This window comes from Pelmatolapia mariae, linkage group LG16_19 (genome assembly GCF_036321145.2).
Source record: "Pelmatolapia mariae isolate MD_Pm_ZW linkage group LG16_19, Pm_UMD_F_2, whole genome shotgun sequence".
Classification (NCBI taxonomy): domain Eukaryota; kingdom Metazoa; phylum Chordata; class Actinopteri; order Cichliformes; family Cichlidae; genus Pelmatolapia; species Pelmatolapia mariae.
In genome coordinates this window covers 31,575,594-31,632,543 of record NC_086241.1, presented here as the reverse complement: position 1 = coordinate 31,632,543, position 56,950 = coordinate 31,575,594, and the positions used below count along the sequence as shown (strand labels likewise).

General features: G+C 39.4%; 2 protein-coding genes across 5 annotated transcripts; one reads left to right on the top strand and one right to left on the bottom strand.

Annotated features, from left to right (window-relative positions):
* The first annotated feature begins 1,393 nt into the window (after positions 1-1,393).
* Positions 1,394-12,811, top strand: slc35a5 (solute carrier family 35 member A5). 4 transcript variants are annotated; one of them, XM_063498736.1, is made up of 10 exons: positions 1,394-1,474; positions 3,490-3,649; positions 3,806-3,904; positions 5,258-5,391; positions 5,617-5,684; positions 6,021-6,209; positions 6,908-7,102; positions 7,195-7,322; positions 10,431-10,699; positions 11,321-12,811. In XM_063498736.1, the coding sequence occupies exons 2-10, from the start codon at positions 3,523-3,525 to the stop codon at positions 11,387-11,389; spliced, it is 1,278 nt and encodes a 425-aa protein (XP_063354806.1). In that variant the 5' UTR covers positions 1,394-1,474; positions 3,490-3,522; the 3' UTR covers positions 11,390-12,811. The 4 variants fall into 4 exon arrangements, with proteins under 4 accessions (XP_063354806.1, XP_063354807.1, XP_063354808.1 ...); XM_063498737.1 differs by having other exon boundaries at positions 1,397-1,474; positions 3,493-3,649; XM_063498738.1 differs by having other exon boundaries at positions 1,401-1,470; positions 3,493-3,649.
* A 640-nt stretch (positions 12,812-13,451) lies between these two features.
* Positions 13,452-32,041, bottom strand: ccdc80 (coiled-coil domain containing 80). The gene is made up of 10 exons (XM_063498729.1): positions 30,500-32,041; positions 30,186-30,383; positions 28,467-28,957; positions 27,757-28,095; positions 26,591-26,747; positions 21,585-21,721; positions 18,165-18,316; positions 16,616-16,719; positions 14,531-14,614; positions 13,452-14,347 (listed from the first exon to the last, which is right to left on the bottom strand). The coding sequence occupies exons 1-10, from the start codon at positions 31,128-31,130 to the stop codon at positions 14,025-14,027; spliced, it is 2,616 nt and encodes an 871-aa protein (XP_063354799.1). The 5' UTR covers positions 31,131-32,041; the 3' UTR covers positions 13,452-14,024.
* Positions 32,042-56,950: the final 24,909 nt, after the last annotated feature.

Below are 56,950 nucleotides of genomic sequence, written 5' to 3'. Positions count from 1 at the left end.
ACTCCTTATCGCGAGCCGTGGGTTTTTGTTTTTTTTCCCTTTCTCTCACCCTCTCTCTTGCACTTTTTTTCCGCTTCACTCCGCATGCCAGCCTTGTGCTTTGCGCTGGGCAGAGGGGGGAGGGGCGATAGTTACACTGTCAGTAGCACAGGAACAGAGTGGGAGAGAGAGACAGAGAAAGACAGCCAGGGACAACAACGTCACATTAGAAAGGTATAGTAATCGTCAACAACTATTTTCAGTTGTGGATGATAAAGGATTCAGAAAGTTTATTCATGCAGGCCCATATGACAGAGAATATGCATGTTGTTTTTGTTTTCATATTTTAATTTATATTTAATTGTGTTGCAGTTTGCAGTGTTTTGTGTTGTTTCATTTTAAATTTGTTTAAAAGGAAAAAGCTGAAAATTTAAATAGTTAAAAGTTGAACTGTGACTAGTTGGTTTTTGTATTATATGATTTATTTATTACATTTTATGTGGAGTGAATAAATAAAAGTATATTTACGGTGGCCCCTAGAGATAAAGCACGTACAAACTTCAAAACGTACGAACTCTGAAGCACGTACAAACCCTGAAGCACGTACAAACTCCAAAACACATAAAAACTCCAAAACACGTAAAAACTCCAAACCACGTACAAAAGACAACAGAAGTGCTCCAGAATGCTAGGCGCAGTGTTTAGCTTTTGTTACCTAGTGGCTACACAAGCCAGCAAGTACCAACGACCTGATTTGGTGTGTGGTAGTAACAGGTAAATGAACATTGTTTTTTTAATTATTTGAATACATATGAGTGCTTGTGTATAAATACACAAACCATACACATATGCTTTCAATTGTGTAATTTAAGTGATCTAGGTAGCTCTGTTTTGGAAGTTCAGTTAACTCTAGGAATGTGTTTTGGAGTTTGTACGTGCTTTTTGGAGTTTGTACGTGCTTTGTCTCCAAGGTCCACCACATATATTTATATATAAACATATATAAATAAAACCACTTTTTTTTTTACATTAGTAATTCCTTTTGTGCATAATTTTATATTATTGTTAATAATAACTTAATTAAAGCAACAAAATAACCTGAAGAGTCGGTTGGGAGCCGAAAGAGTCGACTCTTTTTAGTGAGTCGAGCCGAAAGAGCCGGTTCCCTAAAAAGAGTCGGAAATCCCATCACTAGTGTTTACCAGTTTATTATTATTTTTAAGTAAGGTGTGACTTAAAGTATCACATTTACATCAAACAAAGACAAAAAAAATCTATTATCATACTCACGCTTTTATTCATGTATCATTTTTCTCTTGTCTCTTATTTCCCCTTGTCTCGATTGTACTTTATTTTCTTGTCCCGTGAACATAAATACAACGGGATGACGTCGTAACCTGTGTTTTAACGCCTGCGCAGATCAACCAGGAAGCGGTAGTGTTGGCGAGATGTAATCCCTCGGTTGTGTTTTGTACTAAAGAAGACTAGCAGGCAGGTATTTATAACACTGCCCTGTTTTCTCATGTTATGGACAGTGGCCTCAAAAAATAATTTCCGAATATTTAAAAGAACAAGCGTGTTTTATCGGCACAAAGGTGACGATTTAAAGGCTAGTGATGCAAGGCCACCTCTGTGCTTATAGAGCTGTGTGTTGAATTTTGTGTGTTTGAACAGTCTAACTTACCGTCCTGCCAATTTTCGGGTGATTTTTATAAGTTTTATGAGTATTATTGGACATGGCAATGGAGTTTAAATTATCTCAAAAGCTGGAAGTTGATTTAAAAACTGTCGACTAATTTGCTGTTAGTTTGTTTTGTTAGTTCTTAAGTCAGTAAGTCTTTGTAAAAGTGAAATATAACTACGTATTTTAGCAAAGTGTCGGTAATTAAATTCTGTGTATTTAGGTCTGTGTAGGTTCTCAGACGCCAAGATCATGGTAATGTAAGTCGCGTTTTTCTCCAAACGCCAGATTGCAAGAGTACAAAACACGTATTTTCTCTTGTGAGTAGGAAAAGGAGAGGAAGCACTGTATCAAATAAGCTTACTCTAAAATTAAAGCAACAGTACTTTTAAAACATCATTCAGTAGTTATTATAGCTATCTAGTGTAATCCTTATTATTATTTTTTGTTAAATTAGTGAACAGAAAACACCCCAGCACCAATACTTATTGCACTTAGCAGGGAGTGTTTTTTTTTTTTGGTCTTGGTGAAATTGTGGATATACAGTACTGTGCTAAAATATTGAGGCTTCCCTCATTTGTGGCTATTGGCGGCTTTTTAAAAAAACAAACAAATTTTCAGTCCAGTCATTGTACCTGATTATTTTCAGAGGAACTTTTATTTATTTATTTTTGTTTGTTTGATAAGCCACTTAACACTGACCTGTGAATTATTCAAGAATAGGAGAGCCCAACTCAGTGTTGTGTCTGCATATAACAAACAACTGAGCAAAGAGCCAATTTTAAAATGTATTTCTAGCCACTTTATTACTTGCTGCCTCTCACAAAAACACAGAATTTGTGCCCATTTACTTATTTGAATATACAACAAATGCCCAGGATAATGCTGTTTGACAGGGACAAAATTGTATTTTTTGCACTAAAGAAGTGTTAGCTGAAAACTTGGCATATCTCAGCATGGTGTGCAGCGTGTCTTTAAAAGCAAAAGGAAGGTAGACAAGTGGAGGACAAAAGAAGAAGTGGCAGGCTTAAAAACCTGCCCACAGCTGATTAACAGTATCTCAAAGTTACGTTCTTTAGAATCAGGGTGAAAAAATGCAGCAAAGACCTGACACAGGACCTGAGAGATGCATCTGGGTCATCTGATCCATATACTGCTTACCGAAGCCGCATCAGAAATGGTGTCAGTGTGAGGGTGGCTGTCAAAAAATTACTCTTAAGGAAGGGAAATTGGAAGAAAATGTTATGGTATGCCAAATGACACAATACCCAGACTGAAAATCCCTGTGAGCCCTGTTGCAACAGTGCTTATTGAGTCATAGTTTGACAGAGAATAAACAAAAACAGCCAACATCCACATAAAGCTCTTGGATTACTTAAAGAATTGACCTGAAAGCTTGCCTGATACATAGATTTCTTGGAATATGAAGGTCATCTTACTGAATATTGAGAGTATATACCCCTTATCTTATATTTCAATGACACGGTCATCTTTGTATTGCATTATACTGAGTTGTTTCTCCTCATAAGCTGTTTCACAGATGAGCCATTAAAGGAAAAGCCATCGCATATCTCTAAACGGCTCACACAGCATAATCAGATTGATATTCTTTTAACCAAATTAACCTGCAGTGTTGTTTTTAGTGTCTTGTATTTGATCATTATTTCTGCAAGTTTTAGTTCACACTTACATCCTGTCAATGTTGTCTTTTTAAAATCTTTTCAGAGACACACACAACAGTTTTAAAAAATTCTTTGGCAGTATAATAATCATAATGTAAAGGGGAAGTCTGATAAACATGTGTGCGTGCATGTTTGTATGTATTCCAGCAGGCTTGGCTGGATCCATTTCCAGTCGCAGCCATGGCGTGCTGCCCCTTGTGCCCCAGGCTGTGCTCCCGCTCATCAGCCTACACTCTTGCTCTCGGGCTAGGCTTTGTAACACTGGGGACCAGCCGCATCCTACTTCTGAAAATGTCTGCCAATGCCGGTGATTACCTGACAGTAAACATATGCACACAACTTTTTTTTTTTTCACAGCTGGATAAAAAGATTTAAAAAACAGTGTTAATTTTTCTGGCGTGCATTACAGTGATGTGTTGGCAGCTTGCTCAGCACGTGTCTTCACTTTTTGTTCTGTTTGCAGAAAACAAGTATGACTTCCTCCCAGCATCTGTAAATCTGCTTGCCGAGGCTCTTAAACTGCTCTTCTGTCTGGTCATGTCAGTCAGGGTCATAGTCCGAGGTAAACTTTGATGCCTGTGTGTGTGTCCTAGTTGGGATCAGCTTATGTTCTGGTTTCATATCACATCTCGAGGTGTTTTCACACCTGCGGTGTTTTGTCTGTTTAAATCAAACTCTAGTTCGTTTTCCCCCCTTGGTGCAGTTCGTTCGTGCAGGTGTGACTGCACTCAGGAGCAGATGAAAAGAACAGCACCGAGACCCTTTGGAGGAAGTGGTGTCAGTACAGTTCCAAATTGACTCCAGAGCGGTTCGTTTATGGTGTGAAGGTGTAGTTTGAGCTATAAAAAACCCCATCCCATAGCAATGTATGCTTTGTAATCTCAGCATCGAAAGGTACTATAGATGTGCAAAGGTCTGTACGAGCTAGCAGCTAACCATGAAATAAATGTAAATTCTCTGTGTTCTCAAATAGCCCAGAACACAGCACCTTCTTCCTGCGTTTACTTTTGTTGCTCCCGGCCCGACACATCTGGCTGCTGAGCAAACTGAACATTGTCACATTGTTTGTAGTGACGCAGTTCAGTTTGGTTTGTGTGGAGTTCACTTGAATTCTTCTCTGTGTGGAAACAAACCCAATCACAAGGAAAAGCTAAAAGTTTACAAACTCATCAAGTGGTTAAGACCAGAGTAAATGAACTATAGATGTGAAAACACCCTCAGTTTCAGATATCTGGGCAAACTGCTTGAATGTGGAAGAAGTTAAAAAGAAACTAAGATAATGTTGGAAGTGTGATTACAAATTCTACAAGTTTGCCTATGAAAATAAAGAAAACATAGCAGTTAAATATGACTGATCTGTTTTTAAGGTTAAAAGCCCCATTTTTGTTGTTTCATTTGTGTAAATTTTCATCTCAAACTTATAAAGAGAGAATCTTTCTGTCAGACTGGCCAAATTTCCTGTAGAGGACCATTATTAATGAATTATTAATTATGTATTATTTATTATAAAGTCCTGTGTCTCCAAAATTTTGGGATTGTACCTATTAGTTTATCATACATAGGTGTGACTGCCTGTTGAAATTATTTTTAAATTTCAATATACCTGCTAGCTTAGATCGTAGAAGGCACTAAAAATCTAAACTAATGAAGTCTATAGGAGACAGGTTAGTGAATGATGGCCAGTCAAAATAAGGTCAACCCTCCAATTAAAGGTCAGTGGCAACAGGAATGTTGAATTAATCATTACAAAATGGAAGGGATCAATAACCTGGGTATTAGTATTTATCATATCTCGAATATGACAAAAACCACGACAAGTCTTACAACTAATATTTGTGTTCATAAGTTCATCTGGCCTCATTCTGTGTTCCATGAGTGAAGGATGTTCGTTGACTCTTTCTTTCTGTTACTACAGAGGGCCGATCATGCAGAGATTTGGGTTGTGCCTCCAGCTCTTCCTTCCTCAGCTCCCTGAAGTGGGCCGTCCCTGCTTTCCTTTACTTTCTTGACAACCTCATCATCTTCTATGTTATGAGCTACCTGCAGCCCGTTAGTACAGATAAGATATTTAAGATGTTTGCTAAATGATAGCTGCTAGAGGGAAATTTGGTTGCCTGGACTGCAAATTTTTTTTAACCCTTTGTTAACATCCAAATCTCATTTTCCAGTTTGTAGATTTGAGCTTTTCATATCAGACTGGCATTAACAAAATGTCCTGCATGAGTATTTGATGCTTTAAATGTGCTGAGCTGCTGCTGTTCTTTTTGTTCCCAGGCTATGGCAGTGTTGTTCTCCAACTTTGTCATCCTGACCACAGCTGTGCTCTTTAGAATTGTTTTGAAGTAAGTTTCACTTTTAACTCAACTCTTCAGAAACATGTTGTGTGTGTTTGATTGTGGAATGAGAGGTGATATTTTAAGATTTTTTTTTGGTTGGTCTCTTGAGGAAAAAAGACATTTTCTTTTCCTGTTTTCCAATTGTAAGCGGACCAAAGTGTGCATGTGAGTGAGAATGGTCTCCTATACTATGGAACACTGTTACTGAATGTGTTTTGCTTGTCCCAGTGCACTAAAGCACTCACAGGTAATTTGATCTTCAGGCTGTTATTTTTATTACTGTATATCATAAGCTAATAGATTAAGCGTCATTTGTTTTTTTTACTTGGCCTTTTCCTACAGGAGGCGCCTGTCTTGGGTTCAGTGGGCAGCATTGGTTATTCTCTTCCTGTCCATCGTTTCCTTGACAACAGGATCAGGAGGCAAGCAAAACTCAATAGCTGTTCCCAGCCTTCACTCAAACCCACTTTCTAGCCCCTCCAACTCTTGCTTACTCTACACCCAGCTTCTGGAGGAGATGAAGAACAGCAGGTAAAAGTGAAGCATGCAGGATTATTTAACCTTTACTTAACTAGGAAGTAGATCTTCGGAGATTTAAAATGTTTTTGCAGCAGAACAATTTTCCAGAACAAGATGAGCAGCAGCACAAAATAGAACAATACACACCCAGTGAGCATATTTATACACATGAGATAAAGAATAAAGTGTAGAAACTTAAGTAAAATATTTCAAAACTATGAAAACATCATGACAGGTCTAATGTAGTGAGTCTGCAAAACATTTATCACTGTATTCAAATAATTTCTAATCACCTTGAATTCATTTAGTGAGATCAGTCCCTTCAAATATAGTTGATTTTGCAGCTCATGCTGGGAAGCTGAATATTAAACTGCCCACAGCTGTAGGGAGAGATGGAAAGATTATATGTATCAGTTCCAACTATTTTAGCAGGTCTTTTATGCAAAGGGAGAAGAAAAGGTTTGGTAATCTAATAAATGACACATATCTGTCATATTTGTAATATTAGATTTAAATGATGGTGTTTTTAACTGCTGCATCGAGAAAGTATTCTGTAAGTAAAATGGCACAGAGAGCTTTGGGAAATTCTGAGCACTTCTTTTGCAACTTGATAACATTTTTGTATTATTTATTAATCTACAGTGAAATAATGTAATGTACACGTTACATTAAATACGCTTTTTCACATCTTTGTTCCTTTACACTGCCAGTATATCATGGGCATCAGCCCTGCCCGGCCAGGCCTGGAGGGACAAAGTAGTATCGAAGCTTCAATCTCTGGGTGTGGGTCACATCCTGCTCATCCTCCAGTGCTTCATCTCTGCCATGGCCAACATCTACAATGAGAAGATTCTCAAAGAAGGAGAGCAGCTCACTGAAAGCATCTTCATACAGAACAGTAAACTGTGAGAAGCTGCTTGTGAAGAAAATGGGAAAGCAGAGGACATGTGGATGACTTTGGTGCTAACGTCAGTCGTTTTTACTGCGTGTTTTTTAGGTATGCCTTTGGTGTGGTGTTTAATGGTCTGACTCTTGGGCTCAACAGCGAGGCACGAGGTCTCACCATGCACTGTGGCCTCCTACATGGACATAACATTTATTCCCTGGTCTTGGTGCTGGTCACTGGTGAGTAATGGTGGATTAATGACTCGCACTGTCATCACAAATTTGTATTTTTTTTTCCCATTAGTCAGATTTGTCAGTTTCTTCCAAAATGTCAGTGTTAAACAAAAGTGGACCAAAACAGCTTCAACATTTATTCTACTTTTGGACATCATGCAGTCATTGGGACCACAAAATTACATTTAACATTTTTAACTTTTGGTGTTTCTGCCTATCACAAGATTGATAACTTCAGTCAGCACTGTAGTGCATCATTCTCACATCAGAGGGACATTTGAATACTGTTTTATACAGCATATGACTGGAAGATGAATATCAAGCAGGCATAAGTGTGATGTTTATTGAACTGAGATCTCCTACTGTCATTTCTGTTGCTGGAGATGTCCACTCTAATTTAATTTAATTAGTTTGCTGCTTTGAATTATATGCAAACATGTCCATGTGGATTATAGAAGTTGCTTGAGGAAGAGAAAATATGTTCATCAAAAGAAGACAGTTGAGGTACTCGGGGCATCTAACCAGGATTCCTCCTGGACGCCCCGTAGGTGAGATGTTTTTGGCCATGTCCTACTGGGAGGAGGTCTCAGCGGGCTTGGGGAATACTGTGTCCTCCAGGATGAGCTGGGAGGGATGGCTGGGCTGAAGGAAGTCTGTCAAATTGATAAGCAGAGGAAGTGGTGCAGCACCTGGTTCTGTTTGTAGAAGCGCAGATGTAGGGGCAGCCAATCAGATGAAAGCTGGCGTAAATAGAGGAGGGGTTGGGGTGGGGGCTCCAAAAGACTGTAGAATGCAAAACCACTACTTTGTACAATTTCTGTCATCTACAGACAAAATCATCTTAACTTGTGATCTTGTAAGCTGCTGGTACTTGAGTTGTTTTATGCCTCTGAACAGAGCCTGGTGGGTATTTGGTAGGGGTGCAACAATACTCGTATCGATATTGAACCGTTTGATACAGTGCTTTCGGTTCGGTACGCATATGTATCGAACAATACAAAATTTTTAATTTATTTTATGTCTGTGTTGAGAGCTCAGTGGATCTGCGTTCGACTTATCCGCCTAGGCTGCACTGTCGAGCGCAGATCCACTGAGCGCAGCGCAAGCTAGTGAGACAGAAGTTAAGCTAGTTGCAACATTGCAAATTGAACCTCCCCCAGCCTCATTCAGATCTGGCGTTTGGAACTATTTTGGTCTTCATGCGAAGTATGACCCTGAAGGTAAGCGCATCATGGACAAAAGTAAAACAGTATGTCGAATGTGCCACACAATGCTCAATTACATTGGTGGGAACTAGTGCGTTAGCGCAGTTTGCTCGTTAATGTGTTGACGCCGTCCAGCCCCACGCACGGGGCAATCCGCGGTAGCTCGTTAATGGAGATTTGCCGTGTTGTGGCGTTAACGTCATTTCAACGAGATTAACGCTGACAGCACTAGTGGGAACACAATGAATATGACTGCACATTTACTCCGACATCATCCTAGTGCAAAGACAAGTGGAAGCAGACAAAAACAACAAGTACACATGCTACAAACTTTACCCGAGTCATTTAGACAGCCGTTAGCACATGATTCTCCTTATGGGGACCTGATATGTTTAATATGCTGCTGAGAATGTAGCCCAGAAGAAGCGTATAGTATAGCTTTTATTTTGGAAAGAGCCATTTCTCTGTAATAAACTCTTTTTCCAAAGATGAGTGATTTCTCGATCAGATAGATTTATTTTTTTTATTACTTTGTTGTAGAGCTGGGCGATAGAACGATAACGATATGTATTGCGAAATAACTTTTTCTCGATAGAAAAATTAAACTATTGTGATAGGCCTCATCTCTCTTGTCCTCTTAAAAAAAAAAAAAAAAAAGAAAAAGAAAAAAAAGAACAGCCAATCCAAATTAAGTAGCGCAGAGCCGAACCAATCACAGCCGCAGCGTCAGGTCACGTGACTTGTTACGTACAGCACAAGTGCCAAGGCGCACATGTGTATTTGTTTTTGCAGCCGGGCTGCCCAGGTAATGGAGGAAATGAGTTTGCCGACTAGAGAAAAATCAACCGAGAGCGTGAGCGAAGGTTACCGAAGAAAAAACAGATGATGGTTCCAATGCCGGAGAGCTTGTCGAACGGAAGGGCCATAGAAGTTCCGTAGTGTGAAGGTATTTCGGCCATTTCAAGTCTGACAAAAAACAGAGTAGCGCACTGTAAATTGTGCCGAAAGCAAGTCTGGAAATACAATAAACCGGTGCATGCTCAATCTCTGACTGAAAGCGCTAATTCGTCATTCGGCTTTTGTCAGACTAAAGTAACTGTTAAAACTATTTGAAAAGCTAAGCTATACAACAAGGAGAGATTGAGAATTTCCTTTTAGTTCTCAGTTTATTTGATATTGACAAAAGTTAGTCAATTTTGTCTGTTCTTCTGTAAAACAAATTAAGATTTATTTTTAGAATTAAAATTTTGTTTCTAAGTGGAATTGACAATTTAGTAGTCTGTTTTGTTTGTTCTATTTTGAAACTTAAACACTTTAGCGGCTGCCTTTTGTGTAGTTTGCAATATTTGCCTTTATTTATCTGAAAAAGTCTCATGTTCCTTAAGTACATCTACCCTGTTGAACTTATTATGGGAAATAAATATTTAAATCAAAACAAGCTGCAGATTATTTCACATTTTACTTGTGAGCAACGGCACATTTAAATCTTACAAATATAGTTATTTGGCTTATATCGTGATATATATCGTTATCGCCTAAAATGAAAAAAACATATCGTGATATGAAAAAATCTTATATTGCCCAGCTCTACTTTGTTGTTTCAGCAACATTAAATTTAAAAACTGTACTTTTGAGTTAAAATATGTATTTGTAATTTTAATAAATGACAAATTAAAAAGGCATGAAAATTTTTTGTATCGAAAAAATATCGAACCGTGACACCAAAGTATCGAACCGAACCGTGAATTTTGTGTATCGTTGCACCCCTAGTATTTGGTCCTGCTTCTGGCATCAGTGCTAAACTACACTAATCCAGCTGCTGGATGTAATTTGTTATTAACTGGACTAGTTCATTTATCTATCTCTGGTATGCATTTGAAGAACTCATAATCTTCTGTGTTCTCCCTAGCTGCCCTGGGCTTATCCGTGGCCTTCATCTTAAAATTCAGAGACAACATGTTCCATGTGCTGACTGGCCAGATCACTACTGTTCTGGTCACAGGCCTCTCCCTCTTCCTCTTTGACTTCCACCCTTCGCTGGACTTCTTCCTCCAGGCACCCACGGTCCTGCTGGCCATCTTTATCTACAATGCCAGCCGGCCCAAGGACCTGGAATATAGCCTGCAGCGGGAGAAACTACGGGTCATCAACGGGGAGGTGTTTGAGAGGTCAAGAGGGGTAGGAGACAAACCATAAATCCTCAGTAGTCACGCACACAAGCCCACACACTCCTTTTCCTCACACAACTTCGCTCACCTAACCCCGATGTATATCCACTTCCTCTACTCCCGCCCACATACCAAGTGCTCTGCAGGAAACTTGGCTCTTGTTTCTCTGTAATGTCATTTCTTGAGTGCAGGAGGAAACCTGATTCCCAGCTATGAAAATAGCATCCAGGCTCATGCTGGAGCCTTACTTCATATAATTCCTTTAGTAGTCAAGTGTTTTTTGATGGAAGAAGCTATTTAACAATACAGTAGTCTGTGGGGATACTATCCTGGAATTCTTTTCATCCTCAGCGTCCTGTTCTGTATTGAAGAAACCCTGTAATTCATGTGAAATGCCAGGTTTCAGGTGTTTTTCTTTGCTAGAGCACTAACAAAAATACCCTCTCCATTGGCAGCCGTGGCTTTAAAATGCACGGTACTTCCCCGGTGTTTTTCGGGGAGCAAATACTGCCCTCCACTTTCTGAAGACAGAAAAAAGATGTGCACAGTACCTCAATGTCTGCAGATTTGTCCACTGGATTTGACCACTTGTGCATTCATTCTGATGCCTTGTCTCTTTTTTGTGTTGCAGGACGGTGAGGAGCTCGAGCTCCTGACAAAGGCAAATGCAGACAGTGAATCTGATGAAGAGTCCTTGTAGTAATGATAGAGCTCACTCCCAAGTATCCAGAGGATACTCTGCATCTTTCCTGCTGCTGATGTCGAACTGCACAATTGACTGGATGGAACATGGTCACAGATTGTCTGTGAAAGCATTTATTTGAACAATGATAATCCGGTAAACGGTGAAAGATACTGTTGATAGATTATATGATAGACTCCTAGAATTAAAAACAAACAAACAAGGTGTTTAATAACAGAATTAGCGAAATGTGTATATTTTGGAAACGTGCCTGTCTGTGGATGACTGCTGTCATTCATATGGGGGAAAGTACCAGCAACGCTGTTTGTTGGAAAATAAGTGATAAGTGATACTTTTGGATTCATTATGGATTTCTTTTATGGACAGTGTATTTCTTTACATGATTCCTGTTGTACATGCTGCTATTTGACTGCTTGCTGGTGCTGGACGTCTAAGGACCAGAAACTGCAGTTTCAGGATTGTTTTGATAATAGATTTGTTTGAAATTCTAGTGATTTTGAATCTTTATCCACAATATGATGAATTCGGTTTGTATTAAAATACTGTGGAAGAGGCAGTCCAATGCAAATCCACAAACTATACATTCACAAGTGTTCATGTATTAAGAATTGACACACACATCATGGGCCAAATGCATAGGCACTTTTTTTCCCCCCCTAAATCTCAGTCTTCATGAAACTCAACCCTTGTCCATCAGCCTTGTTTTACTCCATTCTGCAGTCATGAATGGATGTAGGAGCTCCTTTAACTGTCTGGACATTTGCAGCTCAAATAATTTCACATGGTGATGAATAGAACCACAAAGAAGACGCAGAGTTTTCATCAAGGTGGATAAAAGAAAATGTCTTTTATTTGGTGATCTCAATTCTGGAATCACAAAAGAAGAAACTCAACCAAAGGGAAAAAAGGAACAGAGGCAACTATTAAGTCCAAAGTAAAAGGGGAAAGAAAGAAAATACCACTCACATTACTACGAGAGGCAAAAAAAAGTAGTTTTTCATTGTTGACAAAAGAAAGCAGAGCTGCAGCTTTTTATAGGACCCCAAATTTCCCCCAAAATAATAGGAGGCTTGCTAAAATTTAGTACACCCGACATTAGGTGGAAACAGAAAAAATATAAATGAATGTTTTATACATCTGGCACCTGGACTATTATTTTCTTTGGACTATTGGTGTTTATTTTCTGAGCCAGAATAAGTGGTATTGACATAATTGCCACTAATGCCTGACTTTCTGTCAGCACCACAAACTCCCTGCTTCTCTTACTTGGGGCTTGAATATTTTCTTGTTAAACTGTAAACATTGTCTAAAGATTGTTGTTTGTGCCATTAAAATCCTCACGTGTGAATGCATTTTCTTGTAAAATAAATGGCAAGTTGTTTTACTTCTGTGCAAGTAATGCAATTTAATACAATCGCTGATGTCTTGTCATAAATTTATGTGCATTTATTTAAATACTGCGGTTTTCTGGAGGAAGACCTAAAGGGTACTAGCTGCTCTAACTCCATGTTTTTATTCTATTACTTTGCACATGCTTGATAGCTGTTTTAGCTCCCTATCAGTTCCTTTAAGCCAACTCTTAGATATTCTACCCACCTGCTGAATAACAGTGTTCCACACCCACTAACATTATACAGATCCAAGAGAAAAGAGACTGTAACGCAGTCTGATGTCTAAGCTTTAAATGAACAAGACTTACTTGTACGTACACTTTGGCCATGTTTAATACAAACTCTGTCTCTTGCTCTACGGAAGCTGAGAGATGCTCCAGCCTCTCCATGCCCTTAATTGGATAAGTGGAAGAAAATGGGTAGGTGGATTCCAGCCCTTCTTACTCACAAAGTGTGTTTGCAAATGTGATTGCATTGAGGGGACAGTAAGTTGAGAAGGTCTGAAACTACTGTAGATATTACAAGTACGGCAGGTTGTTTCAATCATTACATGGCCACTAAAATATACTTGGAAATATTTTTCCAGTTTTGCCACTGGGGGGAGGTGTTGCTCAAAAGATTATTGCAGCGCATTGGCACTGAAAGTGAGACAAATAATTTAAAGGACCTGGTAGTAAACAAATGTTTATTTTCATATAGCCATATAGAAACAGAATATAAATAGAAACAATGTATAGCAACAGAAACTTTACAAAAGAGAAATAATGTGATGCTTTTAATAATATTATTGGCAACTGCACTTCAAATGCAACAGATGTCCAATAAATATGTTCTATTATCTACAAAATCAACGTGTGTGGTCAAAGTCTGACCTAAAAAAGCCAGTAAGAGATGACAGACGATGCAATAATGTTTTAAGTTGAAACAAACAAACAAAAAAAACCCCGGCAAAAACTAAAGTACGCAATCCATCTCTGAACCTTCAGGTTCATCCATAAATTTACTGACTAACCAGATCTGACGCTGCTAAGTATAAAGCAGCGTACTATGCTATACAGGGAATGTTAAAGAACTGGATATGTGAAAGCATTTTTCTTCCCTTCACTAAGTGCTACAAAATACTCGTCTGTGCCAACTGCCCGGTGGGAGATGGGAAAGACACAAAAAGGTTTTGGGCCAAAGGAAGGTAGCACCAAGGACCAGCTGCAGGCCAGTGTGCATCATTGGAAAGCACACACCTGTTAGTAACCATACCCCTGGTGATAGCCATCCTGATAACCGTGTTCGTATCCATGTTGATGGTAACCATAGCCACCATATTCGTCTTCAGGGCAGCGCATGCCAAGTGACTGCTGGATGGCCATCTCCTGTCTGCGGAGCTGCATAGAGTCTACCAGGTCATAGATAATGGCCATGGACCACATGGGTGAGGGGTACCAGGACTTAACATTGCCATCCTTCCCCACCAGCAGCATGGAGAAGTATTCTGGGCTGATTTGGAAGTAGTTTCTCATGTCCTTCACGAGGGTAGCTGAGAGCCCTTCACGCTCCACGGTAGCACTCCCTGGATGGACCAGAGGATCAGGTTAGGAACAACGTATTAAAGAGTGAATTTCACAATAGATGTAGCACATCGACATTTTCCTCTTCCTCTAAACTTATCACACTGAACTCAGATACCAAAAAAGTAGAGACCTTAGCTTTCAGAAAATATATCTGTTCACTATTTTGTATTAAAAATTCTTACCATTGATAGGATAGAGCTCCAAGACTCCGCCCATATCTGGCGACTCTGTGCCAACCAGCTTCAGAATGGCGATGTGCCTCAGGCCTGTGTAACCATGGCAACCATTTTTTGAAAAGACATCAGAATGAGGCAAACAATTTTTAGACAACAGCATAACTTCAAATGAGAACAGCAGTATGCTGACCAACTGTTCCTTATCAGTCTGCTTATTTAGGCTGATTGTTACTTATTTGTTATTGGAACTGTCCTAAGCTCTGGTCTCTAGGTAAAGGGAGGAGAATGTGATGGTGGTCCGGAAAGCCCTGCCAAAAAAGCTGTTTCCTCTGAAGCGAGAAAGCCCACATTAAACACAGGAGAACGCTGGCTTCACTTGGTGAGCGCCAAGTACTGAATACCAGGATCAAACCTCTCAGGCCTTCAGCCCAGTCAGCAGGACAGGCCTTTGTGTGGGATGAGGGAGCGAGGGGGCAGCCCTGGGTGCTAAACCAGCCAAGAGCAACACATGAAGGGAAAAAAGTCCCAGTAGAACCTAAACTGGATCTAGTGATAAAGCAAGAAAAGCTGATTTTTCCAATCATCTGACTTGACTTAAATAAAAACAGTGTACACTCAAACAGATAAATGGTAGCACTTTCTAGGAAGTTATATTTCATGAGAGCTTTATAAGCTAGGACAAATGATAAATAATCTGTTAATGCTTCACAGATCAACAGTAAGCTAAAAATATTTTTTTATCATTGCAAGGTTGTAAAAATTTGCTTTGGCTTAAATATAAACCCCTATTTAATGCCCCTGTGTACACACAGTGTATGTGTGTTTGAAGGTGAAACAGGCATGAAACATTCAAAAAGAGAGGGCAGTGAAAGATTACTTGTCATCTTGTTCACTAGCCCTTAAGGTCAGAAACTGATATAATGTAATTGTAGATTTAATGGCTGATTGTTACAAATAAAACATCTGACTCAAGGTCAAGCTCATACACGTGAAAGACCATTTAGTGTTTTTTACAGACTATGTTAACCTGTATAAATATGCAGAAGCAACAAAAGTCTGAAGGGAGCCAGGAAGAAATGTCCAAAATCTTCAGCTTGTGCAAACAAAACAAGAGCGTGAGGTTCATCTTGGGCAGAAAGTCCTGCTGACAGCAGTTATTTGGTTTCGCAGAGAAGGAAAGTTCACTGTGGGCTATTTAAAGTTTACATGTATCTTCCACAAACCTGTCAAACATGTCAGGTTGTTGAGATTTGCAAAGTTGAGACAAATGACTCTTTTTGAGATGTGCGGTAATAACTTTCAAGTTACTGTGGAAAAGTTGACTAACTGGCCGGCTGAAAAGTCTCCTGCCAGGGGAGGAAAAGAACAACGGTTCAGTTTTTTGCCAGTTCCGTCATCTGGGATCCTTCTCCACATCCGCTGGTGAACACGCATTAACACACACATAGTGCTCATGTGCATAAACACAGGCTGATAATGTCTGGAAAGTTGCAGTAAACAAAAAAACATTACTTGTTCATTTGATTTCACTGCTTCTTCATTTGATTAACATATTCATGAATATTCTGACTAACATTTTGGCAAGCAGGGACATGACACAGGCCCGTGTGAAGTGAAGGTCACCTTGGAATAAACATGTCATCAAAGGGAAGTTTCATAAAGAGTTCTTCTCTTTTAGGTATCTCTTCCCAGGAAATGAATCTTTGTACTTTCGGACTTGCAGGAACAGAAGATTGTTATGGGCGGCTGTGCATCTTCCACTAATCAGAAGGTCAGTTGTTAAATCTCTTACAACATTTGTTATAGGGTACAGAGTACAGTGAACAGTCACATCGTGACCGTTTACGATGAATTAGACTAAGGAGTGTTAATCATACTAACAATCGGTTCATTGAGCCTGCAACTGTGTTTCTTATAGATTTGTTTTTTGGTTGCAGCAGGCAGCAGATTTTGGAGAAAAAAACCTACACCACCTAAACAGCACCAAACTGCAGAGAGACTCAATTAGAGCATGGGTGGCGAGCATATTTGAGCTTTTAGCAACTGAAGTGACCTCTGAAAAGTGAAACTGGTTGACTTCTGGTGACTCACCCAGATTGCAGGCTTGGCTGTTGAGGGCGTAGAGCTGCTGCTGATAGGCCCACTCCTCGTCGTTGGGAGCGGAGATGATGAACAGGCGACGTCTCCATCGGAACCTGCAATCACAGAAAATTTGAGTCCGGATTTAAGTGGCACTTTGGTCCCGCAGTGAGAGCTCTGTACCAAGACAAGGAGTTTGTGCTTGTGTGCTACATATTCCCCCTATTACTGCCAGAGGGTGACAACCCGGAATTATGGTCAAAAACCTGCCAGATCTCTACACTGTGTTCGGGGGGATTCAGGTCTCTATGGCAACAAAAGACAGCCTGTCTGCTTTAGACATCTCCAGGAGAAAATGTGACTGAAATGATTCAGCCTTGAGGAATGGCAGGGTTTTTGTTACTTTTGATTTTCATGGAACACACACATGCAGGCTGCTGCAGTCTGCCAAGTGCTGCTCAGAATTATTTAATTGTGGTCCAGCTGACTGCAACAGATATTTGACTGATGTGGACACAGCATGATGGGACCACCCAGTAATTCCAACTACACAGACTATATAGATCCTGGGGGCACAACCTATATATGGCATCAATCTCAATAAAATGTTGTAATAGAAACTGTACTGAATACCTCAATTTGTCATGCAAATCTTGCACCTATGGAATGGTTTGTGTATGTTATTTTTAAGCTACAAGTTAATGCTACATCAGCATGGGTGCTCTTATCCAGTGTTAATTTCACTGACCAATTATTTTTGTCATAATTTTTGTCAGTTACCTTTGTTTTCATGATGAAAGGGAGACAATAACTAACTAAAAACTAGTGCACGAGACAAAAAAGTGCGATGGAATATATTGATACTTTGGTCTAAAAAAAATAAAAAATGTGAGATCCAATCAGAAATATTTAAGCTGTGTACAAAGGCGGGACGAGTTTGGAAGTGACCCAATCAGATGTAATCGCCCTGTGCATAAAATGTGACAAAATATCGAAACCTGGGAGGAAGAGGAGAGTGAGCATATGCACACATTTCACATTTGATATCAAGGAAAATAAGATGGAAACAAACCTTTACACTTTCAATGATATTTAACAGACTAAAAATAGAAATAGACTGAAACTACAATATTTCAGATGCCTAAATTATGACTAAAACTAAATATTCAAAAGACTATGACTAAAACAATCAAAAATGTAAAACAATCACAGCAGTATTCCTGTACACAAATCCATTCTTGTGTGATCCCCGAACAGTTTATGATTGCAGCTTATTAACCAAGCTTGCTAGTGTTAGCTAATAACTTTCTCAACCTCAACCTGAATTGTGTCTCCAAAAACACCACACCATAATGCTAAAATGTAAGGTTTTCAAAACAAGTGGATCAGTGGCTCTGTCCATCTTTTGTCTACAGGCTTTATTAACTGATCTCACTCATGGGCGAATATCAGCAAATCCCTGCTGATAGTTCTTAAGATGTCTTTGTCAGAAAAAAAGGTTTTAATGTTTGTACATCCACAGTGTTTTGGTCATGCCCTATATTTCCACAGAAATCCTCACCTGGAGAGAAAGTTTTCCAAAGATCTGGGCTTGTCTTCCTTCTTACAGACCACTCCATCTCTCTTCTGCTGCTCCATCTCTCGGATTCGGGAGGAGAAGGTGTCGATGTAGTTAAATACAGCCTTCATGGCAATGGGAACCTCATAGGATTGCTGACAAACAAGATTGACAAGAACCAGTCATACTCTCCCAAAGGTCGAGTCTGAGGTGAAACCACAGAATAAATAAATCAAAATCCCTGTCGACAAAAAATAAAAGAATAAGTAACACTACAGTACAGCGGGCATTAAAATAGAAATCCACTGCATGAAAATGGTGAAACTCCTTCCAGTAATGTGATTATATGAAGTTATGCATGTTAGTAAATGTGGTGTGGCCTTTACCACATCCCAGCAAATCTTTATAACAACTTCTGGGAAGCAGCAAAACCAAGTATCTCATTTCATCCTAACTGGACACAGCACGAACATCTGAAACGTGCACAAAAATGTAACACACTTGTACATCTTCCTCAGGACATGCTGAAGTTGCCATTCTGATTCTTTCACACCTTTCCTTGCACTGCGCTCTCTGTCCTTTTTCTGTCTAATACACACACCCACATCCGTGTACATTCACAGACTCCTCTGTCTCTGCTGCTGACAGCAGAGGATGTGAACACTGGCCTCTTTGATGAATCTGTCCGAAAAACAGGCTGGTGATTTATCCCGGCACATGCACACACACTCTTATACACAGATGTTGAGCAAATGTCATGTTGTGTAAATTTAAACAGTGTTTTAGTAAAAGCACCATGTTGGCAGTATTAGGGCAGAGAAAAAGAGAAAGATTTAATGGAAGTGTAAGCAGATAAGTTGTGAATCAGTGATCCCTGGAAGAGGACCAACCGACCAACAGCAGTGCTGAGAATCAAGGCTGTTTAAAAGTATTAGTCAGGACTATGTGAAAGGGCAAGTAAAAAAGTATGATTAAAATCCTCCCTGCTAAAATACCATAGTATATTTAGAGGTCTTTCACAATTCAGTGACTGAATCCCTTAAGGCTATGTTCCAGGAAGGCAGGACCTTTGACACAGCTGATCATGCAGTCTTGGTGAATATGCTACATGACAACAGTCTTGTCCAAGAACGCTGTAACTTAGTTTTGAAATAAGTCAACCAGACCATGATGTGCCTGCTTTCCTGGGTCTTCTTCTGTGTTTTTTCCTGTTTCCAAAGAAATGCCTTTGGATGTGTGCGTGCATCCAAAGGCACTTTGCGTTGGTTACATTGTTGCTCTACTTGGTTCCTTCTTATTTTTTGTATGTACATCTGTAACAGCCATACCCAGTACTGCCTTCACTTTCACAATATTTTACAAATATTTATTTCCCAGAGTCAGAACAGACATTAAAAAGAAGCATTTACCGATGCTGGCTATGTTACGTGGCCTAATCTGCAGGGGGATATCTTTTATGAATGTTTTCCATTTCCCTGCATTGCTTCTCTTCTCTTCGTGTCACGTCAGCTATTTACAGTGCAGCTGACTGAGAAGAACTTACACTGCAAATGCTTGTTAAAGGCTCTTTGAGACTGATGGTGGCGCTTGAACCTAAAAGTTAGTGTCAGCCTGCTATTATAGTTACTCACAATGACAACACATCACTATCATGCTAACCATCTTGTTAGCATGTACTAATTAGTCCTAAACATAACATGGAGCTGAGGCTGTTGGGAATGTCACAGGGTTTTGACATCATATGTTTAGACTGTTTAGCTTACACGTATGTACCTCACTGCATGTTTATTGGGCACCGATGCATTACAAATATATATTTACTCATTTATTTTTCAACACCTTGTTTTTTGTTTTCTTAACAGTTTACTAAAACAAGACCATTTAATTTTGGTATCTCACCATAGCACTTGCAACAGTTAAAACAAAGTTAATTTGGAGTGGAAACCAAGTGTAGACATATCAAGTGAACACTAGATATATCTGTATGCCCATCCACATTATCTTTGCCTATATTGACAGCTGTTTATCTCTCTGCTTCAAGCTTTACAGGTACATTAATGACAGTTCTCATATTTAGGCTAAAGATTATTCTCCCTCATTATTATTTCCTCTAGATTAGGGTTGTAGTGGAGATATCAAGGATAGGCACGGTTGTGGCACTGATTCAGTCTTTGAGCACTACGGTCACCCCGGTGTGTCAGCCAGAACACCACTTAAGGCCAAATTGTCGCAGAGTAGGGAAGAAGGAGTTTGAGGTTTGGTTTGAGGCACTTTATTGTCACAACTCAATTCCTGGGGCTGTAAAACAGTTGCGTGTGTATGTGTGTGGTTTTACAAAACATCCCGCAGGAATCAGTGCACCCCCACCGGACCAACACTGCTCATCCGACATTAAACTGCCCACCTTACTAACCGGATGATGTCACCAGATGGTGGGCTGGCCCAAACTGACAGGAGATTGAATATTAAATGAACAGTAGATAAACTTATATAAACTTATGAACACCAATAGAATTATCCTATGAACTTTGGGGCCTTTTATACAAGGGTCAGCCAACTCCAGGCCTCAGGGGCCGGTGTCCTGCAGGTTTTAGATCTCACCCTGGGTCAACACACCTGAATCAAATGATTGGTTCATTACCAGGCCTCTGGAGAACTTCAAGACATGCTGAGGAGGTTATTTAGCCATTTAAATCAGCTGTGCTAGATCAAGAACAAGGGTATACACATGTATATTTATATGGCTCTTTGAGAGGATATTGATTGACAGTAATGCATTCTCAAGTCCCTCCAACAGGACTTGAAATTGGTGTGAAATATAAGAGCTGCCCAAAAACATGTAACTTTTAAGAATTTCATCACAGCGTGAAACTACAGTTCTCAAAAAAGCTCACCACACAACCTTCTTCCTCGACACCATCACATTCAGTGAGTATATGTTTATAACTCTTTTCTTTTCAAAACAAAAATGTGAGTGTGTGTGGTTCATTCAGGGGACATCTTTACATTTTAGAGTGAAAAAACAGCTTGACTTACATGCTTTCCAAATTCACACTGCATTAATTTAACTATTCAACAAGCTAATTGATCTACACAGCATGGCCATTCTGTTATGGGGCTGCCCATCACATACTAGCTACTTTTGGCTGCCCCTTTATTATCAATCTAACATGCCTTGATGTGACTGTGGTCTGGCACTATTTACCTAAACCTGAATTAAATTATTCACAAGTCACTACAACAGGTATACTTGTATGTTTAATTTGGCGTATTTGATGCTCTTCCCGACAAGGGATTTTTTTCCTCCTCCTGGTACTTAAATAGGGATCTTTCACTTGTTAGGCAAATGTGCAAACCACTACACTATAGAGACACAGCCTTCACATAATCCTCCTATACTGCTTAGAAAGAGTAAGTCTCTACCTTGACTCTCATGTCAGTGTCTGTGAGGACCATGTAGAACTCCTCGTAGGTCATGCCAAACTCTTTCCTCAGCTCTGTGATCAGATCCTGGTTCACCAGGTCTTCCTGACGAAGGCCCTTCATAGGCTTGTCATTCTCTGGAGAAATAAAGGCACATTAGACGGATTCAATATCTACTTTCCTACTTTAAAGGGGGTACTAATTTCCCCTTTAAAGAAAATCAATTAACTGTTAAAATCAAAGGAACATAACATTTATTATATTTGGAATCTTAGTGAAGTGGTCCAAAAGTCAAATGTAAATCTAATATATTGCCCGGAATATCAGATTGGAAAAATTGGGGAAAAAAGGAAAACTGCACACTACTGGTTAATCTGTCTTCTGTCATGTCTCCCTCCCCTCACTGCCAGTCGGTTGCGGCAGATGGCTGCCTCTCACTGAACCTGAGGTTTCTTCCTGTTCAAAAGGAGGTTTTTTTTTTTTCTTCTCACTGTTACCAAGTGATTGCTCATCTGTGTCTTCTGATTGTTTTTTTGTTTTTGTTTTTCCCCCCCCCCCTGACAATTATTTAAATGGTTACGGCTTCAAAAGGCTGGAAAAGTACAGGGCAGATACAAAAACAGCTTAAGACATGTTAGTCGTATTTCTTAACGTAAAACGAAGAGCAATTGTTTCCCAGTTAACATGCTTACTCCTCTTGTAGTTTAGTTATCTATGCTGATTTCAAAAAACTGCTCCTTTAACAAATTTGTCTGAGAAGTTTAAGAATTAGACTCTTGAGTGAAGAGCAGAACTGAAGCATGCAGAATGAATCGGGGACAAACTGGACAAACAGCAGCTGAGATCTAAAAGGGTTGGATGTCTCAAAGTCTAATGGAGCTGGTGTTTATGCAGACCAAAGCCTTTAATCATAGCTCCTTCCGTGTGTGTGTGTATGACATACAGACCACGGAACAGTGTGTTCTTGGTGGCTGGTTCGCCCACTCTCTGCTGTGTAATGTGTATGAGCAATCACATCAGGAAACCCCCAGTACATGTAGGTGGCAGAAGACAGACTGTACACACAGATATGTACAGCAAACACTCTTTAATATGGTCTATATGCAAAACATACACTTGGCCAGCCAGGCTAAAACCCAAAGATGAAGTCGCTGTAACCAGAGGAGGGGCAATGCTGAAAGGACCAGCTGTTTGTACATGATCACACACAGTGCGTTTCTCTCACTTCCAAGGACTCTTATGTTGACTTCCATTTACTTTCTTGAGATTCATTTACATACTGTTGCTTACCTTAACCTAAACTTAAATCAAGCCTTCATAATTAAAATGAATGAAGACTTACCAACAGAGGTGGGTCACAACAATGTGACTACATAAAAACATTATGTCTGGATAAAACCTCATCTGCACATCGAGTGACAGGCTTAAAAAGCTTAACAAAGAGCAGTTAACACACATCAACCGCAGCCTCTGGTTTGAGACGGCTATAAAATGTCTCAAAATAGAAGCCAAGCACAAATGACGCAGCGCGTCTCACAAAAACAGCAGCAGTTTTGTTGCATTTGAACAAGTAGGTTTTCAAGCACTGTTATAACTGCTCTCTGTGTGCATGTGGGTGTGATGAATTAAATGTCTCCAGCTTACACATCAACTCCGCAGGAGATGATGCACAGGAAAGGTATGCACTCTGGTTTGCTCTCCTGGTACATGTTATACAGACTCCTGTACTTCATAGCTGCTGAACTCATCACATTTTGGATTGGAAGCTGAAGGCATTCCTACCTCTAGCTACAAATAAAGTATAATTACTAAAATAAGCAACGGTATTATGGTAAATGAGCCGAATCTAACATCACTGAATTCAGAGGTCAACACTGTTTAGTATCACCTGCACAGAGAAGCACAAAACACTGTGGCTTTGGCAGAGTCGGTGCGCATTCTGGATGTCACTGTGGGAGCAGAGATCTCTGCTGAACACATCTAGTTTGACATAATGTGAGGAAGGTAAAACAAGGACAGGACAGCAGACGTGGCAGGAGACACTTTTCCTTGCCACAGTCTCAGTATGGACAGCACTCACACAACAACATTTCCCTGAAAAATAGTATTTTAAGGCAAATCACGTCTACTGTATTCCTAAAAACATGCAAACTTACTTACATTTATGACAGAATGCCTGAGTCTGTTTATTTCAGTGCTAAGTAGAGAGCAAGCTTGAGTAGACAAGAAAGTGTTAAAGTCAAGCAAAAATGCTTTCCTTTTTGGTGATAACCAAAATTGTTATCAACAACCCTCCGGTGTAAGAGAAAGAGTTACACTGTGAAGGAGATTAGTGATGAAGTCAGTGAGAACATGTGGCTGGACACTGATTCCCATCATTGTTTTGTTACAATAGTATACTAATACACAAAATGGGTTGATGTTTCAGAAACACAGTGCCTAACCCACTAACTTCATCTAAGATGACATTACCTTTGCCTCCAAAAGCCTTCTACTGATCTGAAATACAGGACTAGAAAGACAGATCATATTTCTTACATTCTTTCATATTGCTTCCAGTCAGGGCTGGATCGGGAAACCCTGAATCATCCCTCAGTCATGCTGCTGTGGGCTCAGGCTGCTGGGGGACTTTGCAAAACACTCTGAGCATCGCACTGAACAACTCTCTGAGCTTCTCTGCTCACTATTTGTCTTCTCTTTCCAGCAGGTTGCGCCTTGTTCTCCTCTCTTTCTCCTCACTTGCCCAACTGTCTCACCCTGAGGTGGTTCTGTCAGAAATCTCTTCTTGTTAAAAAGGTCTTCCTTCCCACTTTCACCAAATGTTTACTTGCAGGGTATCTGATCATTGGGGTTCTCTCTTGTATTGCAGGGTCTTTAGTATATAAAACAACTTGGGATGGCTGTTGTTGTAAATCGGGGCAATAAAAATAAACCTGGACTAACTGCTTTGTTGTTCTGTGTTTCTAGTTTACATGTTTTTTGTTTTTTTTTGTGTGTGTGGTACACAGAAGTTCCTACTATTGTGTTACTGGTTTAATATTGTTTTCCTCATACTACATGTGAGTATTCTGTGTCTTCACAAAGTAGAACAGAAAAGCGGCAGCTCTTAAAATGACAGGAAAAGCATTTAGCTGGATCTACGATGACTCTGTCATCCTAAGGAAGATTTACTGACAGCGGAAACATGACTTTGTTTTAGAATTACAGCCTTTTGCTGGTTAACTGCAGTGTTTTGCTGCATGTAAGTGCTGTTTGGGAAATCCATCTTCAGTGCTGGAAACTTCAAAAATGTTTCATTGTTTCAAAATGTTGCTGTTGAGAAATGCTGCACTTCCTGAAAACATCTGCTCCAAATTGAGAGCCACATGAACTATTGAAAAAAGGTGCCTGGCTGAGCAACTGAAAGACTTGCATCAGTCAATAGCGATTGTGGCATATACCATGTCAAAACAAGGAGCAAAAAAACAAAATGTATTGAACCCTCTCATACTGCATATCAATGTTCCCTCTAATTTTTCATGTGTCTGAGCGAACACACAAACTCCCTGAGCAGTCCCTTGGACCACTGTGAGCAACAGCAGACGTGTGCACTGTGGTCACGCCAGCATCGAGTCCATCCAAGTTACATGGTTTATTAAAATAATCCAATTACAGTGTTTACATTTATGTTAGACTACTTTTAATTAACGCTTTAGCCCACTTACAATGAAAATTTTAAAAAAAATATTGTTCATGACCTGTGTAGTATGTTAACACAGTAAAAATTACTTGAACTCCAAAACACAACTTTCTTTCTTTTCTTTTTTTTTTATATAAAGCTCTAATTCTTATTATGAGTCTGTGGTCTGGGAGAGAGTCCTGTAACTCTCTGTCTGCAAAATACAGTATATAATGACCAATGTTGGGAAATTAATTATATAGTTACTTCTTCAAAAAAGTAACTGAGTTATGCAAACAAAGTTTTTTGCAGCTGTTTACCTAAAAATGCAGCCAAGGCATTTTTTTAACTAAACATTTCAAACTATTTACAGAACAATCAGCTGTTCTGCATCAAATTTGATGCCACACAAATTATTTGTGCCACTCCAAAAAATAATTTCTGTCCACTATGAGATAAAGGAGAACAACAGCCTGATCCCTGCAGGCCTGACAACAGGAGATGTATCACTCCTGTAACACCTGTAACATTCAGCAGTCGCCTCATTGTTCTGACACACACAACAAAACTATTGACTACACTACACACGAACTACACAAGATTTGCGCTAAACGTGGCAAATCTCTCACATCTCAAAACACCGCCGTCACTCCTAAAACTTCCCCCTTCCTAAACAACCATGTTGCCATATCATTTTTTTGATTGGTCGACATGGTACATTTTTCCACCAATAGGAAAGCGTGGGGGGTGGAGTTTGTTTTTGCTCACAGGCTTTCGAGCGTTTTCCTTATAAAACGCAGTTTTTACCGTTTATTCCCGCAGTAAATATAAACAACGATAGTATTCAGGAAGAAAACCAAACATTGCATATATTTTTATCATAACTCTGGTTTTACGTGGCCTATCAACACAATTTAAAAACTGGTATAAAGTCCACACTTTTTCCGTCAATTGTTCCGTCTGTCCTGCTCACATCTCCAATGGTTGTACACGTTGTCATTAACGTGGCTTCACTCCACATCAGCCACGCTGCTTTGCTAGCTAAAACACCGGTGTCGGCACATAAGGACGCTGTCATAGCCTGTCAACCACGTTGATTAGCTGCGTATATACGAATGTGAATCGCATTATTGGCTGGACTATGGGATAAGGTGGCATCGTTCTAATCCCATACGGGAGCAGCCAGTCACTTACTGACTAACACTGCAAAACAGAATTGTTAAAGTATTAATTTTAATTTCAATTCAGGTTAGATTTTTTTTTTCTGTGCGCAGAGACCGTGCCAGCAGTGCGCAATTGCGCACGCGCGCAGCTTAGAGGGAACATTGCTGCATATGGAACTACTTACCTATCTGATAGTGGTCAATTTTCATGGTGGAGTTGGTCAAAGAGCCAAAAATAGTTATGATGGAGACTTTCCTGATGGCCATCTCACACACAGACTCCAGGTACTCATCCCTCTGCTGAACATACATACTGTTCTCCTCACTGGGGGATGTAATCAGCTGGAGGAAGGGAGGGAGTGGAAACAGGGAGGTTAGAGTATCCTGTGTATGCTGTGACACACACGCGTGCAATACAGTGTGCTGCAGAGGTGATGTTTACATTAACCTGCAGGCGGACGATGGGGCATATTTCCCCAGCCTGTTCACAGCACCACTGTGATAAGAATCTATACTGGCTGCAAAACAGAGCCGCACAGTCTGTTAGCTCACAGCTGTGCAGTCGGTCAAATACCTGGATGATGGTTGTGCTACCTACCACTTCACTATAAAGAAGTGACACTGTACAATAAATGGTACAGAGGTGCTTACCTGTTTGTTGACTAGTGAAAAATTAATCAACAGTAAATTATTTGTCCTGATGTGAGTCTTTAGAACGTTTCAGTACTCTGTCTTGGAAAACAAACTCTTTCCTTATTGGAGCCGCACCAACTGTAGGTCACTTCCTTCTGCTCCACACTGCCAGCTGCTCAGTGATTCAGAATGGTGTAATGCTCAACTTCCCAACTCAAAACCTATCCATCCAAAAAGCACTACTAAACAGCTATCGGCCAGTTAGCTTAGCATAAAGCTGGCTGATAGTTGTATTTGACAGAAAACTCAGTTAATTACTGAGGAGATATTTAGATTATTACAGAAAGGAGGCAACATCAATTAATTACTGAGGTAATGCTAAATCAGAAATTAAATCACATATCATGCTTCATCTGTTGGAGCCATTTTTGGCTGGGTGCAGAGAAGTCCATGCTATCTGCTTATCAGGAAGTGGCTGTGTTTGAAATATAATAGGCTAATAAGCAACTGTTCCAGATGCCCATAGTCTGACATTTGTATTCATCTGTATTTTGGCAAGAAATCAAATAAGCACTTTGGCCAAAATGTTAAACCTGTCCTCACACTTAGCGATGGTGCGCTGAGTACTGACATTTCCCTCTGGCCAAAGCTTGAAACCTGGAGTTTTGCCAGGTGAAAGAGCCTCTTATGAACTGTCAATATTATGTCATGCTCTCACCAGCAGCCGCCTCCTGTTTTCAAAGTAATCCAGAAAGGAGACAAGGGCACCCTTTGGTGGTGGCGTTGGCTTTTTAGTGGGCTTTGGATAGTCCACTTTCTCCGGGTACTTTGACACCTTCTTTCCATTTTTCTTTCCCCCGATCTTTCCCTCCTTCCCTGGCTTTCCTCTTCTGTCGGCTTTCTTGGCACCCTTGTCATTCTTTTTCTTCTTCTTGTCATGCTTATCGTGCTTTCCCTTCCTGGTAGGAGTGATAACAGTGATGATTTCTGGCTCCTCTGGATTGCTTGCTGTTGGCTTGCTAGGCTCATACTTGTCTTCATACTCGTTAGTCAACACCTGCGCACAAAAGCAGATATTATTTTTCATTTTCTTCACTGATTCAAACACCGTGAGAATGGTTGGGTCTTGAGCCGGTGTCGTGGTAACCTTTTCTTTGTACACACAAAAAATGATGGTGAAATTAGTTATGTTGGCTGCTAAACAGCTATTTCATTTGAAAAGCTCCAATGAAAAGCAATTAAAGTAATCAGCAAGAAGTGTACTGCATATGTACTCGTGGATATTATTTATAAATTTATGTAATGTATGGTTTTAGGACTAATATATACCCAGGTGTTTTGTATTCTATAAATAGCATGAATCTGAAACCCATTAAAATACAAAGTCAATCTATTAAATCTATCTTTAAAATGAATGTTACAGATTACCTTGTCTCCACCGTTCTTCTTCTTGGTGGGTTTGGTCTTTGGGAGTCTATGTGTGATGGGTAGCTTGCGGCTGTGTGGATCTCTGTTGAGTTTGTCAGTGCGGTTATCTCCAGCTGGGGTGGTTTTCGGTGGGTACCGTTCCCTCTCTCTGCGGTTGTAGTAGTATGGATCAGCGGTAGTTCTTGGCAGTGGGAGCCACAGGGCTGTGGTAGGAGATCTGGTCGTTTTCTGAGTGGTGGTAGTAGTGGGCCTTTTTGTGGTGGTGGTGGTTCTTCTGGTGGTGGTAGTGGTGGGTTTTCTGGTTGTCGTCGTAGTTGTTGTTGCTCTGGTTGTTGTAGTAATCGCAGTGGTGGTCGTGGGCTGGGTTGTTGTTGTTGTTGTTGTAGTGGTAGTAGTTGTGGTTGGTTGTGTAGTTGTTGTTGTGGTGGTGGTTGTAGTAGGTCGGGTTGTTTTGCTATTTGAGTTTAGTTTTATTGTAGGTGTGTCAGGAACTGGCAAGATGGAGACAGAGATCACAGGTAAACATTTCATTTTGCATACACTCCAAAAAAAAAAAAAAGATTATTCACCCTAATAAACACGAAGCAATAATTTTGAATAAAACACAACTGAAATAAATACAATTTAAGATTAATTTAAATTCAAATTCAAACTTTTAATTGAAATAGTAAATTCCTAAGGAAAATATGCTTTGTATAAACTGAATGTATACTATTTAAGTAAATTTAATTTGAGCAGATTCCATTAAATGTAACATATTACATTGTACTTATGTAACAAAGTTTAATGGACGATTTATGCATTGGTATGCATCATCAGTGTATACTGTAAAAAACAAAAACAAAAAAACAAACAAAAAAACAAACCCTTGTAAAACTACAGGAATTTTAGTACAGCAATATACTGTACTCAACTTTGTTTCTGAGTACAGCTGCATACTGTAAACGATATTATAAAAAATATGAACAGCAAGATACAACATAATTTTACAGTGTAACACAGTATTTTCTTCTTTGGTTTAAATCCTGGATTTAACAGTGTTGTGAGAGTTTTTCAGTTATTTGGTGTTTAGAATTTGTTCGTTGTTTCTGTATGAGGTGTTTTTAAGAGACTGCGTGACTAAGAGTAGGGTTAAGGTTCAGCTGGCAATGCATTATAATGGCACAGAATCTCTTAGGAAGTAATCTGAGATAGTAATAAACTATAATGAACTACTGACAGTGTTGCTTAGTAAAAGCTATATTCTACATAGCACAGTACCATAAAGGTTTTTACAGTGAGGAAGTTGTTGTAGTTTATAGGAGGGCACTGAACACTGTAACAGCTGACAAATCTAGCTGCCAGCCTTCTGAAAACCCTGAGTGCCATTATTCACATTATTCAAACTGGTCTAGATTACTTACATGAAGACTGGGCAAGTGAAAACCAACCTGAGGAAAGGTTGAGTGTCAACTTTATCTCATGGCTGCCCTTCCTGGTGTAACCATCCAGTTTATCCAGGCTGCGGACTGACACTAAGATCGTACAAGTCTGTTTGCAGCTTCTCCCAGTCTCAAACCAAAGATCTTTTGTTTATAAGGCACATATGGTAATCACTGCACCATGGATATATTCTAGAAAGGTTCAATGTTAATTAAGAAGTTTTAAAACTAAAAAGTGTGGATTTCCCTGCTGTGAAAACAAACATGTTGAAAAAATGTTTATCATGATCATTCTCACCTGCAAGTGTGCCTTCTTCCACTTGTCCCTCCACACCTGCTCCTTTACACTTCTGGATGAAGCCTTTCTGGCGAAGCTTCTCGAGCTTCCTCATGGGTGACTGGTCAATGACCTCATACATGGCCTCCAGCCTCACAGGGTAGGGATATCTCTCTTCCACCTGCAGGGTTTTCTTCAGAAGCACCATTCCAAACTTGCCTGCAGATCAACACATTAATAGATTAAGCATATGATATGGTTAATATCAGCACCTGCAATGACGTTTTGACCCATGCACAAGTTGAGACATAGGCTTGTGCCGTCTACCTTCTTACCTTTCTCTAGTTTTAGGAAGCTCATTAGTCTGGGGATGAGTGCAGTATCTAGTGGCTCCTCCATCACTTTCCCCTCTGTTGTGATTCTCCGGACCTTGCCTCCCATCTCTCCTTCTTGATGAAACATGACTATCTGGTGGACGTGTCTTTCTGCCAGCTCGCAGTAGACATCTGGCTTCAGAAGTGACATCATCAGTCGGTAGTAGCCGTCTGAGTCATGGGGCGCCGAGATAACGAGGACTCGGTTTTTTCCTGCAAAGCTGGCCAGCAGATTTGGTGACCCGGCGCTGCTGGGCATGCGGGTAACTCTGGCTCTGGCTCCTGGAGTACCTTCATCTGTCAGTTGACGGGACAAGCCAATCTGTCCATTCGTCCCTATCCTTCGCAACCGGCCTCCTGCTCTCTTGGCCCCCTCCAGGTTCCCCGACTTGGCGGTAAGCGGAATCGCCTCGTCGGCCTGCACATTTTGTGCGCTCTTGTTGCTGTGCACCGAGATTGCCGAAGCATATCCAGGGCGCAAACGTCCCTGAAAGCGTCGGCGCAGTTGCACCCGCTTGAGGTGAGTCTGTTTGTCGGCTTGGGTCCAGGTAAGCAGATATATCAAAGCTAAACTGAGAACAAAACCCCTCATTGTTGTGTGAAATTAAGGTAGGCTAAACACTCACTGCCGTAAATGCAAAGATCCAGTGGTGGATCCTTGAACCTGTGCGTCTTTAGCGCATCTGAGGGTGACAATCAATTAATTCCAGATGAAGACGTGCAGCGCGCGCGGGATCGGCACATAATCTGCCAATGACCACTTTCAGAGCATGACTTCTACTGAGGAAATCCACGTTGCTGTCTGCCTTTAATCTGGCAAACAATATGAACACGAGAAGAGTTCAGAGCACAGATCTACAACTTCATCTCAGCAGCACTTTCGTTTCCAACTCACAGAACAGAAGATCAGAAGCGTCGATCATTGCAGTTATAACCTGCAAACATCCACAAGTGGCGCAGAAAAAAAATCTATCACCGCGGAATACACTCAATAAAATCCTAGAGTCCTAGAGTGAAAAGTTAAGAACCACGTCACATCTCCAAAATGCAAAATTTGTTTACGCCCTAATTACTTCTTAACTAGTCAAAGTTCTTTTGGGCTCTGTTTATTTCCCACAACAATAAGTCTTCTGGCTGCAGAAATAGTGAAGATCCCTCAAAATGCAAGACAGTTAGTCTGAGCTGGAAACCTGCGCTTAGACTGTGCAGAGGAAAAGCGAATCTGCCTCTTCTTAGGTCTCCCCTTTGGCAAATCGGAGCTCTAGAGGTTTTCCCAGAAACGTCCACACAAACCTCAGCCTCCGGACTCTTGGCGACGCAATGTCAGGACCTGCCCCGGGACGTTCGGTTGCCAGTTCACTCTGCAACACCCCTTTCACTAGAAGGTTCTTTACAGGAAACTGGTCAGAATGAGGTGGGTTGCACTCAAAAACGCATTAAGTAGCTGAGGAAGATTTAAGAAAGAAAAAAGTAAAGGAAAAAGTTTGCTCCCCTGCTGGCCAGATCTCCGGGAAGAGAAATTCCCATAATCTGACACAGTGTAAAGTTCCCCCTTTTAAGGCGAAAGAGGAACGCCCCCAAATTCGATTTCTTTCTACCAGCATATTCCACCTCCTCATTTTCATTCGATTTAAATTCACAGCATGACCGTCTCTTTCATCTTATTCTAAATGTTACTGCGAAAAAAGGAGAAAAAAACGTCAAAAGATTAATATAGCAATATGTTTATTTCCAAAATAACGCAACTGCAATGATCGCCCTTGCTCTTTTATGATGTTTCTTGAACCCAAATCAGTGTTTCTCAATTTCCTCTATGAAAGTTTCCTAGGTTGGCTTGTAATTAAGGCCTAAGTAAAGAAAAGAAAGCCACCAAGTCTAAACCACATCCACTCTCACCCCAAAGGCAAAATACTACCTCAGCATATACAAAAAGGAATATCTGCCACATTTCTATACACACAGAAAATATATCATGTCATGCAACAACCATCTTCATCTTTCTTCGAGTGATGTTAGTGTTTAGATGCAGCATTAGATTGGAAGTTACTTTATAGAGAAAAAAAACCCAAATACAAAGAAAAACGATATCAACACTTGACTGCATGCTTGTTTGTGAATGAAAATCTCTCAAGCCAGCAAGAAGATGACTGATTTTTATTTACATCAGTGACATGTAGGCTCCTCAGACAAGCACAGCTCACTGAATGGACTCGTGTTTTGTATAATAAAAACAGCACAAGGGCTTAAAGAATGTCAGGAGATAAGAACTGCTGCAGGACAGAGATCTGATCACTCATTTCCGCTTATTAGTAAAGAAGCGATTGTGCTCCTGGTTTTAATGGGTTGTCTGTTATGTTATTACACTGCAGATGGCTTTACTTATGGGAAACAGAGATTTCACTTTTGGTCCTTTTCGTCCACAATTACAGCAACGTGGCATTATTGATGTTTCGTAGATGACATTGCCACTTGTTATCACACTTTTCTTGATCCTGCAAATGCTGAAAACCTGATTACAAATACACATAATCAAATCAACAAAAGACTTTGTGAGCTTATTCCACTTTACTATTCCTCTCATACGTATAAAAATTAAAACAACTTATGAAGGGAAAGAAATGCAAGCTTTCTGCAGCTTACTGCAAGTAAACTCTAAAACAACAGTTGTTATTAACACTGTATGGCATTTCATAACTTGCAAAAACTTTCTTTATGATCTTTATACAATTCTGTGTATGTGCCACTGCAAATGTATTGGATTGGTGTTATTTTTATTAAAGGATTCCTAGGGTAATTTTAGGATATTTAGCAAGTTAGGTTGGTAGAATAATGTTTTTAGGGAATTATATCTTATATACCTGTTATTTGGCCCCCTACCCATAAACCTTATGAATAAAGATACATTCTAAGCACAGCACAACTGAAAAGATCATCATAACACTGGTAGTTTCAGGATTTGTGGTTCAGTATGGATGTATCCTATGAGTATTTGTGCTTACCATTACAGAAGTCTTATCTCTTATAAACAAGTAAAAACATTATGTAGGGACATTGTCTGCATTCACAGTGGACAGAATCAAACAGAGCACTGATTACTGCATTCAGTGCACAAACTCCAAAGACTTCTCCATGATTTGCTCTGTAATTACACTCAGTATCCAAAATCACCAAAGTCCTCTGGCCACTCCACTCTGAGTGAGCCAAGGTGAAACTCATTCCCAGGACTGCCGGCCTCAAACCATGTATTTTGTTTCCATCCAGATGGTTCTGTACAACAGATCTTTAATACATTCAGAGAACCAGAATAAGCAGCAGTGGATGGCCATATGGAAGGATGCCAACATCGAGCAGGAGGGATTCAGGTGCATAAGTCACAGTGGAAGAATCACATTTGGACCTGATACTGAACCAAACATTTATCATCCAGACAATCTGATAAATTATCTGATATTTACAGCATGGTTTAGTTAACAAGTCAGAGGGCATGTTGATTGTTGTACACCAGAGCTGTGTTTCTTATACCAGACATCCTTTTTAAAAGTTCTTTAATGCTGTAACAAAAAAAAATATCCAAAATTGTTGGTGTTTGGCTTAACAGAAACTGAAAATATAACATTTCATTTTATGGAAAAGATATGGAGAAAGCCAGTTCTTGGTGACAGCTTGATGTCATTTTTTTGTTTCAATGGTGTGTGCACCAGTCTCCTTTCCTCAATTTTGAACTGTGTTTAAAATATTGTAATTGTGATTGTAATTATACGGCAGTGCTTTAATAAAAGGCATTCTCCATTAGGACTTCATACATAGACTGAAGAAAAATTGCAATTGATTAAACCACCAAGGTCAATTCATTTCAGGGTTATGAAGAGACATTCTGATGTTGTGATATGTTGAGAAACAAATTGTATATCCTTGATGAAATACTGCCTTCTATTGTATCTTTTCAAATTTGTTAAATAAATAAAAGAAATCGGACAAGGACACTGCTGAGAGTTACGTAGAAACAGGAAATAACTTGTGCTGCCCATTTAAAAATAAAAGATGTCCAAAATGTAATGTTGTGTTTTCCATTTCTTCCATTTCTGAATGTTTGGTTTCATGAAAGAGTGGAATGGTTTACAGCTGGAAACCAGGCTGGTTATAGCTCTGGACTGACTGAGCTCATGCAAACATAGTATCCTGCCTACCCAGTCAAAAGATAAGAAAAATGATTTTGGATTTTGTTTAGCCAGTAGAAAAAGCAGCACAGAAAACACAAATGCCAGGTCTGATTTCTGATTAAGTGAATAGCCGAGAGTAGACCTCCAAAGCCTTCCACTGGCAAACAATCTTGACATCATTAGAGATTTGATTTGATTTGATTTGATTTGATTTGATTTGATTTGATTTGATTTGATTTGATTTGATTCGATTCGATTCAATTCAATTTATATACAGGGTGGGCCATTTATATGGATACACTGTAATAAAATGGGAATTGGTGATATTAAAGTCCTGTTTGTGGCACATTAGTATATGTGAGGGGGCAAACTCCTCAAGATGGGTGGTGACCATGGTGGCCATTTAGAAGTCGGCCATCTTGGATACAACTTTTGTTTTTTCAATAGGAAGAGGGCCATGTGACACATCAAACTTATTGGTAATGTCACAAGAAAAACAATGGTGTGCTTGGTTTCAACGTAACTTTATTCTTTCATGAGTTATTTACAAGTTTCTCTTTGTTCACAGGCATTGACATGTCGAAGAGGTTAACACGTGAGGAGTGGATCGAAATTGTGTTGATATCTGGTGAACGCAGTAAACGGGTCATTGCAGCAGATTTCAGTGCAAGACACCCTACGAGACCACCCATCTCCCATGCTACAGTTAGCAAACTGCTTGCTAAGTTTCGCGAAACTGGTTCAGTGTTGGATTTGCCAAAATGTGGACGCAAGAAAACTGTCACTAATGAAGAAACATCAGTGGCTGTCCTAGCTTCATTCAGCAAGAGCCCACAGCGTAGCACTCGCCGCATGTCACTGGAGATTGGCATTAGTCGAACATCCCTTCGGTGGATATTAGCTACTCACAAATGGCACCCTTACAAACTCCAGCTACTGCAGCATCTCAACGAGGATGACCCAGATCGGCGCACAGAATTTGCAGAATGTGCAAAACAAAAATTGGAACAGGACCCTCAGTTCACGCAGAAGATTTTGTTCAGTGATGAGGCAAACTTTTATGTGAATGGTGAAGTTAACAAACAAAACCACTGCTATTGGTCTGACACTAACCCACATTGGATGGATCCCTCCAAGACTGTTGGAACAACAAAAGTGATGGTTTGGTGTGGTATATGGGGTACAACGATAGTGGGTCCAGTCTTCATCAATGGAAACCTCAAGGCCACTGGATATTTGAAATTGCTACATGATGATGTGTTTCCCTCTTTATGCACTGAAGCTGGCACGTTCCCTGAGTTTTCCAGCAAGATGGTGCACCACCACATTATGGGTGCCAGGTCTGAGCATTCCTAGATGAACAGTTTCCTGGAAAGTGGATTGGTCGTCGTGGGCCAGTTGAATGGCCCCCAAGGTCTCCCGATCTGACCCCCTTAGACTTTTATCTTTGGGGTCATCTGAAGGCAATTGTGTATGGTGTGAAGATACGAGATGTGCAGCACCTGAAACTACAGATACTGGATGCCTGTGCTGGCATTTCTCCTGCGGTGTTGCTATCAGTGTGTGAAGAGTAGGAGAAGAGGGTTGCATTGACAATCCAACACAATGGGCAGCACATTGAACACATTTTATAAGTGGTCAGAAACTTGTAAATAACTCATGAAAGAATAAAGTTACGTTGAAACCAAGCACACCATTGCTTTTCTTGTGACATTACCAATAAGTTTGATGTGTCACATGGCCCTCTTCCTATTGAAAAAACAAAAGTTGTATCCAAGATGGCCGACTTCTAAATGGCCACCATGGCCACCACCCATCTTGAGGAGTTTGCCCCCTCACATATACTAATGTGCCACAAACAGGACTTTAATATCACCAACCATTCCCATTTTATTACGGTGTATCCATATAAATGGCCCACCCTGTACTGCTAATTCATATATTGTATGGTAAAGACCCCAACAGGCAGACAACCCCTATAAGCAAGCACTTGGCGACAGCAGGAAGGAAAAAAATCCCTTTTAACAGGAAGGAAGACAGGAAGGAATGACAGGGGAGGGCAGCCATCTGCCATGACTGGTTGGTGGTGAGGGAAAAGAGAAACACCAAGGTCAGAAGAAGCGCACCACTGCCATCTCTCTGAGCTCTGAATATTCTTGATTAGTTTGTTAATTGATTAGCAATTAGTTTAGTAGTTTATTATTGTTGTTTTTTTAGAGATCATCTGCAGAGTCATTTTAGATATGCCAGCAGCTGAACAGTGATTCAATAAATCATAGTTTATTAGCAGTTTTTATTTTTTATTTTTTCATCCAAATTACCCACATCTCATTTTCAACTGCCCACACATAAGAGGCTAGATCCGGCCCTGGCTGAAAAAGAAATTACAATTATAATAAGTGTGGGAGACAGGATCAAAAAGAGCAACAAAATAGTAAGTCCACAGAGAAGCAATGTCAAACCAACATCTTTTGAGGTACTTCATGTTCCATGTTTATACAGTATAGTATTGAATTTTCTAAGACAGTATCTATTTGAATGACAATCAAACAATCAGGAAACTGTGTTTAAGAAAGAACATTTTGGCTCCCCTGCACCGCCTTCTCCTGCTAAAATTAACCTCTTCCCACAGTCTGCCATTCCACCCAAAGATTACAGCCATCTGTGTCTCACATGTTCTGTTCAAAGGCTTGCTTGAGGAGTATAACATGTCTGAAACGTCACGGGCATCCTGAGCTCTTCCTGAGATTTAGAGCTCTAAGGGGTCCTGATAGTTCTCACGTGTCCTATAAAGCGGCCTGTGGTGTGCGGGTGAACGGTGGCCTGCTGCATCTGTAATTTTAAGATGCTCAGGGAAAGGTGGATTTGGTCACTTCATGGTGTTCAATTCCTCTCTATTCTAAACAGAGGAGGCTGAAACAATTAGACAGACATATTTTAGAATAGGAACAAGATGTCAGCCATCTGTTTACCAGAAACCTGCACATATCTTGAACATCATCTCTGCAGACCAAGCATGGAAATAAACAGTACTGTTTATTTCATCCAGCAGAGCTACACCCATAAACAATAATGACCTTTGACCTTGCTCACTGGCATTTGGTATACTTTTCTTTTTTGACCCCGCTGGTGGGTTAGTGAGAAGGAAACCTGTTGCACACATCTATATGACACATGATTGGAGACAGAAAAATCAAGCAGCATCTTCACAGGAGGAATTATTTATTGAAGCAAAGTAAAAACAGAAAAAAGTTAAGAAAATAAAATGTTCTTTAGTTTCCAGCTCAGGGGAAAAGAGGAACTGTAAAAGAAATGAGAAGCTAGTGTTTACATGTGACTAAAATAACCTAATGTTTCTCATATATTATCATTTAGTGAAGCAGAGCACAAGGGAAGGAAAAACTATGTGAAATAGGACAGTGAATGTAAGAGTGAATGGTTCCTTATCTCATTGTGTTAGCCCTGTGACAGTCACGTGGCTTGTCCAAAGTGTACCCTGCTTCTCACCTTAACCTCCCAGGACCTGGCGTCCACATATGTGGACATCACATTTTGGGTTATTTAGACCAAAATACTCAATTTTGCTCTACAAGGGCCTGATATCCACTTACGAGGACATTATACTGCTATTGTTCTATCAAAATTTTAAACAAATATCCTCATATGTGGCTCTTATTTTTCATAAAAACAAAAATAAGGTAAAAAAAAAAATCTGGTAATTCTTTCTTTTTCCATTCATCGGGCCCCAATATGCTCAAATATCAAAGAGAAATTAAAAATGCATGCCGTGGAAGAGTTCGGGTCTTAGGAGGTTAAGGCAGCTGTGATAGGCTTCCCCTGTGACCCAGATAAGGATAAATGGATAGATGGATGTAGCTGATGCTGATTATCTGACCTGAAGTCCAGTGCACAAAGTTAAAATTGGGACAAAAAGAAGACTTCAACTATTTTTATTATATTATATTTTAGAGTGATCCTTAAATCCATCTCAGACTCTGCATCACAGCACAGGCATCCTCACCATTCTGAAAAGCCCTTATATTACCACATATCCACTGACTCATGTGAATAGATTCTTCTATCAAGTTTGCTCAGCTATGCTGCCTCTAAGTGTTTTAACCTTCTAAGGCACATGGGTGTATTTCTAAATATACATATGGATGGTTATGTTCAAAAAGCAAGCTTGGGCTGATGACCTCCTGGCCATGACTCAGTTTCCCTCAGTGCCCCAGTATGAGGCTAAGACCATTCATCATGTCAATAGGGAGCCTTTCATAGGGGTGAAAAATCAGAGGCCCTGCGGTGGAGGAGGACAGACTATGAGTCAATTCCCGCTTGGTGCTGCCCAGGCCAGGGCTTTCCAGCTAATGACCCTAACATGTGGGCTTTTCAAAACAAACTTGTTTTAAGTTCTCTGCACGGCATAGCAGACATATTGTAAAAATTTATTTAAAGCTAAATCTGAGACTTAAATGTCAGTGGGGGAGATTTATCTTCATGGATAAGAGCTGTAAACTTGAAACCCAGTCAAGATACAAAAATAAGGACTTGAGACAAGAAAGAAATAAACCTTTAATATGTCAGATTTTGATTTGCACAGAGCCACAGATTTTGAATATTTTGTTGATTTTTGCTTCTTTTCTTGGATGAGTGGACAGCTGCACACCAGGACTTAATGCTATAACTGTGTGGTTACTAACAAGTGTCAGTATACATATAAAATAAACCCAAAGGGACTTCACAAATAATGAAAACTACACTGGAACTTGAGGCATTAAATTGCTGTTGCTGTATTTTATTGTTGTTCTATTAAAAATTCTTTAGATTGTACAGTCTGAGAAACATCATGGAGAAACATCACCAAAACAAATACAAATCATAAATTGAAATAAACAAATGCACTCATAATCGGGGGCTCTGGCTCAGGAGATGGAGCTGGTCATCTGCCCTGTTGTCTTCACTGCAGTGTAGCTGTTGGAGAAAAAGCTTAGGCACTGAAAAAGTGTTTGTATGAATGTGTGTGTGAATGAGGTATATTGTAAAGAGTGCAGAAGTGGAAAGGAAAAGTGCTATATAAGAGCCAGTCTGTTTATTCTGTAAAGCAGCTGAAACTAAACTGATTTTCAAACAGAAGTTTCAACCTACAAAACTAATGGAAAATAGAGCTATAGTATCTCTAGTGAAAACACCAAAAAGACTAACTGCTGTTAAAAACTGAAATAACTGCAAGCTTACAAACATGAGAAAACTAGAGGATTTCTGCATGAAAGGCAAATTGAGCAGGTTTGTTGACAAAGGCAAACAGTGCAAAAAACATTTTGTTACGTGGGCAGAGAATCTATTAAAAAAAAAAAAAATTCAAAACAGTCAGTTTTGTCCTTATCCACAATTATCCAGCTAAAATTTAGGGCTGCAGGACTTTTGAGAGTGAAGATACATTTCTCCCATATTTGCTTCTCTTGATTAAATAAATAATTAATTAATTAAATAAAATGAACTAAAAATGAGGGGGTCAGGGGTTAGGGTTGGATTCATTGCCAATGATGACTTAGACCTCGGGGTTTAAGAAAAAATGAGCTCATCAAATACATGATATTTATCATATTTGACAACACAATGCTGTTAAATTGCAAGCAGTAGGAAACTGGCGCTGATGCCGCTTGCAATACAGATAAATTAAAGAGCCAGTTGCAATGAGCTCCAAACCCAAACTCAGCGGGTCAAAGCACATTCCTGCATCGCATTAGTTTTATATGAAGACGAGGGAAAGAATGTTGCCTGATTCATCCTGGGTGCGGGAGCAATACGCTGAGACCACACTGTATCCCAAATTATTTCCATGTGAAGTTTCTGTTATTGCTATGCTAATGGCTTCAGTGCAGTGATACACTGGGAATGTGTGAAGAGAGCTTGGGCTCACTGACAAGGGGATCCCAGAAGAAAGAGGAAGGCATTTGCATCATATTCAGTTGCTTTTGTTCGATCTGCCATTTGGGTTACAAACTGAAATTTCCCTTTGTCATTCACTGCTGAAGTAGTTTTTTATTCTCATGTTGAAATATGTTGGAATTTTAAGCATTTCTGTGTGGAAATTAAATCATTGTGGCCGTGGATAGAACCAGGAAGGAGCAAAGAAAGAAGAATATAAACATGGAACAAACAAACAAAAAATAGAGGTTCATTTACACAAAACAAGCTAAACTGCATCTGTAGGTGATGATGATATTAACTATACTATTGTACTGTATGAAATATGTGGAAATGAGCTATATGAGTTGTATCTGCACTCAGGAGTCTTGTTAGTTATATTGCCACACAGACTGGATAATGACTTACAGACTTCACTCTTGGAGGAGTAATGGGGCTGCTAACCTTGAATACAAGCCACTAAGCCATAGACACATGCATACACAACATTTCTAAATCCAAACACATATCAAAATAGATGTCCCATGCCTTGTGGAAGGAAATAGCAGCTATAATAGGCCACAGATGAGGATGATTATGAAAATCTGACTATGTTGCACAGTAAAGAGATCCAGGCTGGACACCGGATGTTTTTCTTGGATTGTAAGGTCAATCACGGTTTATAGGCATCTTTAATAAGACTGCAAATGTGTTAAGCCTCAAAGATTGTTTAGACTTGGATCATTCTTACTCAGGAGGAAATGTCTTTCTCCCCAAGTTTCATCTAATAATTCCACATTGTTTGGATAAATTACAGTATGAGCCTCTTTAAAACATAAAGAACTTTTTATTGGTTTCCTCATTTAATTGTGTTTACTTTATTCAGTATTGCCAACAATTTTCATTTTCAACATCACACTTTGTTCCCACTAACTCCAGTGCTTGAATAATATCAGTAAAGGTAACCTGGAATCAGTCACGTGCCTGACTTGTGACTGCAGAGATTACAGAGTGCAAAACTGTGTTATCATGTTGGTATTTCAAGGTCTAGAAAACGTACGTTAAAACTGTAAGCATTTAAATCTTTACATTTCTTAACACAGAGATACATTTTTATTGTTCCATAACAAGGTTACTGCAAGCAGCCTATTACGTTCCATAGTTGTGTGCAACCTTCAGTGGCAACAGAAAGCACACTCAATGGAAAGGAGGATGTCTGGTTATATTGTTATGGACCCATAAAAATCAGTATAGAGAGAGGTTGGGGTTCTTGGTTGATGAAATGTTGGACTTGAGAGGCAGCAATTTTCATACACCTAGAATAATTTCTCCTCATTTTAGACAAATAGTGGCTTTCTGTTTTAGTCATGAACAATATAAAAACCTTAACTTCATGTTTATTATTGTAAATATGACTACAAGGTCACATGTTGTAACACAAAAGACAATCTTTGCAGTCGTCAAAGTCATCAAATTAATTCAATTTTACATAGTTGCAAATCACAGCAATAGATGCATTAAGGCAAACAAAAGACCCTACAGTAATACAGAGACTGGCAACAGTGGGGAGGAAAAACTCTGCTTTAACAGGAAGAAACCTCCATACACTCATTTCTGACTGATCACATGTTACACAGCTCCTAATCATGCAACAATCAGACAACGTATTATGAACAGACACAGTGGGAAGAAACGAAAAAGATAATGAATCCACTGTACTGTGAAGGCCAGCAATCTCCTTATTCTCTAATGACCACTATTAGTAAGTATACTTTCATTTCCACAAATTCCAACCTATGAGTAAGCAACAGTGGGAAAGAAAAACTCCCTTGTAATGGGAAGAAATCTCCTGGAGAACCAGGGTAAGGGTGGAGCAACCATCTGCTGCTACCAGATGGGGGGTGAGCAGTGGGAGAATCAGAATTAAATCAGTGATGTCCACAACAACAATTAGCTTAAAAAAAGGGGCACACTTTGTCAGAGAATACAACAGTAGATCACAGATTTACTGTACAATTTATAAGGAGGAAGCTCTCAGCCTCTCTCTCCCTGTCCAAACCAGGACCGAAACCAAGAATGCGTCAGTTTGAATAACAGATTTTTAGTCAGAGCAGAGATATTAAAACTACAGGTCATGGTCAGCCTGGCAGGGGAAAAGCCTCCCTGAGCTGACGTGGCTGAGGGCACAGCTATCGGCCTGAGAAACGCCAAGCTAACAGTTTAAGCCGCATGTCAAACGCACTATAAGCTTCTTGTGAGATGAAGAAAAAAATGAAGGAGTAAGCCATGTGTTGGAAGCAGTAACTGGCTTTTACTCTGAGAATTTTTTGGCAAGCTCCATGTCATGACTGTAAAAGCAGAAAAGAAACCCACGTACTTTAAAAGTCCAATAATACCTCCTTTTTCCTCAACAATGCCCACTATCAGTAAGCATACTTTAATTTCCACTAACTCCTCCACATACCTCTAAACTCATTGTGGCCTGAGGCTGAAGGATTTTGGATTATATACATTTTTTTCTTAGATGCATGTCAGGCAGCTGTTAATTTGGCAGCAATTATAGTACATTAGACTTGCTTTAGAATCTTTTAATGACTTGAAACCAACTTCCTAAAAGGACACTGATATAGCCTCAAATTTATAGGATGTATACTGACAGCAATGTTGAAAAATACTAGATTCTCAATTCTGAACACATTTAGCTAAAAAACAATCAAAGTCCTAAAGAATTCAAGAGTTCAACTAGGCTAACAACACAGACAGTCTGAAAGATAAAATATGTAAAGCACTTTTTTAGAAGTAACTCACTAAATGAATACACCAAAACCTACTTTGAAGGAACGTACAATACAATAACACTTCTTTGACATATGCTGTTTGACTGCTCCACTTGTCCTACTCCCTGGACAGAGTAGTTGTACACTACAAATCACAAGTTTATTAGCTCCAGAGCTGAGCAATGCTCGAATTCACAAACAAAAACTTAGCAGAAGCAGCCCTATTCTTCCCTAACAGCAGGGAAAATCCAAACAGATTCTGAATTAAAAACTTGCTAGATTTCTAAAGACAATACACAGAGCTAAGCTCAGTCCCACCGGAAGCCAAAGAGGTGATGAGATGGAACATTTCAAAGAATTTTACAACAAATCTCAGCAGCTCCCTTATGTTGAGGTGGATAAGTGGTAGACATGTCTTTGGCAGTAATATTACAGTGCACAAAAATGTATGGTCATGCACATTTGTGAAATGAGTTATATAGATAAAATTATTGGGCTACACTTCTTAATCTCTGAATTCAGGGTTTTTTTTCAGTCCCTTTGCCACAGATGTAAAAAATCAAGCACCTAGTCACGCAGTCTCCCTTTACAAATCTTTGCAAGTGATTTAGAGAAGTTGCTGAATTTCAGTGTGGGGATGTAATGCCACCATTGCAACAAACTGGTTGGTGAGATTTCTTCCCTCCTAGATATTACAAAATTAACTGTAATTAACATGTTAGGGAATCACAGCAACTCAGCCACAAAGTGTCAGACCATGTAAAGTTAGACCAGGATAACCCAGTGCATACAAGTCAACAACACTCTGCTAACTCAATAAGTACAGATTTCCAAACCTCTGCTGGCTTGATCATCAGTAAAAAAAACTGTTCACTGAGAGCTTCATGACATGGTTTTGCATGGCTGTGAGGCTCCTGTAGTAAACTAGTACTTTTTTCTATGTAGTGTGCCCGTAGATAAACCCGATCTGGCACTCTTTCTGCTTTAAAATACTGTACAGGGTAGAGCAAGCAATATATTTTAACATGAATAGAGAATATTATGTTTACTACTGAGGTGGCACCTCAATGATTTTAATCTGCATGCGAAGGGAACATAGTCCTCTGTGTGGGTAAGTCTATAATGTTTGAATAGTGCATTCCACAGTCAGGCTTTAGAATAACATTGCCTTCATGCACAGCTACTGGTACAAATATTTCCAAATGCCTCATCAGCTACAGATCCAGACATTTAAGCTTTCATGCATAAACTGTACCTGTACAATCACATATAGGACATGCAAGAGTTCACAATCATGTACAATCATATTTGCAGCTTATATGGAATACACACACATGCACACTTTATTCATGTTTAAGTAATTTGTATTTTCTTAGATGATCTCTAGATTATTGGTAATAAAGCATATATGGTCATGTTTTAATGATGACAGGACAGGATAGAGTGCTAGAGAGTTTATTTCCATAATTCACAGTTTTAAAGTAGTCCCTATTTATTTTATTTTGGCCTTTGTGCAAAACATCAGTTTATCTATTGTCTGAAACAAGCCACTTTCACTCCTCTGCTTTAAGGCCAGGGTTCATCTGATTGGCTGCCCCTCATAAACAAAACACCTGGACAGCAGATGGGGCTGTGGTGCTCACAACCAGAACTTTGTGTCTGAGATGACCATATAAGTATATATTTCTTTTCATATCTTATACCTTGTAATATAAGGTAATATATAATCAAACCCAAAAGCATAAAAAACAGTCTGAAATTAAGCCTTTGTGCTCACAGAGATTATTTGTACATTTTTGCATACTTATACATCTAATGTAAAAAAAAAGAGAGAGAAAGAAAACTATGTCTCATTTTCCATTTCTGATCTTCTGTGACAGCTTGGTACAAGACTTACTAACATGAAAAGTCAAATCTCTTCTCTTTATCTCCATCTGCGGTATGTGGAGAACTTGATCCCTGGTTATAGCAATGGTTATAGACCATTCTGCACATCAGAGATCCAGATTGTAAAAACCTGAGCTGAAACAAACTATTGCTATTGTAGGTGAATCTGTTTTCCATTACAAGTACCTTCAAAGACAGTATGAAACAGTTAGAATGGAAATGCAAACTCTTTATACCTGCATTCAATACAGGGGGAATTAAGAGCCATCAACTTCTTCCGCTAAAATAAGTTCGAAATTTATTTTGAAGAAACATATCCAGTTAGAACTCATTGTCTGAGGAACTAGAGAGAGGTATTAACATCATGTCTGGATGACAGTGTCCTGGGGCCTTGGCAAATCTGGTGGTCAAGTTTACTTTGGGGAGGATTAAGGACGAAAATGTTTGCTCAAGGCAAAATTTCTTTAGTGTCTTCGCCCGCCCCAGTCGGTGTCTCCTTGTGCCAGTTCCCCCTGAGGCTAGCAGCTTAGATGACCACTGGGCACCAAAACATCGCTCATGTCTGGAGTTGGATGAATAGAACCCTAATACTAGGTTGAGGATCTCATAAAAGATCAGATCACAGGCAGACCTAAACTAGCCGGGGCCCTATCATCAGCTCGAAACAGAGAAATGCAGACGCACCTGTACAAACATGCACACTTTTGAACACACACCCACATCATGGCCTTAAAGAGGTCAACATCCAAAACTAAATGTTTAGCAAGTAGCACACTGTAGCTGTACTGTGGATCCTGGTATTTTTTTCTTAACTTTGACACTGGCAGCAATGAGCAAAAGGAACATGGTGTGTATCACTATGGTTCTATTTTATTTAGTGTGCTCATAATCATTTCAACTATTTTAATGCTGAAGAAAAGAAAATGCTATAATAACCTTGCTGGGTAGTAATGTTATACAGCCAGGGCAGGTAAAATTGATTATAAAGGGGACAAATGGCAAATATTTTGTTGGCTTCTTTTTTCTGGGTGTGTTTGATGCTGCTGTACTGAATGTGTGTATGAATGAAACTTGTAATAAAAGTGCCTTGAGTGCTCAGATTGATTAAAAAGCAAGTATAAGTACTGTTTACTATTTACTTGGAAAGGTGATGGAACCTTCTCAGTAGTGGCCAGCCTATCAAAATTTCTCCAAGACCACATCAAGGACTCATCCAGGAGGTCACCAAAGGTCCCAGAACAACATCTTAAAAACTGCAGGCCTCACTTTCCTCGTTTAAGGTCAGTGTTCATGATTCAAGAACACAAAGGCTCATCTCACATTTGCCAAGAAACATTTTGATGATCCCCAAGACTTTTGGGAAAACACTCTGTGGAATGACAAAATAAAAATTTGAACTTTTTAGATGATTTGAGTACTGTTACATTTAGTAAAAACATAACAGAGCTTTTCATAAACATAACAACAACAGTCAAACATGGTGGTGATAGTGTGATGGTCTGGACATGGAGGATTTGGCGTGATTAATGGAACCATGAATTCTGTTCTCTACCAGAAGATCCTGAAGGAGAATGTCTGACCATCATTTCGCTGCGGATGCAGCGGTTTTTTTTACCCAAGCCGTCAGACTCCTGAACACTCAGTGACTGGACACACACACACACACACACACACGCGCGCGCGCGCGCACACACACACACACACACACACACACACACACACACACACACACACACACACACACACACACACACACACACACACACACACCTTCATACACGTCACTACATCAAGCACTTTTCGCAGTGTTCAGTCTCTGCACATTTCTCTTGCACTGTTGCGTCTGCACTGTCTCGTGTCTGTATCGTTCTGTTCTGTCTGGTGTTGCACTGTCTTTGTTTTTGTTTTTTTTTTGCAATTTCTGCACTTTATGTAGTCCTGTGTTGATTATCTGTTATGTTATATGTACCACCATGGTCTTGGGGGAACGTTGTCTCGCCTCACTGTGTACTACACCACTGCACATGGTTGGAATGACAATAAAGCCACTTAACTCGATTTGACTTGAAGCACACTTAGTTTATGCAGTTGGACAATGATCTGAAACACACCAGCCAGTCCTCCTATAAATGGCTAAAAAAAATAAATAAATAAATGAAAGTTTTGCGGTGGCCTGGTCAAAGTCCGGACTGTCATCTAGTTGAGTTGCTTTGATGAGATCCTAAACAGGCAAGTTGATGCTTGAAAACCCTCCAACATATATCACTCTCCAATTATATCAATTCTGCCAAGAAGAGTGGACCAAATTCCTTCACAACAATGTGAGAGGCTGATAAAGACATATCTATTACTTGGTGCTAAAGCTGGTTCTACAGGCTACTGAATCATGGAGTGTACTTAGTTTTTCACAGGACTTCATAGGATAAATAAAGGACGGATTCTGCCAACAACTCTAACTGGTTGCATGGAAAAAATAAAAAACTAATCTGAAAACATTTTTATCTTGGCCTTTGATCATTTCATTCAAGTCTGTAAAGTGTTAGAGACCACACTAGATGCTTCTGCATGGGTCCATTAACAAGCTTTCAAAGGATAATATTAGATCCTTATGCAAGATCTGAGTATGAGAAAACAAAAAGAGGAGGGACAGATGAAAAGTGTGTATAATTGAATAATCATTGTCAGTTGCATATTTCCAAGCTAAGGGCTTAAAACATTATTTCACACTGGTCTCATGTGTCTCTCTTTGCAAGCACATTTTGAACATGATCACAGACAAACTGGGTGTAATTATAACATGATAAATAAATATGCAGTCTGGTTTATATTAGATGCTGCATTAAGAGTTCAGAACAAAGCTTCAAATAGTCTGCAAAAAACACAAAAATTCCAAAACAGAGCCGAGCTAAGCTTTCCCAAGTGTCCCATACTTTGAACGCTTTGTCATGTATCCAACAGCCCCATTGTGGAGTAGAGAGGCAGACAGTCTGTGCTGTAATAATGTTGACATTTCACAGAGACAACAGGGGTGCAAGTGCTACAGTCACTGTTCCATTGAGCACCAAGTCTCTTCAACACAGACTGCATAACTTTCTCACACAATTACACAAATGACTGCATGAAGCAGTTTCATTTTCACATCATCTGGGATTGAAACTGAGCAAGACCTGATATAGATGTGCAAGCACTCAAGTATTATGTGCCAATCTACACAATACATTTAATAGTAGGCATAGCCAGCTCTTGTACACCCTTGGGACTGACAATACATACGATGGGAAAGTAATTTTGTTCCACATTTATCTAAACAGCTCATCATGAAAGTTGAAGTTGCTAAAGAACGATTCTAATTGATGTGTGGTGGATCCAGTTTAGCTGTTCCCACAGGACCTTTGTTTGTGATCAAGCTTAAATGGCAGGATTTTTGAACAATGCTTGGTAGAACACATCACAAAGTAGTGCACTGCTTACTACATCCTGTAATGCAATTCCTTCATTTTCAAGAATTTAGCAAGTTAGTTATTCTTAACAGAATCTGAAGCTAGTGATGCTAGTTCAAAGCAGGAAAACTCAAGATATAATTGCTGATGATAATTACTTCCTTTCGTGGAAAGGGACTCAAATCCCATTGAAACACCAGTCACAGGTCACTTCCATGTTCTTCCCAAACTCTCTCTACCTTCCTCTTCCTTTTTAGTTCCTTGCATATCTCAGGCGAGCCAATGCATCTGTTATGGGCCATGTTTTTTTTCTTTTTTTTAAAAATGAACTTTATTGGCCAGACAGATGAAGTATACAAAAGAACAGAACATGAACACACAAAACCAGGGGTGAAAAAAAAGATTAAATTAATACACGCAAAAATTCACATATATATATATTGTTTGAGAGCCTTTTTGTTGGTGGAGTCTGATATTGATTGTATGTACAATTCCACATCCTTAAAAAAATGACAGAAATACGGTGTTTTATTAGTAAATTTACATTTATGGATAAAAAATGTAGCTAAAAGTATTAACAAATTTATTATAAAAACATTTATCATTCTTTTTTGAGAACTTAAAGAAACAAAATAAAACATTTCCCCATTGTAAAGAAAACTACCTTAAAATATGGACAATAACAAACCTGCTAAATTCCTTTCAGAATCTCTGTGTAGAAGAACAGTACCAAAAAAGATGTGTCACAGTTTCTGGATGATCCCCACAGAGAGTGCAATTAGTATTTATGTCTCTTTTAAATTTTACCATGTAGTAACTGGCTGGGTAACATTTATGAAGAATTTTAAATGAAACTTCCTTCACCTTATTTACAATCAGATGTTTATGGGGGATCATCCAGACTGTCGTCCAGTTGATATCTGGAACATAACGGTTCCAGTAAGATGTTATATATGGGAGAGAGATGATATCTTCTTGGAATAAATTACGTATTCTCTTATTGCTGTTACCAAGTTCCTGTGAAAAGCAGATTTTTCCCACTGCTGACTCAGCTGGATCAGAGAGAGTGACTGAGGTATATATTGAGCTGTCAGTGTTTTTATATAACATTAAAGTACCTGAGGGTATGGCACCAAGCACCACTGAGAATTCTCAAACACTGACTGGAAAATTATATAGTGCAAGAAATTCATTGTAAGTTAGTAGTTGTCCCTCTTTATTAACCAGCTGAGCCACCAATGGGATCCCATTTTGGACCCAAGTTTCCAGGAAAAGTGATTTATTTTTAAATAAAATATCTCTATTGTTCCAGATGAGGCTTATGAGCCGTGTTAACGCCTGTAGTTTTCAAACAGGTTTGGATAGCTTTTTGCAGGATAACATGGCTGACATGGTTCTGGTCCCAGGAAACCCAGAACGGGCTGCACAGAGTTTCCGTTCTCTAAGGGCTGCAGAGGAGATTGGGCAAGTTTTTCAGAGGTGCAACCCACATTTTCAACTCTGCTGTTCAACCCATAAATGCATTTTCCTACAAATGTGGCACAATTTAAGGGGAAATGAGCATGCTTTCCAAATGTATGAGATTTATTGCCAAGAAACATTGTTACAACACAGAAATTATTGGCCAAACAAAACTTTCTGTACTTTATACTGGACACACCTTCCCAATTTTGTACTCTATTTGAGCTCCAAAATTTCTCAGTCATATGCCAGTGCTGCCCTGGATCACTGTCATGTTTACAATTGTACTAGAACACAGGAAAGCAGTGAAGGCAAAGGCAGTGAAGGAACCACCGAATACCCCATTAAGAGGAAAGAAGCCAGTCTACCCTGGATCAGACAATTACAGCATGCTATAGCCATTCCTCCACCATCCAGGAGATAACAGAAGAACCTTTGTAACGCAAGTAACAACATATTTGTAACTGTAATGTAATTACTGAATATAATACATGTTATTGAAAATGTAACTGCAATGACAGGAACACGTTACTTTGGAATGTGCTCCACTCAGCAGTGTCGGAGAGTAATCAGGGCAGAGCCTAGACACTAAACCTTAGTTGTACCTGCTGCTGTAAAAAAAATATATATATATTTTAAATGTAGTGTGAAGATTTTCAGTGTTTCTGCTGCCCTACATCCTATATAGTCAAATGCATCCAATTCTACTGTCGCCATTGAGCATGCAAGGTCAGCAAGGAAGATGCCAGAGGTGAAGGCTTTTGGATTGGGTAAGTAATTGCATTTTTTTAAAACATATTTTCAAAGAAGAATGTGCAAGTCTGATGGCATGGAGTTGGTGAAGCAAGAGAATACTAAGCAGGAGAATGATGCCAGTGCTGCAACAAATAGCTTTGTGCTAAAACTGTAGGTCTGAGACAAATGAGCCATCGTGTTGTTTCTCCAAAGATGCTAACAATGTAGCTCACTGTGCAGTGAGGTAAAGTCAGCATAGTTAAATGTAAATATACAGTAAGCTGCAAATCTGCCTGCAACTCCTAGCTTTTAGCTAAAGCCAAGAAAAATTAACCAGCGTAGTACTGTTTATGTAAGGGAGGATCTGTAATACACTGAAACTTTTTAAAAGTAGTGCATTCAGAGGTAAATGCACAGTAGGCTGAACAGTATAATGAATAATTGCTGCTCAATTACAATGGATGTTTATTGTTGGTAATGGAAAAATGCTGCAACAAATCATTTCTTGGTCAGTGATGTTATAACATTAACGAATAATATAATGTTCCCATAAATGTGACTTTTAAAAGAATGTTTCTTTTAAAAAAGAAACTCAACAGAGTTCCTGAGGCTGGATTTCATGGAGTAACACCAGTGAGTGGGTTATTTCCATTCACTGGCATGTCCACTTTTCAACCCCCTCTCACAGGTATTGTTCACTGAAAGAATGCAGACAGGAATTGTCTCAGTCTTCTTATAAGCTGAGAAAGAAACCTGCACTGAAACATAGAAAGGACTTCGTAGAAAACAGATATTTTACACCATTAAATATCCAGCATGAGAGGCAATCAAGAGCTTTAATATTCTAGACTTAGACGATCATTGCACCAAGAACATAAGGTTAAATTCAGCCAAATCACACACATGCAACCCCCCCCCAAAATGCTGTGGTTTTTTAAGGCAGAAATCTGAGTGTATTCAGACATATGAACTTAAACAGTGTCTCAGAAAAATAATGTTTTGATGATGGGAAGATATATTTAGAAAATGTGTTTCACCACATTAAAAGAATAAAAAAAAAGTCACTGCTTTTAAATCATTTCAATGAACTGTATTGCATTGAAAAGTAGAGTTTGTGCACGTAGCTCTGTCTCTTTGAGGGACACATGTGTTTGACTCCAATCCTCCTGAAGTCACACACCAGCTCCACAGCTGGTTTGACAAATGAGAGCCATGAGTACTGTTCACTGATGGGAGAGCACGTTTGCTGACTGACAGATTGAGGAGAGGCGGAGACAGGCTCTGGCTGAATTTGCTGCTTTTTGCTCCATAAATGGCACAGATGGGCTGGACTACATGCTGAAACTGAAACAACAAGCGACAAAGATAATCTCAAAATAGCTCTGCAGGAATTTAATAAGTAATAATGCCCATCTGTTTTCCTTTGATCAACCAAGTGTGATGACATAACCTTTGGACTGTAAAAGCTATTATAGGAACTATTTTTTTTTTTTTTTTTGCCTTGGTAGCCATGCAGTTTGGGGAAATGCCAAAAGTCTCTGTGTCAGCTGGCCCACCACTTTGATCCAGATGGAAAAGACTGGAAGGGTCTCCATCAAATTTAGTACAAACACTCATGGTAATTGATGTATTCAGTGAATAATTAATGTACCCATCACATCGCAAAGGATGAATTTAAAGCAAAACCATGTTCTTTTCCAGTCTTAACCATGTAGTTTCAGTGGTTTACTCTAACCAAACATAAATGTGGCCCCAGAAAATACCTGAAATGCAGTCCATTGCTCAACAGTTACCCACCAATCTGCTTATAGAATAGAACAGAATAATCCTTTAATTGTCCCACAAGGGGAAATTTGGTTGTAACAGCAGCAAAAAAACACATATACAAACAGAACAGGACACAGGACATAGAACAGAAACACACACAATTTTTACATATTTACATCATGGACAATAATTACCAAGACAGAGTACTGTACAGTTATTAAAATTAAAGTACAGATAAGTGGCAAACCCAGGTTGTAGTGTGACACGTGTAGACACGTACGTAGACACGTAACTTCCAATAAGTTAGAATATATATATAAACTGAGAAAAGTAATATGCAAGTTATAACATTAGAAGTTGTTCTGTTGATTAGTGTACTTTACACTAGTTTAAAGTCAAAACACTCATAGGTTGCAACAAACAAACACACAACATAATCGTTTAGTTAGAGGAAACCATGAGGTTTCACATTGGTGGTTTTAGTGAAATTTCTCAACTCAACTGACCTCAGCGTTTCATTGTGATGAAATGTGGACAAGTGATAAATGACTTTTTGCCTTCAATCGAACACATTCTTATTCTGGGGATGTTTTGCCAGATGTTCTGCAAAGTGCAGTCTGCTGTAGGAGGTCAGAGTCAAGATCATGATGATGCCATTAATTGTTTCCCCTGGGGGATGAAAAAAAGGCAAGAATATGAGGAAATTAATTGCTTCGTGAACAGTCTTACCCACTGCTTGGATTGCTCGCACTCCTTCTGCTCTACTCGTCGGGTGAGGAAGCAGCGAGGCTTTGGTTGATCACAGAGAGCATTGGTTCACGTCTTGAGAAAGCAAACAGTGTGAGATTTTGTAGCTTCTTCGTTTCTAAGTGATCGCTTTACTTGTAAATATAGTCGAAACTGCATCACAGCCATTATGTTTAACTTCTGTGCACGGTGATAATGTCAGATGACGAATATGGCAAATCCTCGAAAAATAGTGAGTCAGCTTCAAGCTGTTCTTTGTGTTGAGAGCTAATTACCAAATGAAAGCACAGTAGCAGGCAAAACTAATAAGGTGAACATCTTAAACATCATGCCTGCAAGACATCCAAATGTTTGCATTGTTCCTGTGAACGTTTAACATTTAAAGCAGTCACTGGCATGGCTGACTGGAAACAGAAGGTTGCACTCTTTACACCATGCAGTTTGTAACAGCTTGTGTTGCTTTTCTATTTGAGTGCAGGTTTTGCAACAGCCAGGTCTATAGAGAGCATGGGCTAAATGTGTCTGTCCAGAATAAACAGAAGCTGGATTCATGTGCTAAACCTGCAAAAACAAACCTATACAAGGACTACATCATATTCACACACATACTTTATGTGTTTAAAACAAACTCACAGCTAAATAAAGTGCAAAGCTTTCTCTCCCTATTGTGAGTTCAAGCAGGCCTATGTCCAAAGACCTCTCAGTAATTTTCCGAAACACCCTCCTCGTTTGTAACGGGGCTGAGTAATACGGGTGTTTTTTTGGTTTTGTTTATTTACCCTAAACACAGTTCTGCAGAGTATGCAAATATTTTTACTCTGGAGAAAAATTCGGTGTTAATGAACAAAAAAAGCAAACACGCACAAAAAAATACACCTAATCATAACCATTCTTCTAAAACATTTCAAGCAAACCGAGCATTCATGTTTTTCCACACTTTTTCTGTGAAAAGTTTCTTCACAAGTGATGTCATTGGGAAGGTTTATGGTTAATATGAGCAACAGGTTTCCTGCTTCCTATGTTAGAGCAGACATCCTGGAACCTGAGGAATCCCAGCCTCAGTCCCATGAGACGAGCCTTTGACCCCTAGCAGAGGTTGAGTCAGTTGGCAGCCACTTCCCACCAAAACTTTCCACTGATGTCATAAACAACCTCTACCCAGATTCGGGAGAGTGAGGTTGACTATCCTAGAGTTGGCTGCCTGCTTATGACAGCAGCCATTTTTTTTCTTGAATCCTAACCATCAGGAGTTACAGACCTCATGTTGCTGAAATACTCTTTACTCTAACTGGCCTGGCCAGCAGTGTTTAGTTTAGAACTCAGACATTACTGACATTCTAAAAACTCACACAAAATACTTTTTGTGTGAAATCTGACAAAATTGTGCACACATTTACAAATCATTTTAAACATTTAAAAATCAGACACCTTAAAAAAACATGATCTGTTTCAGTCAGGACCTAGAGCTTCATAGCACAGTAACAAAAAAAACAACAACATTCTCACGCCCTCAGGCAGTGGAAAAGGCCCCCATACCTGTCCTGCTAGATGTCAGCACAGCATTTGACACCTCTGATAACAATGTGGTTACATTACTGAGATTGGAACATATTATTGTATTAGGGTGGTTAAAGTTATAATCTTACTTGTTCATGTAAACAGTGATTTCTGCATGTACCAAAAATAGCGTCATGGAGTTCCACAGGGTGCTGTGCTTGGACCACTACTCGTACTTTTGTACATTTTTAATATCTTATGATCACTTCTCTTAGGCATTATAAAACATGTTGGTCAGAACCACTATAGTCCAAAGAAGACTGATTTACCCGTCTGTAGTAACTTATATTTGGCTTCATGCTTTCGTTTTGGGATCACCATAACCTTCAATGGCCATCAGTGATAACAGTTATGACATCACAAGTCAGATATCCCATGAGATATCGCCAGCTGGATGTGTAGAAAGTATCAGCTCAGCCATCAACTGTCATGTGGGCTGAAATCAGGTGATCTGCTGGAAATATGACTGAGCCTGATTTTTGTGGCCTTCCTCAACTAATGGCATGATCAGTTTATTTTATAACCATAAAAAAATACAAATGTGCATTTCATGTTAGGGATTGCTTTTTCAATAAGCAGGTAGACGCTGGTCAGGTTAAAGCACTCTAATTTGTGTCCATTAGGGCAAACTGGTATTGCTAGAGTGGTTCGCTCACACATAAAAAGCATGGAACATGCATAATAAAGGTTCTTAATGTTAAAGTAACATGGATGTTAGTTCAACATTGATTTGAGGCTGCATGAAGGTTGCCTGGATTTCCTTGTTAGATTTTGTAGGAAGAGAAATTTGTGTTGATTGATTGATTAGAAGATAACAAAATAAAACATTATCAATAGAAAGAAAGAAGAAATAAATCAAACTTAAGTGGTGACTCAAACACAGTCTTTTTGAATGAATTTTAAACCCACTTGTTTTCCAACTGATTTAACCAATGCAATATTCAGGTAGCTGCAACCCTGGGTTTATGATGCTAACATTGGAGACAGAGAAAAAATGGCTGTATCAGTCTGAGGCACCACGTTTACCATGCAACAGATGAGACAGATTTTAGATGTAGATAAATTTAACTGTCTTAAAAGGGTCATTGACCAGGGAAACAATGTCAGAGTTTCAGCCTTCATGGGGCTCCTCATGGGGTCAGTAGGCCTCCGTGCCAGTGCCACTATTTTCTTTTTAGATGGTATGAACTTTCATCAAAGTATCTGTCATGATCCTGGGTTTTGTACCCAGTGTTTCAGTTTTGGAGTCTTCAGTTTGATATTTACTGTTTTGACTTAGTTGAATCTGATGAATCTCAATGTTGAATCTCAATGTTCTGGCTTCCTGTTTTATTTTGATAGTCTCTCATCTCATGCGTATTATGTCCAGTTTTGCTTCCCCTCTTGCCCTCTTGCTCGTTAATTGATTCTGTTTACCTGTGCCTTGTTTTCCCCAGCTGTGTCTCCTTCCCTGATTACCTCATGTCAACTTAAGCCCTCAGTTTTCTTTTGTTCTTTGTCGTGCTGTACTATTTGTTTGCTTGGATAATTTCTCTGTGTATGACCTGCCTTAGTTTTGAACCCTGCTTTTTTTTTTCTTTTTTTTTTTGCTACCTGACCTGAATAAAGGTTCATTTCTATTTATTCAAACCTGTCTTCGAGTCTGCATTTTGGGTTCAAGTTCCCCATAAACCACAACAGTATCTTAAGTTAATATCCCCATATTTGGGCATATTTCAGTGTCCTGGGGGATCCAAGTAACAAACCTGACTTGGATGAAGCAAAGAACTGATTTGGAATTTGATGGTTAAAGGTCTCAGTCTATACAGAATGCATAAGTCTGGATAGACATGTGTGTAGACTGCAATTTGACAAGCCACTAAAGGCATAAATCCACATAGTGGCATTCTATGTTTACTGTGGGTTAGACTGGAGACACACTCATGCTAGTTGTTGTGATGTAAACCACTTACACATTGTTTTGTCCATTGTCTC

Excerpts from the sequence above, each read along its gene's own strand:
- slc35a5 (XM_063498736.1), top strand. The coding sequence starts at position 3,523 with ATGGCGTGCTGCCCCTTGTGCCCCAGGCTGTGCTCCCGCTCATCAGCC. Across the intron at positions 6,210-6,907 it reads GAGGAGATGAAGAACAGCAG|TATATCATGGGCATCAGCCC; the intron begins GTAAAAGTGAAG and ends TTACACTGCCAG. Across the intron at positions 7,323-10,430 it reads GGTCTTGGTGCTGGTCACTG|CTGCCCTGGGCTTATCCGTG; the intron begins GTGAGTAATGGT and ends TGTTCTCCCTAG.
- ccdc80 (XM_063498729.1), bottom strand. The coding sequence starts at position 31,130 with ATGAGGGGTTTTGTTCTCAGTTTAGCTTTGATATATCTGCTTACCTGG. Across the intron at positions 28,958-30,185 it reads GGAAGAAGGCACACTTGCAG|TTCCTGACACACCTACAATA; the intron begins GTGAGAATGATC and ends CCATCTTGCCAG. Across the intron at positions 16,720-18,164 it reads TTGGAAAACTTTCTCTCCAG|GTTCCGATGGAGACGTCGCC; the intron begins GTGAGGATTTCT and ends CTGTGATTGCAG.